Source organism: Lolium rigidum, chromosome 6 (assembly GCF_022539505.1).
Source record: "Lolium rigidum isolate FL_2022 chromosome 6, APGP_CSIRO_Lrig_0.1, whole genome shotgun sequence".
Taxonomy (NCBI): domain Eukaryota; kingdom Viridiplantae; phylum Streptophyta; class Magnoliopsida; order Poales; family Poaceae; genus Lolium; species Lolium rigidum.
The window spans coordinates 58864508-58935682 of record NC_061513.1 but is presented as its reverse complement, the minus strand read 5'-3'; the positions used below and the strand labels follow the sequence as shown (position 1 = coordinate 58935682).

The following is a 71175-nucleotide window of genomic DNA, read 5'->3' as shown; positions in this document are numbered from 1 at the left end:
GCGAGCAGCCAAACACCTATCCTCTCTACAATCCCCTCCTCCTCATCGACCAGCGGTGACGGAAGCCGTGGAGATCCGAGTTGTTGCCGCGGGGATTACGGTGGCTACTCTACTCACTCCGCCGACTCCGCCGGCCACACTTCAATCCGCGACGGCGCGTGCCTTTAGAGATCTCGGATCTTTGAGTTCGGGCACAAGTATGGATCAAGTCAACCGATTGCTCATCCTTTAGTTTCTTCTCCAATGGAATAGAAATTAAAGAAATAAATGGCATCTGCGTATAAAGAAGACCTTTCGTTATTAAATATTTATTTGCTTAGTAATCTGATCGTTGTAAACAGCTTTAGAACCGTAATGCACTCGTATCTCCAGGTACAAACCTTATTAATCTAAGGCAAAACTACAAGCAATATGTGTGTAACCATGAGTAGAAACCAAGGAAAATTTAAATAATAACTTTAACCCCCTGCACATATTGCCTTATCAAATTAAAACATAATCACAGCTTTATGTGTGAAAGTGCGCTATGGCACTCATCTTAACAAAATTAATTTAAGAATAGTTTCCATGATAAACTTAAACAATTGCTTTCCTCCCATGCAGATTTTTGCATTTCAATTTCAGGAAGAATAGCAAAACTCCGGTATGACAAGTCAGCAGGAATCACCGTCCTTGAATGAAGGTAATGTACAAATATATCAATCAATGCAAAAATGTGTTACTCTTATGATTCTTTTGAAGTCAAACAGGCTTATCTTTAAAGCATATCAAAACAAAAAAATTCAAAAATTCTAATATAAAAATTTTCTGGTACTTATCATCCGTGACAATGAGTTTAAGATTAACTAAAACGTCTCTACAACTAAAACGCGTCTATATAAAACTATAATAGCTTCAAACTATTATATTAAATTTTAAATACGATTTCCATGTATTAACCTTTGGATAGATGATTTCTGCGATATTATTGCAGCCACTATAAATCACGAGGAAGCTCCAATTGCCCCACTAAACTTGAAGCCACTGGCGGTTGTGTTCCCGAAGATCAAGACAACATAAATGCATTAAATGCAAATATACACTCTAAAAGGAAAAATTGTGAAGCAAGAACAAGCGCAGATTGCTCTAAAAATATTGCAACAAAGAGTCAAACCGCCTCCTCGCAGAAACAATTTGAATAGCCTTGCAGGAAGAAAGCACAAGAATATATCATCGAGAAAGAGGCAAGCAAGAATGGAAAAAGAGTCCGAAACTCGCTGATATTGGTTCTAAAAGTCCAAGGAGAAGCAAACGATTGTCATCTACAAAAGAGACAAGAGGTCACCAGCTCTAGCCAAAGTGCTCCAAATATCAATGAAGAAGAAAAAACACAGCCTACAAAATCTGACAAAGGAGGAAAGAAATCGAAAACGCCGCCGCAATAAGAAAATCGTCTCGCAATACCAAACATCACGCCGAGCATGACGACAACGAAGAGAACAACACCACCGTTGAAGAAAACGATGAATACAACGAGGTAAATATGAGTATTTTCTTAGTACATTGGATGCAAAATAAATGCATTTATTATATTGTTAAACATTTTTGTCTAACACAATTGATTTTAATCATGCAGTAAAATATCCGAAAATTCAGAAGATAAAAAAATAAAGGCAAGAAACAGGAAAAGGCAAAAAGGATTGCAAAAAAGGCAAAAATAAATTTTATGGCCGAACGATCAACAAGACAAGAAGATGCTCACTTAGACAGACTATTCACCCGTGTTGAAATATTGGAGGAACTGGCATATAAAAAGGCTTCGGGATGCAGTGTTTGGGTCCTTTGCTTGACAGCAAGATCGTGCAAAACATTAATATCCGACTTGCTCGCTTCCTTATGAATAGAATAGATCCAAGCAACCATGACTCGAATCTAGGAGTAGCAAACAAAGTAATTGAGATTACTTCTTATGCTATCCATCCGCCGTTTGGGCTGCCGGACGGTTCAAACACAACTCCTAGACCATCGTAAAGTGGCAACGACAAAACATTACATGAGTTGAAGATTGAGCTTGGATTTAGGAAAAATGAGGATATGAATACCGATGACCTTCGCAAGCTCCTAAGACTCGTTGGTTAAAGACGAAGCAAACGACGATTTAGCTCGAAAGTATTTGTGTTGATTATGTACATGAAATTCATATGCCCCGGAACAACCTGTCCGTGTGTCAAGGGAGGCAGCAATGGTAAAAAATCTGGACATATCAAAGTTGAAGGACATGGATTTGTGTCAGTTGCTTGTAGATGAGCTCAAGAGAGCAGTCATCCAGTACAGAAAATCTAAATCAAAATGGACTCGCCTCGCTCGGCTGCATCATAGCACCAGCTTCGTTATATCTTGACTGTTGTATGAAACAAGGCCTTTCGGACCTGGACACAAGAACACCTCGTACACACTTCATGGATTATGAAAAACTAAAGAGCATCGCTGCAGCAGATCGTGCTAAAAAGGCGGGGAAGACCCCAATACCTGGATATTTGGAAACTTACCCGTAAGAAAATTACAATGACCCTTTATCTTTCTCGTTAATTATATCTCGTACCGCATAAGTTAATACAATGTTTTCATTTTCTCATAATAACAAGTGGAAAGCACCAAATGACATAGTTTACTACCGGAAAAGGAATCCACTCGAAAAGAATGTATCCGCATCATGAAGACCAAATGATGCTCGACAAAGCGTACTTTCGGAGGATCAAGCATTCCAACTCGGTGGTTCCATTGAAGAAGAAAACACCAAGTATATCGAAGATACATTGGAACAGATTGACATCTTGCCGACTAGCGCATACGACCTATCACACAAAGTACCAACTACATTTGACCGACTCAAAAATGGAACAACTGCCGAAAACCAAGCAACTACTCGTCAAAGAAATTTCGACAACGAAGCTAAAGTTATAGAAAGTTTGACGAAGACAACATTTCATCTCAGACAAACTTTCGCATTGTTCAAGAAAGCACAGGATGAACGTTGCAAGCAAATTCAGCAGGATGAAAGGATAGCAAATAATGAGGTACGACAAAAGACATAATCACACTTGCAATTTTTTGTTGTCTCTGTTCAAATTTAACTAATTGAACTGCTTACAAATCATAAATTTAAAGTTAAAAGTACAACAATTTAAGACTAACAAAATTTAAATACAAAAAACCAGGTCGACAAAGAAGTCTGCATCTCCAACTCAAGAAGGCACTCGCGAAAAAACAAGAAGTGGAAAAAATGTGAGTTAACCTCAACTACATGTCCAATACAAGCAACCGTTAAAATTGTTTTTTAAACTTGTTAATGTATCATAACAGGGTGCGAAGTAACCCGCTTCTCCAAAACAAAGGATTCAGGTACAATCAAAAAATAAAGATAATATTAATTTGCTCATTGAATACAAAATAAAGTAATATTATTAAGTTGTTGTAGTGAATTTACAAAATAAATAATGTTTTCCTAATTTTTGATTTAAAGGTGCAAAATGATGGCCCAAATGGAAGCATCGGAAACTTTTACTTCTACAACTGAAGTTTGATAAAAGATGCGAATGCAATACTTTTCTTTTTCAAACCTCTGTACTAAGAAGTTGCTTTGAACTACCTACAACTTTTTTAGTGTCTGTACTTTTGTAACGTATGCAAAGTTGAAACTCCGCAAACATATGTTTCGAACCAGTGTTTATCAATGTGTAACAAGTGTACTCTTTCGAACAACCATGTTGGTTGGTGCATAAGTTTCTGCTCCTCTTAGTGCGGACGCTGTAATATTTGAGAAAGTCCTCGAATTTATTGACACTGTAATGTTAATGCTAGTATCGTATGTCTGAAATTCTGTTGCTGCGAACTCTACTCGACTCGTCATCACCGTTGTACTCGACAAGCCTTTGCACCTGTAACTACGGTAGAGAAAAAGGAAAGAGACACATTCCTGTACTCTTCTTACTACATAAGTTGTACTCCTCTTCCCGCGCTAGACAAAACGGAAATCTATCCGCAGAAACAAACAGAGAAACAACGACCTTCGTACTCCTCTTGGTTCCTACGCCGTACTCGTCTCTAAGGCGGGGACGTACTTCACGCTCCTCGGAACATGTACCTGCGCTAGACAAAACGGAAATCTATCAAGAGAAACAAACAGAGAAACAACGACCTTCGTACTCCTCTTGGTTCCTACGCTGTACTCGTCTCTACGGCAGGGATGTACTTCACAGTCCTTGGAACATGTACCTGCGCTAGACAAAACGGAAATCTATCAAGAGAAACAAACAGAGAAACAACGGCCTTCGTACTCCTCTTGGTTCCTACGCTGTACTCGTCTCTACGGCGGGGATGTACTTCACAGCTATTGGAACATGTACCTGCGCTAGACAAAACAGAAAATCTATCAAGAAAAACAACAGAGAATACTCCTCTTGGTTCCTACGCTGTACTCGTCCCTAAGGCGGGGATGTACTTCACAACCCTTGGAACATGTACCTGCGCTAGACAAAACGGAAAATCTATCAAGAGATAAAAACAGAGAAACAACGGCCTTCGTACTCCTCTTGGTTCCTACGCTGTACTCGTCTCTAAGGCGGGGATGTACTTCACAATCCTCGGAACATGTACCTGCGCTAGACAAAACGGAAATCTATCAAGAGATAAAAACAGAGAAACAACGACCTTCGTACTCCTCTTGGTTCCTACGCCGTACTCGTCTCTAAGGCGGGGATGTACTCCAGAACCCTTGGAACATGTACCGCGTCTGGACAAAACGGAAAATCTATCAAGAGAAACCAACATGGAAACAACGGCCTTCGTACTCCTCTTGGTTCCTACGCTGTACTCGTCACTAAGGCGGGATGTACTTCACAGTCCTCGGAACATGTACCGCGCTAGACAAAACGGAAATCTATCAAGAGATAAAAACAGAGAAACAACGACCTTCGTACTCCTCTTGGTTCCTACGCTGTACTCGTCTCTAAGGCGGGGATGTACTCCAGAACCCTTGGAACATGTACCTGCGCTGGACAAAACGGAAAATCTATCAAGAGAAACCAACATGGAAACAACGGCCTTCGTACTCCTCTTGGTTCCTACGCTGTACTCGTCTCTAAGGCGGGGATGTACTTCACAGTCCTCGGAACATGTACCGCGCTAGACAAAACGGAAATCTATCAAGAGATAAAAACAGAGAAACAACGACCTTCGTACTCCTCTTGGTTCCTACGCCGTACTCGTCTCTAAGGCGGGGATGTACTCCAGAACCCTTGGAACATGTACCTGCGCTGGACAAAACGGAAAATCTATCAAGAGAAACAAACAGAGAAACAACGGCCTTCGTACTCCTCTTGGTTCCTACGCTGTACTCGTCTCTAAGGCGGGGATGTACTCCACAGTCCTCGGAACATGTACCTGCGCTAGACAAAACGGAAATCTATCAAGAGATAAAAACAGAGAAACAACGGCCTTCGTACTCCTCTTGGTTCCTACGCTGTACTCGTCTCTAAGGCGGGGATGTACTCCAGAACCCTTGGAACATGTACCTGCGCTGGACAAAACGGAAAATCTATCAAGAGAAACAAACAGATAAACAACGGCCTTCGTACTCCTCTTGGTTCGTACGCTGTACTCGTCTCTAAGGCGGGGATGTACTCCACAGTCCTCGGAACATGTAGCTGCGCTAGACAAAACGGAAATCTATCAAGAGAAACAAACAGAGAAACAACGGCCTTCGTACTCCTCTTGGTTCCTACGCTGTACTCGTCTCTAAGGCGGGGATGTACTCCAGAACCCTTGGAACATGTACCTGCGCTGGACAAAACGGAAAATCTATCAAGAGAAACAAACAGATAAACAACGGCCTTCGTACTCCTCTTGGTTCGTACGCTGTACTCGTCTCTAAGGCGGGGATGTACTCCACAGTCCTCGGAACATGTAGCTGCGCTAGACAAAACGGAAATCTATCAAGAGAAACAAACAGAGAAACAACGGCCTTCGTACTCCTCTTGGTTCCTACGCTGTACTCGTCTCTACGGCAGGGATGTACTTCACTGTCCTTGGAACATGTACCTACGCTAGACAAAACGGAAATCTATCAAGAGAAACAAACAGAGAAACAACGACCTTCGTACTCCTCTTGGTTCCTACGCTGTACTCGTCTCTCCGTCACCTTCGTACTCCACAATCCTTGCACATGTACCTCCGCCAGACAAAACACAAATTGCTGCAGACAAAAAAAATAAACGCGGTTCCGTGTTACCCTTGGTGCGGACGCTGTACTCGTCTCTCCGTCACCTTCGTACTCCACAATCCTTGCACATGTACCTCCGCTAGACAAAACAGAAATTGTTACAGAGAAACAAAGAGAAACACGACCCCGTGCTCCCCTTGGTGCGGACACTATACTCGTCTCTCAGTCACCTCCGTACTCCACAATCCTAGCACATGTACCCGCGCTAGACAAAACTGAAATTTTCGTAGAGAAACAAAGAGAAACACGGTACCATACTCCTCACCGTGCGGACGCTGTACTCGTCTCTCCGTCACCTTCGTACTCCACAATCCTTGCACATGTACCTCTGCTAGACAAAACAGAAATTGTTACAGAGAAACAAAGAGAAACACGACCCCATGCTACCCTTGGTGCGGACACTATACTTGTCTCTCCGTCACCTCCGTATTCCAAAATGCTTGCACATCCAGAGAAACAAAGAGAAACAAGGTCCAGTGCTCCTCTTAGTGAAGACGCTGTACTCGTATTTCCGACACCGCTGTACTGTATAAGCCTTGCACTCGTACCTGCGCTGGAGAAGAAGGAATTTTTTTCTTATTCCCCTTGGTACCCGCGCTTTTGTCTTTCCTATTCTTGTTTTTTCGAGAACAATCCCATCCACAAATTTGAAACTAATGAACCACAACATCCGCACGGTGAGGAGTATGGTACCGTGTTTCTCTTTGTTTCTCTACGAAAATTTCACAGATACCTGGAACAATATAATATATGTAAAAAGCAGTGCACGACAAAGCCCCACAGTAGGTCCCGTATATCATAGTGTAAAAGAGAGTGGACGACAAGGCCCCACAGTAGCTCCCGGGTGTAATAGTGGCAGAATAGAATAAACATAAAAGCGAGTGGACGATAATGCCCCCAAGTAGGTCCCAAATGTATAGAGGCATAATAGAATAAATATAAAAGTGAATGGACAATAACACCCCGAAGTAGGTAAGAAATGTCATAGGCTAGAAACCACACCAAAACTACTCCAGCTTGGCTTGTAAAATCAACAGCTTCCACACCAACCGCTTTGCAAGAATCCACCTCCTTATCCAAAACAGGAAAAGAAAGCAAGGGAGCATCGCCGGCATCTCCATCACAAGACACCAAGCTGCAATTCGGAAAATCTATCCAAGGTTTCGGATCATTGGTATGTATATCTCCAAAACTTGTAGATTCGGTGGAAACTCTATGATCTAAATAGATCAGTCGCATACCACAATAATGCAGAAAACAGATCTAGGGTCTAGTCGGAAACAGTCTCACTACGCTTTCTTTTTTAACCTCGTGAATCAACCACGAACTTGAAGTTCCGCTCATGGATCTGATAGGAACAAACATTACACACATACATCGTATTCCAGGTCAACCAAGGAAAAAAGGTCAAATCTAGGCGGACACAGAGATATTAATAAGTATATAAAATTTTAATCCCAAATCAACCAAGAAAACAAGGTTAAATGATTAATATAGATCATGAACAATATATTCGTTGCTAAAATATACTAATACTCCACACTATGATATTTAAATGACAAATAACAAAAGATATAACTATAAATCACATGAATTTAACTATCACCTCTAACTAAATTGAAAGAAATAAATTATTTATATCCAAAATTTATATGTTTGCATTCATCAATAAACTGTAGTTCTATGGTCTCCAAAATATATTGCAAGCATATGAAATTTGATGGTTACCTTTTTGTTCTACATAGAAAATGCTTTCAAGACTGCAAGAGGCTGCACACAACAGGGCAAAGAAGTACGGATACTTGTGCAGAAGCTGTCCAATATGCGAGTCCGACCCTCACTACCAGGTTTCAAATAATCAAATTTAATGCTTTGTTCAACAAAAAATATATTACTACTCATCAAGTAAAATGAATGTTGACCTAAATTCAATTTAAATATGATTTACAATGAATGAACTGATACTAATTGAAATGTCAACTCTAGGAAACACCGCTTGCAAGAATTCGGAGACCTGGGCAATCAAGGGCGAGAGGAGTACGGATACTTGTGCAACAACTATCCAACATACGGCGTCAACCCTCAAGACCAGGTTTTCAAATAATCATAATTTAATGCTTAGTTGCCTAGAAACCAAATTATTTCATGCCGTGCAATGAAAGTTGATTTGATTTTGTTTAAATCTTAATGCATCTAAACTATATGATCTACAAACAATGAATCATCATATTCAGGAAATTCAGGCAACAGGTAATCAGGGTACAACCAACACTGCCATTGAAAACAGCCAAAGCAATGATGAAAGTGACAACAGCACAGACAAAACTGTTGACAGAGATATTGATGAAAGTTATGCACATTTTATCTCACATATGGGCAAAATAACTGTTAGAGGTACAAATACTAGCAACTAAGAAAGCAAACATTACGGTCAATATATAGTTTTCAATGAAAATTAATACCTCTTGATTGTAGGACCTGGACTCTATGGAGACGAAAATTTTGACGAAGCATGCGTCTTTGGAAACCACGTGGAGATGAATTACACTCAAGTACTCCACCTGACAAATGAAGTCATCACGAACCAGACACCAGCTATTAAACATTATATTTGCACCATGACTAAATCATTTGTTACAAGAGACATATGTAAGATGGTAAGTTTATCGGAGTTTTCGTAAGTTTATCTCGTCAATTATATTAAATACTTACTGTCTACATGACAAGAAAACTTCTGACATAGTGTACCACAAAACTAATAATGGTTCGTTAATATCTTTTTAGGAATTTTCAGAAGAATTCACTAATGAACACATTTGGGGATTCATACAAGAACCGGTTAAAGTTGCTTCGTCGACTGCTCATCGGGAGACATTACAATGTATGCTACCATGAAGATGGATAAGAATGGGAAAGCTATGATAAAGAAAGGTTTCCGAGATATAGTTGAAGAATTTTACCTGAAAGAAGGAGACATTTGCTCATTTACCTTCAAAGATGAAAGAGGATCTCCATTCTTACGTGGCAGTGCCTGGCTCAAGCTGGTCATAACAAAGTTACAATGTGAGGCGTAAGTTAAAATAAGTACAATGTGTCGTACTGAAACAATGTGAACAACGCAACGAATTACGTACAAGTATTTCTATTTGGTTATTAGTTAATGCTAGTGTCATGCGTACTTTTCAATATTTTATATGTAATATTTGAGAAACTCCTCGAATTAATTGACACTATAATGTTAATGCTAGTATCGTATGTCTGAAATTCTATTGCTGCGAACTCTACTCGATTCGTCATCACCGCTGTACTCGACAAGCCTTTGCACCTGTAACTACGGTAGAGAAAAAGGAAAGAGACACGAGTCCTGTACTCTTCTTACTACATAAGTTGTACTCCTCTTCCCGCGCTAGACAAAACGGAAATCTATCCAGAGAAACAAACAGAGGAACAACGGCCTTCGTACTCCTCTTGGTTCCTACGCTGTACTCGTCTCTACGGCGGAGATGTACTTCACAGCTATTGGAATATGTACCGCGCTAGACAAAACAGAAAATCTATCAAGAGAAACAAACGAGAGAATACTCCTCTTGGTTCCTACACCGTACTCGTCCGTAAGGCGGGGATGTACTTCACAACCCTTGGAACATGTACTGCGCTAGACAAAACGGAAAATCTATCCGGAGAAACAAACAGAGAAACAACGGCCTTCGTACTCCTCTTGGTTCCTACGCTCGTACTCGTCCCTAAGGCGGGGATGTACTTCACAGTCCTTGGAACATGTACCTGCGCTAGACAAAACGGAAAATCTATCAAGAGAAACAAACAGAGAAACAACGGCCTTCGTACTCCTCTTGGTTCCTACGCTGTACTCGTCCCTAAGGCGGGGATGTACTTCACGGTCCTTGGAACATGTACCTGCGCTAGACAAAACGGAAAATCTATCCAGAGAAACAAACAGAGAAACAACGGCCTTCGTACTCCTCTTGGTTCCTACGCTGTACTCGTCCCTAAGGCGGGGATGTACTTCACAGTCCTTGGAACATGTACCTGCGCTAGACAAAACGGAAAATCTATCCAGAGAAACAAACAGAGAAACAATGGCCTTCGTACTCCTCTTGGTTCCTACGCTGTACTCGTCCGTAAGGCGGGGATGTACTTCACAACCCTTGGAACATGTACCTGCGCTAGACAAAACGGAAAATCTATCGAGAGAAACAAACAGAGAAACAACGGCCTTCGTACTCCTCTTGGTTCCTACGCTGTACTCGTCTCTATGTCGGGGATGTACTTCACAACGATTGGAATATGTACCTGCGCTAGACAAAACAGAAAATCTATCAAGAAAAACAAACAGAGAATACTCCTCTTGGTTCCTACGCTGTACTCGTCCCTAAGGCGGGGATGTACTTCACAGTCCTTGGAACATGTACCTGCGCTAGACAAAACGGAAAATCTATCAAGAGAAACAAACAGAGAAACAACGGCCTTCGTACTCCTCTTGGTTCCTACGCCGTACTCGTCCGTAAGGCGGGGATGTACTTCACAACCCTTGGAACATGTACCTGCGCTAGACCAAACGGAAAATCTATTCAGAGAAACAAACAGAGAAACAACGGCCTTCGTACTCCTCTTGGTTCCTACGCTGTACTCGTCTCTATGGCGGGGATGTACTTCACAACGATTGGAATATGTACCTGCGCTAGACAAAACAGAAAATCTATCAAGAGAAAAAAACAGAGAATACTCCTCTTGGTTCCTACGCTGTACTCGTCCCTAAGGCGGGGATGTACTTCACAGTCCTTGGAACATGTACCTGCGCTAGACAAAACGGAAAATCTATCAAGAGAAACAAACAGAGAAACAACGGCCTTCGTACTCCTCTTGGTTCCTACGCTGTACTCGTCCGTAAGGCGGGGATGTACTTCACAACCCTTGGAACATGTACTGCGCTAGACCAAACGGAAAATCTATTCGGAGAAACAAACAGAGAAACAACGGCCTTCGTACTCCTCTTGGTTCCTACATCTGTACTCGTCCCTAAGGCGGGGATGTACTTCACGATCCTTGGAACATGTACCGTGCTAGACAAAACGGAAATCTATCAAGAAAAACAAACAGAGAATACTCCTCTTAGTTCCTACACTGTACTCGTCCCTAAGGCGGGGATGTACTTCACAACCCTTGGAACATGTATCTGCGCTAGACAAAACGGAAAATCTATCCAGAGAAACAAACAGAGAAACAACGGCCTTCGTACTCCTCTTGGTTCCTACGCTATACTCGTCCCTAAGGCGGGGATGTACTTCACAACCCTTGGAACATGTACCTGCGCTAGACAAAACGGAAATCTATCAAGAGAAACAAACAGAGAAACAACGGCCTTCGTACTCCTCTTGGTTCCTACGCTGTACTCGTCCGTAAGGCGGGGATGTACTTCACAACCCTTGGAACATGTACCTGCGCTAGACCAAACGGAAAATCTATTCAGAGAAACAAACAGAGAAACAACGGCCTTCGTACTCCTCTTGGTTTCTACACTGTACTCGTCCCTAAGGCGGGGATGTACTTCACAGTCCTTGGAACATGTACCTGTGCTAGACAAAACGGAAATCTATCAAGAAAAACAAACAGAGAATACTCCTCTTAGTTCCTACACTGTACTCGTCCCTAAGGCGGGGATGTACTTCACAACCCTTGGAACATGTATCTGCGCTAGACAAAACGGAAAATCTATCCAGAGAAACAAACAGAGAAACAACGGCCTTCGTACTCCTCTTGGTTCCTACTGCTGTACTCGTCCCTAAGGCGGGGATGTACTTCACAACCCTTGGAACATGTACCTGCGCTAGACAAAACGGAAATCTATCAAGAGAAACAAACGAGAGAAACAACGGCCTTCGTACTCCTCTTGGTTCCTACGCTGTACTCGTCTATAAGGCGGGGTTGTACTCCAGAACCCTTGGAACATGTACCTGCGCTGGACAAAACGGAAAATCTATCAAGAGAAACAAACAAAGAAACAACGGCCTTTGTACTCGTCTCTAAGGCGGGGATGTACTTCACAACGATTGGTAAAGAAAAATATCCAGAGAAACAAACAGAAAATCAAACGGAAATATTTCCAGACAATAAAAGAGAAAACGGAAATATTTCCAGACAATAAAAGAGAAAACGGAAATATTTCCAGACAATAAAAGAGAAAACGGAAATCTTTCCAGACAATAAAAGAGAAAATCAAACGAAGATATTTCCAAAGGAAAAAAATAGAAAAAAAAATAATAGTTTGATGCGCCGAAGGCGCCTTGATACGAGGCGAAGCCGAGCCGTAGCACTCGCTTCGACGTATGGGGGTAACGACAAACGGGGACAACGACATATGTTTGCCATTCATTATGTTTATTAATGTTTGATGCGCCGAAGGCGCCTTGATACGAGGCGAAGCCGAGCCGTAACACTCGCTTCGACGTATGGGGGTAACGACAAACGGGGACAACGACATATGTTTGCCATTCATTATGTTTATTAATGTTTGATGCGCCGAAGGCGCCTTGATACTGAGGCGAAGCCGAGCCGTAGCACTCGCTTCGACGTATGTCATCTTGTAGCACTCTGTTGGAATTTAAAAAAAATGTTATTTGAAAGTGCTACCTCCCTCCCATTAATTCCCCAGGAAACTCACAGCCCGGAAATACAAAGGGAAAAAGCCAAAAAGGAAGTCCCGCCCAATTTTTTGAAAACGTACAGCGCGCGTAAAGGGAAAAAGAAGCGTAACGGGTCCGCATATTGTTAACGGGTCTACCGGAGCGCAAAGGGAAAAAACCAAACCCGGAAAACGATTCGCGTCTTTTCCCGGGGACACGTTCCGCGCGCGACACGTGTAGTCGCGACAGCACGCGCGCGGGATGGGTTTTTCCCTTCTCAAAAGTCGGTCTCTAGGTAGTGGTACCCTCTACTTCACGGTGTCCGGTTCCACCCCTGCCGCCACCATGTCCATGTGGAGCTGGGCCGCCTCCTTCATCCTCCCATCTTTGAACACGGTGTTCCAGGTGAGTTGTCAACCTCTACGCCCCCGCTCGCCATTCGCTCCCGCCTCGTACTGCATCCCCTTCCTGACGTAGAGCGCGATCAGGGTGCGGTCCAGCGGACATGCCTGCCGCGTCCATCCTCGTCATCAGCGCATCGGCACGCGCGGTTTCCCCGGCGGCCCGGCCCTGAGGCACATGTGCAGCATGGCATTGTAGACGTGCGTGTTCATGCCGATCACGCCACGTGCCATTTCGTCGAACACCTTACGCACTGTGGCCGTCAGCCAGGCCGTGGCCCGTGGCGAGCCCAGTGCAGGCGTTCGCGTCGGGGGACGGGGGGCAGGCCGCGCGCGCATCTGTTCGAAGACCCGTACGACGAGGAAGGAGAGGAGTGGGCGGCGGGGTGGTGGTGCGAGGCGAGGGAGGCGTCGAGGGGGTGCAGTTGCGGCAGGGCCCGGAAGAATGCGAGGGCGGCGGTGGGCAGCGAGGCGAGGCGGTGGAGGACGGCGGTGAGGAGGGATGCGTCTGCCGTGAGGAGGTGGGCGTAAGGGTGGGAGGCGGATATGATGACGGCGACGCAGAGGACGATCGGGACGTCGGCGGCAACATTGCAGAAATCTCTGAACTACGGCCCCCGGGTCACCAGTCACTCAGTCAGTGCAGTAAGTCGCAGCTGGAAGCCTAGACCAGGATTCCACCACATGCCTAGTGAATTAGATCAACAAGGGGAAAGACCATTCAGTTTGCAGAGCTAACATTGTCAATTCGGCCAGTGTACTGCTCACATCCAAGATCATTCACCATTGCTCTTAGTTCGTAAGTGCTTGCAAAATAAAACCGTTCCCTGTTTCAAGGTTGGATGCAGGTCACATGAAAACAGAAATAGCTATCATGCCCAGTAACCAAATTCATCATAAGCTTGCTCTGCATTACGGCAGACAATAAGAGGTCCATCTCAGAGACAACAAATGCAATTACAAACGGATTCTTCAACCTCAGTCATCATTCACGAGCCCAATTACACCCACTGCATATACATGATGGCCCATGCCGAAAATGTACAATGAACAGATGTATATACTTCAGAGTTCTAATAGCAAGTCAGAGATCCTATCGTCTATTCCTTTTTTGCTTCTATCCCGTACATACAGTCTCATACTTACAACCCAAAGGGCACAGTCCTTCAATGTCGTCAAATGAGGCATCATCCTCAACCTTCGAGTTTATTCTCAATACTTGAAGCCCTGGTGCCCTTAGCGCTAGTTGTTCCACAAGATAAACTTCACCTTCAGTCCCATGAAAATTGAAGATTTCCACTTTTTGTAGAGTCCTTGATTTAACGACCTCATCTTCCCATAGTCCTGGCTTTTTGCCGCATATGCAGCCCGGTAAACAGGATTGCACCCATAATTTGAACAGATGCTACAAAGATCAACCATTGTTAGGCACAACGATATTACTTACTGTCATACGAAGTGAAAAGTATTTGCATGCTGAATAACAATTCCAGCCAGTGAAGTTCAAATTTATAGTTGAATCTAAAATGCACAGGATAAGAAAGAATTGATGCAAAATGGCAATCACATATATAAACAGCCAAGATACCAAATTTCCCGTCTAACAAAATCAAAAGTGCAAGAAACTGTACAAGAAAGATAATAGTTGATAATAGATGTACACATTTTTAGCAACATGTATAAAGATCACTTGGATCTCACACTCTCTATCCTCGAGGAGGCTCGGCTATGGATTCTTGCCGGCGCCAAGGAGTTACGTCGCTTACCTCTCAATGCTCGACCTCCGGACTCTCCCTAAGTCCCTGGCCGTTGGGTTAACAAATGTTAACCCATGTATAGTTTTCTTCCTCTTTTCTTCTTTTTGTCCTTGTTTTTTAGATCTTTTCTTTTGTTTCTCTGTCTTTCTCTTGTAGCGCTGCTACAGTTTGTACAGTTTTTCCGCCTCTTTGCGGCTCCTTCTAATATACAAAGACACGGCATTCCTTGCATGCAAACTATTTGACACCAGCTATGTTTGAATTTATGTATCACTTCAAAATCGTTGCTATGTTCTGGTTCCCAAACATATAAGGAAAATATATACACTGCCTAACTTACAAGCCAACATATAACTTCCATTACTCAACACACTGTAGCCAAGGATATTGAAAATGTTGAATGATTGTATATTACAAAGGGTATAATTACCTTTCGAGATTTGAATGATAGATTCAGCTCTCTTATACCAGAACACTTTGCGAGCAACTGCAATACTTGTCCTTCAAAATAATGACCATTTGTTTCTAAGTATAACGACAATGTATTCAGAGAAGGGATGGTTATGTTTTCCACCGAGAGAAGCGACCCATTCTCCTGCAGCTGATTCATTGGAAGCCAACAGAGGTGAGCTCATATATAAATTAACAGTATCTAATATACACAGCAGAGAACCATAGACTACCTTGACAGACATGTTTGCACAGTCGACATCCAGAAACATAAAGGAAGTAGTTTCATAAGTTCGCCAATACACCATATGAACTCCAACGAAGAGATTATGAAGTAGCTTGAAAGTAAAGATGTTCTTTCCGGTCTTGAGAACTCAGACAGACCCATAAATAGTCATATCTAAAATGTGCAGCATCCCAAGTATACTAGCACAGACAAGTGACAGCGAACTGAATGTTTGAATGAATTCCTTGTCGGAGACCTTCGGAAACTAATGGGATATAGATTTCTCAAATGTTGTCCAGGTTCCTTTTCCTGATCTACAGCGAATTTACACTCTCGGGAAGATTGGAAAACTGCAGCCTTACTTAACTTTATAACAATCCTTGCACATATATACAAAACTACAAAACCACCAGCAGAATATCCTACTCAGAAGTTAAAACCACATGTAGCATATCCAAAACCAACAATTCTGCTCTTGAAGGATATTTGCACATATACAAATGCTCAAACTCAAAACCACTGGAATTATATGCTACAATACTAACAGTGCTGCCTCTGAACTCCTATTTCTGCTTTCTTGCTCCAATTATGCGTGTGCCACTTCCATGCTAGTCATTTGTCATTTGTGAGAAAACCTCATAGATCTTATTACGTTGGTGAAAGCACAATTAGGTCCAAGAGGATCCCATAAAAGATGGTGTCCACCAAGAGGGGAGAAGAAGAAGCACTCACACCAGGACGTATCTGAAGCTCGAGATGGTCGGCTGCTTGGAAAGCGATCAAGAAATTCTGCGTAGACATCTTCGGACCAAAGCGTGGTAATAGGAGGGGCTCCGAGCACGAGGAGGTGCGGAATCTTTCTGAGCTCTGGAACACACGGCACTTCCCACCTGAGCACCTTTAATCTCTCCGCGGCAATGGTGGCGAACGGTTGCAGCTCATCATAGAAGCAGAGCGTCACCTCTAATGTGTTGAGCCATGGAGCCACGATGTCGAGCCGCTGAATCTCAAGGAGGAAAGACAGACGAATATACATCAGAGACTTGGAATCCAGCTTCAGTACAGTCAAGCCACGGACCATGCGGATGGTGAGTTCTTGCAATGACGGAAACATGGTGCCGGTGATGCTAAATTCGCGTGGCAGCCAGAAGTGCTCCAGCCACATCACCCTGAGCGCAACGAAAAGACCGACCAGTGGCAGCTTTAGGGCAAGAAACCCGAGGTCCATGAAAATCTCGGTGGCTTTCTTGAAGCAGGGCAACTCGAAAGCGTCTCTCATCCCTACATGTCCCGCCTCCGCGGCCAGAAACATCTGCAGTGTCTCCCGCGTCACAGTACGTCTATTGTCCAAGCGGAGCCGACCGGAGAGGAGGGGCGCGGCGAGGGACAGCCAGGCGGTGGTTTGCTTCCCGTCGACCTGGTTGGGAGAGACGGTGAGGCTGTGGATGTCGTCCTCCCCGTGGGCCTGGTAGGCGGCGAGGGCACGGGCAGGAACGGTAGAGTCGACGCCGTCGAATTCGAGGACGGGGAGCTGGGTCCATACGTGGCGCCATTGCCAGGAGACGAAGCTCATCTTGACGGCTTGTTTGGTGCCGATCTTGAGGAGGATGCAGAGGAGGACGCGGTCGGGGAGGCGGATCAAGCGATCCACTGTGCCTCCGGGGACCGTAGAGGCGACGCCGGGAACGGCCGCGAGGGAGAAGGCGGTGCGCCTTTTCGGGGCGGGACCGCCCTGGCCTTCCATGGGAGCTCGGAATTCGTGGGTTTCTTTGTTCTTGAGCGGACTCCGTGTCGGGGGGAAGACCCCGGGTAGGGCAATGGACGCGGAGCGGCCGGCTTGAGGTCGGCCGGCTCGCGGCAAAGGCCGGCTGAGGAGCAGCCGGCTGGAGCCGTGGCCGGCTGCCTCGGGAGCCGGCTGGCTCTAAGTCCTAGTCGGCCCGGCTGCGGCCTTCAACGCTGTAGCTGGGCCGGCTTCTACAAGCCATATCCGACTGGGGTCTGTACCTCAGACCGACTCGAGGCTGGCGAGTCTTGCCCTGGAAGGAACTGGGTAGGTGAGCCGGGTTCAAAGGTCCACGCTGACCTCATCTCCCGTAAGGTACGGGGCACTGTAGAGCAGCAGTGCCACGCGCCAGACAGGCCATCATGCGTACGTCGAGCCGTACGCGCTACAGAGCGTGATGACGACAACGACAGCACCCCCACGTCGCTGACCAGAGCAGGCGGATGGGACGTGCCACTACGCTCAACGGCTCCCTGGCGTCAGCACCTCGGGAAGGGACGGGAGCCGAAGCCGGCCCATGCTGGCCACTAGACTCTAGGGACTTATATGTAAAGTGCCGGTGCCTATATAAGCCGGGCTACCCCCTCGTGCGGGGGGGGATCGATCAGTTGCCATTCACTAGTCATAGAGCTGCCACGAGAGAGAGGCCTTCGTCCACCTCAGAGCAGCCGGATACAGCTCAAGGAGCACCATTGTACTGTGTTACACATCATATACACTCATAGCAGGAGTAGAGGTGTTACCTCCATCGGAGGGCCTCGAACCCGGGTACGTCGCCGTGTCGCTCGTGCCCATACCCGCTTCCGGATACCGCCGTGAGACCACTAGGAACCACCTCGATTAGCCACCCTATGGCATATGTCATGACGATACCACGACACTCCGGCGAGGCGAAATCGGTGGGGAGGCGAGGATTTGGGGGTTCTTGGAGCGGACTCCGGCGGAGGCGAGGTCGGCTGGGAAATGTTCCAGAAAGCGGTAGGCACAGGCGGGGATAAAGCATGATATCTGTAGGAAGGCGTAAAATAAGAAAATACGTGTACACGACTTCAAAACGTAAAGATGCCCAAAGACTCGTTTGTCGTTTCAATCGTCGGCCCTGGACCTCCCTCGGCGGCGGCCTGCCCGGATGGCCAACCGCCTCAGCACACGCGACTCCATCACAATTCATCAGCCACCACCGGACGGTACAGAAGCCCAACGCGGGTACGCACTGCCAGCCCGCCACTCTACGAGCCTAGGTTACAGTGAAGTTGGATTACTCTTTAGTTCATTCGGTTTCCATTTCTGCAGCGCATGTAGTTTCACACGATTAGATGCCAGGAGAATTAGTGAAAGAAATGCCCTCTCTCAGCGAATCAAACAAATTTCTTCAGTGAAATAATAGGTGATCCTAATCACTAATCAGTTATCCTACCCTAGTTTTTCCTGTACATTTAGATACTGTCTACAGTAAAGCATACTAGCATTGCTCTATCTGCCGTTCTATACACTGTGATCTGGCACATTGTTTGATCCGTGCAAAGGGAATGCTGGTTAATCACAGCATGAACGTAGTGATCCCCATCCTACTCATCCACAGGTTGCCACAACCGAAAGAGATTTTTCGATTCCGGGGCACGGGTCACCTCCGAACTTGGCAGGCTGTACTGGAATAGCGCACTTCCTCCTGCCTAGGCATGCCTGAAAGGGGAAAACAAGCAGTCATGTTATTAGGATTGTAGTGGCAATATGCCAATGAGTTCTATTAGAATGTAGCTTCTGGAAAGGCAGAGAGTTTTACATCCTTTACGACAAACTCTGTTGTCTCCGCGTGGCAACTCCCGAGGCATCTCCTGCCAGAGCTTCTGCAGTCCTCGACCGGATTTCCGTAGCTGGCAAACTCAATATCTGTGATGTGCTTGCCCTTCTGGCACCTGAGGCGAACTGCTGGGTGCTTTCTGCGTGACAGGAGTGACGGGATAGATAACTCATTCACACTACTAGATACTCTGGTAACTGACATTGTGTTCACGGTTATATGTAGCGGATCACCACCCATTTCCTCCATGAGGACAAGGTTGTTCTCTCTAGGCTTCAGAAAGTATCGTGGTATGTGGTACCTTCAGAAAAGACAAGCAAATGAGACATTGATTGCTGCTCATTACGAGTTCAAGAAAGGAATTTGCGTTATTAGTAAGAACTAGTTCTACTACTGACAAGGATTGGGTTGGTTGTCCACTAGGAGTCTTGAAGGAGACCCAATACCGTCCGATGCTCTCTCCATTGATCCAAACCTCGCCCTTTCCCATACTGCTGAGGTTCAGAGTGACTGGGTCATTCCCCCATGGCGTGTCAAACGTTGTCTGCACAATACAACAACGGTTATCCCAAGCTGCCAGTTGCCATCACCGTGGAGTGAACACACAATCTATCAGGACTTCAAGACTTATGTAATTTTTATGTACCTTGTACCAGATAAGTGGAAGGTGCGCGGACTTATCAATGGTTGTCCACTGAGCACGAGATGATCCTTCCTGTGTGTAGATACTATTCATTTCTCCATATAAGCCAACCTGCACACAGTATAATTGTTTGAAAATGGGCATCTGAGATCAATCTATCGATTCAGAATCAGTGTTGACCTGGATTTACTTGGTGTTTCCACAGCTCATTATTCAGAGAGTGTGATTTGTGATGTCCCTGTTGTATGCTCACTTTACGAATTCCAAAGGTTCTTCGCTCCATGTAAGCCCCAGAATCCTGTATTTGTGTACAGGATAACTCAATTGTTCAGAAATAGTCTAGATCCATTATTAGTGCTTAACAGCTTATGATTGCTTATGTAGAGTCCTTTAGTTTTTTCCTTGGGGTCCATTTAGCATTCCAGCTGGGTGGTGTCTTTTGGTGGCACAAACAAAAAAAAAATGTTTCAATTAATTTCAGTTAAGGAACACGCAAAAATGAGTTTCTACTAGACCTCTTTCTTACTTAAGTTAGCTAGGCGTATGTTTGCGATCTCTTTCAAAAGCTTATGTGTTTTTATTTATTTGAATAGTGTCCTGGTAATTTATTCATATAAACTTTAAAATCGGAATAACACAATTAGCTGTTGGATGACACCTGACACTCTCCTTGATTTTTGTATTGACAGAGTCTTTGTATTTGGTAATCTGATAGTTTATACAATCAAGTGAAATCATACCGGTGACCCAACCATGACACTTAGCAGCGATATGGAGTTTTGGCCTTCCTTAAGCGTAATAGGTGTCTTGAGAATGATACTTTTAGGTCCATCATGACTCCCATGCACACTACCTAATCACATGTGGAAGAATATAGCAAACTTAGAGAATACGTAACTGGTTGTAGTTGTAGAAAAAAAAATCATGCTATTCTGTTGGCGCTTCTCGAAAATGCATGGATGCAGTATTTTTGTCCTTACCTAAATAATCATTGTTGATGTAAGCATGCAAAACATGTGCTTGTGACTCCACATTAAGCACTAGCTGCCCATGCCCCATTGATCTATAATCATACCTGCATGACTTCCATTATTATATGATCGGTATGGGCAGGACAAAGTATTAAAACTCCATTGATAAATAGTAAACATTTAAGTGAGCTGAAGCTCATCTTACCTAGAAAGGTACCAGAGATAATCTGTTTCATCTTTTGTAGTTGAGAGATGTTCAAAAAATCGATTTCCTGTGTGTGTTGTGTTACTAATTTCCGGAGGAATCGGTTCTTTGAATATTTTCCAGTTATCAACATCATTCAGAGGCTGGACTATTTGTGCTGTTCTTAAACCATGCTGTGCATTTATCTGCCAAAAGTAAACTGATGAATGAAGCATTCCCTTCAGACCTTGAACGGTTGAAGAATTGCAGGTAAGTAGCTCACCTTGGCTGTTTCGAATACTACTGTCCTGCAACCTGAGAGGATACTTATTGATTTAGGAGCTAGTTGGAATGATGCTTCGCCAAATTGGATGTTTGATGTTTTATGCTTGTCAAAGTTAACTAGGAAAGCCACACAATCTGACTCTGTTTCAAAAACATGCCCCTGTAGTACCAAAAGTTATCCCCTTAGATCAATTGAATTTTACTGAACATAAAGTATACCTAGTTTCACTCTGCACAGAATTTCACCTCCTGTTGTTCACCAAATGAATAATTAGAATATGATCCTGAAAGTAGTGGCTCTTCAGATTGCTTCACTGCTGCATGCAGTTCTCTGAGATGAGACCATGTTGATTGCCATATTAAGCCTGGATTTGTATTATAGTTCAACATCAATATGTAAAATAATATCTTTATTTCTATTTTTAAGATCTTTATTGATGTAGATTTCACAGATCATCAGTTTCTGACTAGCCATGTTTACATGTTTTCTTTTTCATGTTCTTTTCCTGGCGGACTATGCTCATGTTATAGTGTTTCATATTATAAGAAGTTTGAAACAGTTGCTTTTAACATAGCTTGCAACTGAAGAAATACTTACCATATTCGTCAAGTGGAGCTCCATCATAGTAGCTTGTTGTTACATAAGAGGATGCAAACCTTCCAAAGTTTGTCCCACCATGATACTGCATCATAATTCATAATCGTATGAGACTATGAAATAAATTCTAAGAATATGTACTGAGAGATGTTAGGACAGTTTCTTAAAGTTCATAGCCTTGCAGGTTGTACCATGTAGTAGTTTACAAAGCTTCCTTTTTTTCTTGCTATAAAAAGTGCAACTGCGAAGGCAAGATCTGCTGCTGATCTGAATCTTGGGTCATGACCATATAATGGATATCTGTTTGCAGAGAAACCTGTGTGTTAGGCCTTTAACCCCTGTTCACGTGAAAGATCCTCAGAACAAAAGCAAAGAGTATTTGTTGCACACCGAGATGTCCAATTTTCTGTCCACAAAGCTGGCTTCTTAGGCGAATTTGGCCCAAGAAATGTTTCCCCACAGATGAGGCCGTTGCAGGTATTAATCTAAGCATGTAATAAATGTTATTAGTGATTTTAATTTGTGGAGAATCTATAATCTTGCATAATTGTATAAGAAATGGAACTGACAATTGGATCTGGAGCATCATCCTGCTTGCACATCATCCATGGAACACCCGTCTGGAGGTTTACAGCCATTGCTGCTGCCCACTGAACATAAGGTGGTCCCCGTGAATGAAATGCCGCCTCGACTAGCTTATATTCGTTTTCAATCTGCAAGTTAGATTTTAGGCTTGCTTAAAAAAACGCCTAATACAGAACACGAAGGGCGAGTATTGTTTGGCTGAAATACCTGTGATATGATTATTGGACCTCCTTGTGGATAATATAATTTTTCATCTTTCATCATTTTAACTATTTTTGCAACAAAATTTTGCATATGTACCTGCAAGTATTCAATATTTAAATATGAGTAGTCTACTATGATAGTTAACGATGGCATAACGTCATTCTACGGTGCTTGTGCAGTTAGGATTGCATGGACAATTCATCATTCGGTTTCTGAAACCAAACAGCGTCTGTATGCCTGTAGATGCATCTTACTTCAGTTTTCTTTTACTGTTTGTTTCTGACAGTGAGGTTGGTAAGTCTGTGTGGCACATGATACTCTCACCTCATATATGACACACTGTTTTCACTAAAGTATTATACTTGTAGCTGACAATTATTTGACATCTCTTTTGTGTTTGCTTAAAATGCATCATGTGTCATTTTAATGGTTTCTGACATTAGCTCAGGAAGTGTTCTACAAGCTAGAACTAAGATGGAAAAATTATCCTGAGTGAAGCTAATATAGTTTATCTTGTCGTTGTGCATGTATGATGGTAGGAAACAAGAAGTGATATTTCTACTCTGAATGATCAATCTGCGGCTATAAAGATTATATGTGATATAGTTTCAAACCATATCATTGTTCAAGGCCTTGGGTAGCAGGATACCTTGAAGGGCTCATTGTCGCTTCTGAAGGTGATGTTTGGAACGCCATGTAACCAGAATGGCAAGGCCCTACATGAGCAATTAAGGATTCAGTAAAGCTTTATATGTCCAGGACACCATAGAAATGAAACTCTCCCCTGCATTTCATGTAGGAAATGCAATTAATGATCTCATACCCGTATTTCCATTCTGCCTCGATGAAGGGACCAACCCGGAGGCTTACGTAGAGGCCTTGAGCATGGACTTCTCTGATGAATTTCACCAGATCATATCTACCTTCAAAGTTATACTGGTACAGAAAAGATGAATTTCACCAGATCATATCTACCTTCAAAGATCTTACTGGTACAGCAAAGATGAATTTCAACATCTCTGAGCTGCAACAAAATGCTCTTTCACTGAAGGTTTTGGTTTCTGTTGTGCAAAAAAAAAAAAAAAACACCCACCTGACCTTGGATAGGCTCATGGACATTCCAGAAGACGTATGTTTGTATGACATCAAGGCCACCTTTCTTGGCGTTCTCTATGAGTCCCGGCCACATCTGTTAAATAATTGTATCATCCTACATTAATTTGATATTTACTGTTGTTGACCGAACTAATTTGATTTCTGAAGAAAAATTGTCCGGGCCATCTCTATTTATTTGGTGTGGTGGACGCGTGCTGTAGTCTGGCAACCATGAATTTGCTAGTATATGACTAACGGTTAAAATGAATCGCCGTATCAGTCTGTCGCAAGCGATGAAGGATTTTTTGAACTGTAAACTTCACACCGCTTTTCCATGAGCTATCTATATATCAGCTCTTCTACCACTAGTCCACCACCCAGAAACTGTTTGTTGCACAGCAGAAAGCTTCACTAAACAGTAAGGGGAAAGCAGTACTTTCAACCAAATTAACAAGATGAACTGCTCTTTAAACAGATACAGTAGAACCAATGCAAACTGACACGCATGAAACATCATCCCTTCAACGCTACGCTGGTACTGGTACGTAAATACCTCAGGTGTGCTTCTTGGGTAATGTATGTCTCCGGAGAAGAGCATCCTCCTGGCGCCATCCAGTATCAGCGCTCTGCCGTCGTACGTGACCTCTCTTCTCGCCGTCCCGTTCTTCCCTCCCTCCTCCTGGAGCCAGACTCTTCCGGCAGCCGCCGACGGCGCACAAGCCACTAGCATGGCCACGAGCACCGCCATGATAACTGCGGCTCCCATCTCCATCGGTGGCTGACACACTCCCCCGGTTCCTCCTCACTGCAGTTTGCACTTTACAGGTGCCTTGTGCTCGATTGATTTCGTAGCATATATGGACATTGCAACGGTGACAAGTAGTCCATGCTTTCACCGCTAATCGCAGAGACAAATATTCTTGCAGGGGGAAGGTTGCATGTTAGGTCGCAAGGTTGTGTATGCATGCGTATTTTTATATTCCTTTCTATACATGTATATAAGAAATACGATGGGACCTCTCGTGAGTAGTGTCCACCTTCAGACCCAGTGCTCGTGCTTTCGCAGTCACATATTTTCGTTCTCATCAGTCATCGTTGTAAAACATTCAAGTTCCTGTCTTCTTTTTGTTACAGTGCTCACATTTCACAGAGGGATAGTGCTTTCCCACTTCCATTTTCATATTTTCAAAACAAATAAAAATACATAGTGAATGCTAGTCGAATACAAATACTGATTAAATGTTCACGTAATTCAGACAACGGACAAATTCCCACTAGTAGACTTCGTCAATCTCAAGACCTAAATCGCCGGTTCAGTATTTCTTAGATGCTCATACGGGTAAGGAGTGCGTGTGTATGTCATAGGGTGAGTGTATGCACGTGTATGTGATCATCTGCGTTTGTGTTGTGTTTTTAAAGAAAAACTTAGTGAGAAATGAAACTCATCACTCATGTCATACAATAAGTTAACATGGTATACAAATAGATATAAAAGTTTACCAACTCAATTATATAAAAACACATTTGTCAACATTTTAGGCTTTTAGGTCAGATAATTAACATATAAGGCTGTAATCTCTGAAATTTGCTAAAACAAATTTATCTGGATACATATTTAGCCACTTCCATGACCACATTTGTTTCAAAATCTAAAACACATTTTTATTTTTTTTGGTAATTAAATGTCGATATTTTCACGCATACCCATTTCCATTTTTGTTTTGAAGTTGACATTTCCACATTCATTTTTCTCGAGTACGAATATGAGATGTATTGGATTATCCACCACCAAATTTCACCCCTACTCGCATATGATACTGAGACACATATACCTTCCCAATCACAGTAGGACTACACCAAGGGTCAGTATTGGGCACATATACATTTTTATCTTGCTGATGGATGAGGTGAAAAAGGATATGGAAGAAGATGTTCCCGGGCGTATGCTTTTGCTGAGGATATGGCGCTTGCAGGTGAAACTAGAGAGGGCATCGATAGAAAATCAGAGCTATGAAAAGAAGACCGTGAGATCCAATGGATTTAAACCTACTAGGAACAAGATTGAGTATGTAAATTGTGACTTTAGTGGTGTTGGATGCAGGGAGGAAAAGATTAGCAAACAAATATTACCGGTCACCTTCCATACTTGAATCAATGTTGCACAACAAAGATGATATCGCCGAGGATGTTAGCCACAAGCTCAAGCATGTCACATCCTGTATGTCAAGAAGCTTTTATAATAAAGGTAAAACAAAAGTTGTATAGGACCATAATCAGACATGAGATGATATATGGAGGCGAATGTTGACCCATTAAAAGACCCGAGATGATATATGAAGGTGTATTCTGACAAATGTGTTACAGAATTATAATTGTACCTAATAAAAATATAATCGAGCGGTGTGTTTCAGTAAACATCAAAAAATTCGGTAGCAAATTTTTCTCTTTAAATTTTGTTAACTTTGGTACATTTTCATTTATTTTTTGAGAGATATGTTTCCATATCTAGCCTCCGCCTCCGCCTTCAGAGGACCCGTTACGCCTATCCACCGAAGACGCGCACCTATTCATTCCCTTCTCCCCAAAGCTACAGACTGTTGAGGATTCAGGGTTCAGACCCCGTACACCACCACTACCAGGCCCATGTCGGAGGCGTCCTCGTCCTCGTCCTCGGCGGCTGCCCCGGCCCCGGCCCCGGCCCCGGCTCCGGCGCTGGATCCGGAGGCGATTGCCCTCATGGCGGACGAGGCGCCGCCAGAGGAGATGACGCTGGTCCTTAAGTGGAGCGGGAAGGAGTACACGGTGCGGGCGATGGGGGACGACACGCTGCTGGAGCTCAAGCGGCGCATCAGCGAGCTCACCGACGTGCTCCCCAAACGGCAGAGGCTCCTCTACCCTAAGATCATGCTCAACGACGACTCCGTCCTCCTCTCCTCCATCCCCTTCAAGCGCAACCTGAAGATCACCATGATTGGGTAAGCGCGATCCCCCCCTTCCTCCCCGTATCTCTTCCTGCGTAGTCGCTTGGTTCGGATGCGTGCCTGCGAAAGTAACAGTGCAATCGCGTAGTGCCGGAACGCTAGGTTTGGGCTCTGCTGAATCGACGGGAGATGCGCGTTTGGTGTGGATCGAGTGCTGATGCTACGGTTTTGCGATCCGAGCGGGCGAGATTTTGAGTGCTCTGTGAACCAATCGCTGAGCCCTAGCTTGTTTGATCTCTGGTGATTGCGTCGTGATTTGAACTCGTTGCGTTGTTTCGTATGGTCTGGGGTAGTGGAAGTAGCGTATTTGGTGGTGGATTTAGGCATTTAATGTGGTCGTATCTGAAAAACAGGAAATGTTCGTCGATTTTGACGGTTTATTAGGCGAATGAATGGGGAAGAATGTGGGTGGTGACAGCAGAAGCAGCAGAAGCGTGATATCAACGGGCGCTGATATATTAGAGAGTATTCTGTTCTCAGCTGAGAAGAGTAAAATTACCTGCTCAAACCTCATGCCCTGTAGTTTTAATGATATTTGGGTGTGCTGCATAAGCATCTTACTTGGATTTGGAGTATGTTTAGTCCACCCGAACCATGTGAAATCTTTGCCTTGTTGGACAATTGTTACTAATGCTTTTGTATCGAACATTGTTGATCCATTTTTCACTCTTGGACAATAACAGCTAGTTATTCTTGAAATTCTGGAGATCTGTGGTCAACATTTTCTGATGTGCTTCCAAGTTATGGTACCATTTGGTTGGTCGGATATGCAGGCTAGCAATGCGGGCCTTGAGTCAATGTGTTATAGAGATGGTAACCAAATTTTATTGATGACGTAGGAGCAGTCTAGTCTGTTTGGATGGTTCTATGGTGGCTCGCCATTTTCTCTGGTCTTGTAGCATTTTTTTTTTCTTCGGCCCCTTTGTGTGGATAACAAGTCGAATGAACAAACTTCAGTTTGGTCAGCAACAACATCAACAACATCAAAGCCTTTTTCCCAAGCAAGTTGGGGTAGGCTAGATATGAAACCCAACAGGAACATGAGGAAACCAAAACAAGGAGAGAGAAATTAGGAATAGCCGATCCCAAGCCGGATAAAGGAGGAAGGTGGTGATAGGCTTGACGAGCCAACCTAAAAACCAGCCATTCCTATGGATATGAAAGTTCAGTTTGGTCAGCTCCTATATATATTCTGTTCATGGTGTTACCTACCTGTCATGTTTAACTATACTTGCCAAATTGTTTAGCTTATGGATCATTGCTGCTTGTTGAATCGTATTAAGCTGCATAAGTTTGCAATTTAGTTTTTCGTAAAGGGCTAAATGCATGCTAGTGGAATACTTATATATAGTGCACAGTGAGGCAATTGATTTAGTTCACATAGACCAATCATGAGTACAGACTACTTCGCTGTACAGCGAGCTACATATTGGATGTGGAGCGTGGATTGGTGAATAACATTCTTTCATTGGAGATGGCTATGTTGCCACTTGATTTTATTTTGAAAAAACCTTCCAGCTGTAGGATGATTAGTGGATGGTGGAGAAAGTGTATTTTGAGTGCGTGGGCATGTACCTTACTTGCATGCTTGCGACCTTTTAGTAAGTCATTTCGAGTTGGGAGCTGGATCGTTTCTTTGAGCCAGAATAGTGGTATAGCTGTGAAGTATGTTGTGTGTGAAAGTGAATCTGATCTTAATGTTACTTTATCCTCGATCACATCACAGATTTAAGGTTTCTTTCAACGGTTTGAATTCAAATCACTCTTGTGGTGCATGCCTGCATGGTGCCTTAAGCGACATGCTTCGGTTCAAAATTGTAATTTGTGAACCATAAAGTTTCCTGCTATATGGAAGGTGCCTACTGTTCTCTAATTTGTATATATGTCGTCTTTGCACTGTACTCCAGTACTGTCGAAGAAGAAATATATGTGGACCAACCAGATGATCCAGAGGTAGTTGATGATCATGAATTATTCAAGAGTGAAGTTACTTCTATCAAGGATAATGAAGTCTACAAGAAAAAATTAAAAAGACGTGCAAGCCAGTATAAGGTGTATTTTCTTGTCATGTTCATTTCCTGTTATATGCTCTTCCATATGCCTGCTTGTATGGTTCTACACGTGTATCTATTTGTCTTCGTTCTGATACTTATGGTGCTTTCACTCCGTTCAATCTATGTGAGATCAGTCCAACTTCCTGCATGATTTGAGTTTTGAGTAGATTAAACAGTTTTATAAGACTTTACTGTGTGACTTGCGATCTGCTAAAGCTTTGTGAGTCTTCTCGAGTAGTAGCACAATGAGTGCTCTTCTTGTGTTGCTTTACTTGAACCTAGACTTGGGTAGTTTATGGAGCAACAATCTGTTAAACATAACTGTGGTCTGTATTTTCTTTATTGTTATCTACTTCTGGTAGACTGATACTGTCGAGATAACAACAGAAGCAATCAGCCAATCACTGTAGGAGTCTGTTTGGGCCTACCTAACTGTCCTGTTAAACTATTTGTAAGATGAATTTGAGGTGTGATGAAAACGCTTTTGTGTACTGTATTTGTTCTCCTTATTGATGGTGATTCTCTAGGTGTGATTAACATATCTTTCTGTGTCTGCATGTAGTTCAAGCTCTTGAATCCATGCCGCGAAGGAAAAAGATTGCTTGTGTTAGACATTGACTATACTCTGTTTGACCATAAGTCTCCAGCTGAGAATCCTATGGAACTCATGCGTCCGTGTAAGGACACTTTTCAGCCCACTCTGTTGTGTGTTTCAGTCAGCAATTGTTTGATGCCATAATCCCTTTGCAGATCTTCACGAATTTCTCACTCGCGCATATGCAGAGTATGATATCATGATATGGTCAGCAACAAGGTTAGCCTTTTGCTACCCTTAGCTTCTGTTAACCGATCATGATTGCAGTCTGAAATGGTTGTAATGATTTTAACATTGGACCCTGGAATGCAGTATGAAATGGGTGCAGCTGAAGATGGAGCAGCTTGGCGTTCTTAGCAATCCCAACTACAAAATCACTGCTCTTATGGATCACTTGGCGATGATAACTGTGCAATCTGACAAGTACTATGCAAACAAAATTTTCGACTGCAAGCCTCTTGGTATCATTTGGGCCAAGTTCCCCGAGGTTCGCATTCCTTGCTTGAGTGTATCACTAACAAATGTCAAGTATGTTTTCTCGTGGAATTATCTGACCATTGCTCGTGGCTCTTCCATATGCAGTTCTACAATGAAAAGAACACCATCATGTTTGATGATCTCAGAAGGAATTTTGTCATGAATCCACAGAATGGCCTTGTGATCAGACCATTCAACAAGGCCAGTAAGAACAGAAGCCGTGATAAGGAGCTGGTACATCTTACACAGTACCTGCTCGCCATTGCGGAGCTAGAAGATTTCAGCAAGCTGGATCACGATGCCTGGGAATCCTTCATGGAAAATGGCAAGAGACGCCGACACAGGTAGTTTCCTTCAATGTAGTGATCGGCAGGCAGAAACTTCTAGAGGACACCTTTTTTTTTGTCAAGGTCTGATTATCTTTTATGTACACATGCTAGCGCACCGGGATCACCCAGAAAACCTAGTAGTATCTACTTAAAACTCACTCGGAAAATATCCATATGCTTGATCTGAATTCAACTTTTTTTTTTGCCATATTGCACTTGTTTCTGAGCCTTCAGCTGGGTGCGTTTTCAGTTTCAACTGAAACTGCTAGCTTTGGGCTTGTGATTTGTTTTTTTGAACGATGCACTGTGATTTGGCCATCTATATTTGCCACCACTACCTGGCCTCCAGCTTTGCATTGGGGCGCAGTGTTTGCAACAGTTCCTAGGGTAGTAGAATCATGAGCACCTCCGATGGGTGGCTTGACTGGGCCGAGTTACTGCTACTGCCAGTGTGTTGGTGATGACTGACTGCTGAGGCTAGCATCTGTCTGACTGGCTCTCCCAACGTATCATTTCGAGTATCATAATGATGCTGCAGTTTTACCAGTCTATGGCATCTGTATGTATAGGAAGCAGGACAAGTTATTATGGTCCTTGGCTAGCTGTCGCCGTGTTCAGTGTCCCTCGGAGTATCTTGATAAAGATGGCCTGCATCCTGGTACCTGGGTTTTATTTAGGGCATCTCCAACGGGGTGACGCATTTCAGCGTCCAAAAATGTCCGCGCGCGTCTGTTTGCGTCGGTCCAAATGGTCGAAATCGACCGCGCGCGTCTTTGCGCCGGAGGTGGCTCCAACGGCAAGACGCATTTTTTGCTCGAATTTTCATATTTCCATAATAAAAACATAATTTACATAGTTGAACACATGAAAATAAACCCTAAACGCATGCGCCTACTGCTCCTCGTCGCTGTCGAGCACGATGAGCTCCGGTACCACCCACGACCAGTTGGCAACCGGCAGAACGTACGCCGGGCGCGCCGACAGTGTTGGAGGTGGAGGCACCTAGGGCTGTGGCTGTGGCGGAGGTGGAGGCACCCAGGGCTGTGGCGGAGGAGACCAGGGTTGTGGCGGCGGTTGAGGAGCCCAGGGCTGAGGTGGGGCCCCCACGGGTTGTACGGCGGCGGTTGTGGCGTGGCTGAGTCCTGTAGCGCCAGTCGTAGGGCTTCATCCTCCGATAGGCCCAGCGGCATGATGCCGGTGGCGTACCTGGGCAGCGGCGGCTGCACAGGTCGGTCGTTCTCTGAGACGAGGACACGAGCCTCGCGGCCTCGTCGTCCGTCATGTTGTCCGGGTACTCAAACTTGCGGCCCTCCGTCATGGCCTGCTGCCATTCCTGGAAGACGCTGTCGTCCTTGACGTCCTCGTTGTGGTACGCCAGCGCCTCGATGTAGTCGTTGTCGTCGTACTGCGCACGCGTCGGCGCCTGCTGTCTTTGAGGACGAGTCGGCGGTGGACGGTCGAAGGGAAAGTCCCTGTCGCCCATGAAGCCCGCCCTCCTCCTCCAATCCCTCTCGGAGTCGATGGTGTACGCCGGATCGGCGCGGAGGTCTGGCGGCAGGTACTGCCTCCTTCGCTGGATCTCGGCGCTCCTATCTGGCTCGCGCGCAGGCACGGGAGGGACGGGCACCCGGCGGTAGCTAAGCCGCCAGCCGCCAGACATGTGCACGTCCCTCCAGGCGTCCAGTGCGCGTGCATCAGCCTCCCCACGCTGACGGGCAGCTCCACCCCGTTCGACCGCTCCTTCGTGCCTCTGCCGAACGCCTCGAAATCGTTCTTCTTCACGTGGTGCTGCGGCGGTAGTGGTGGGAGTGGAGGTGTGGGCGATGGAGGAACGATGCTGGTGGACTTTTAAGGTCGGCCGCGCGCAAGAAACGATGCCATTGAAGGCGGCACAGAAGCCTAGCCGCCGCCCGCCAGCGCGCGCGGAAGAGGCAGCCGCGACATTGATGGCGAAGGTTGCGGCGCAGACGCGGAAGCGTAGGCCACGGAAGCGATGCCCTCGATACTGGCTCGCTGCCATACGGGCCTGGTGGAGATGCGAGCGGTCACTTGGTGCGTCCGCGCAGCCTCCGCGGAGACGGAAACCTGGCGCAAATATGCGCCGGGTTGTCGCCGCGGACGGCCCGGTCACGATGTGTCGCCCCACTAGAGGTTGTACCAGACGTATTTTGGAGCCCGACGAACGCAAACGGTCGCTCGTGTCCCGTTGGTTGGAGATGCCCTTAGTGTTGGTCTTGGAAGGAAGGAAGCACGGTGGTTTTGTAGAAAGTGCAAACGAGGTCCTTCAAAGGATTTTATTTAGAGCATCTATAACAGAGAGCTTGTATTTATCGAAACCGAATAAACTGAGTTCAGTCAACCGAAAAACGAATTGAGAGCGCATTTAGGCACGGCGTAGAACATAAACCGTAAACGCAAACCGAACTCGCGAAAATCAAATGTCGCGGGAATCGATTTTCGCGATTGGAGTCGATTTCATCCGATCAAGCTTATAATTCGTTCATAATTTACAATAATAGTGCCAAAATACATCCGCATTGGACCTACATTACGTACTACGGACCTAATTAGCCTAGAAATTTAGGTACCGGAGACTATACTGTCACCGGGGTGTCGCCAGAGGGTTTTTGGTCGCCGGGCGACGACGAGCGCCGCCACCTCGATGGCCGCCGCGACGGAGGTGCTCCCGCAGAGGAGAGGCGGTCCACCGGTGTCGTCGTCGTCGTCGCCGCGCGTGGGCAACGGCGGTCTGCACGCGCCGGCAGCGGGAGGCACCTCCGCTTCCCCCTCCGCATCCGTAGCCGCAGCCTCCTCCGCAGCCGCAGCCGCCTCCGCGCGAGCTTGAAGGCGGCGCGCCATTAGCTCCGGCCACTTGCGGCCGGCCCGCTTCCATGCGGCGTCGGAGCGCGACCGCCTGGCGCGCTCCGACAAAGCCCGTACGCCCGGCGGACGGCGACTTGACCTTCCGCCGCCCGATCGGCCACCGCCCTACCCACGCGTCTTACACGCGTCATTTCGGACAGCGGGGTGGTGGCCGTAGCGGCGGAGCGGCGTCCGAGGCCCCGGAATTGCTCGTCGGAGCGGAGGGTTTTTGCGGCGGCGGGAGAGGTGCCGCGGGAGGGCAGTAGGGTTTCCGAACCGAAGCCCCCTCCGCGAACCCTTTTAATAGGGGCCGTGCGGGGAGTTGTTCGGGCCCCTAAACTTCCAATTCGGGCCGGCCCACTTTTTCGGGCGCTGATCAGCGCCAGTTTCGACACGAACCCATAAATGCGCTGGAAAAGTTCGGTTATTTATGGGCTCTGTTAGAGATGCTCTTAGGTTACTCTTAGGTTACCAGTGAGACCCGAGTATGTTGGTGAGTTACAACTACTCTCTGTATTCCAAAATAAGTGTAGTAACTTTTTTAGATACTGATATATCTACGCACTAAATCCACAAAGTTGCGAACACTTATTTTGTAACCGAGGTAGTACCTGATTTGGGTTAGGTCTGTTGCATCGCCATCCGCGCCTTCATCTGGCATTCTTTGAGTTGTGTGACCTGTTGCTCCCCAACCCCATGACAATCAGGGGAGATGACCCCACGGGCCAGGCCACGGGTGTGCTGGGATTTCAGTGAAGGGATTCCTCCAGATAATAGCGCCATGTGGACCACGGCCGTGCCTAGCCAAGCCAATGTACCAGTGCGCGCTCCAAAACTTGGAGTGAATTACAACAGGTCGAAATCAATGTCAGTTGCGGTCTTTGGACGTATTCTTGATGCCAAACTCGTCCCTCTTAGGTTTGTAATTTTTTTTTTTTGCACTTGATATATTACAGTGGCTTTCTTGGGCGTGCACAAGTAAAGAAAACTTACATCTCAAAAAAAAAAGTAAAGAAAACTTCAAAATATACCTGAGAAACACATAAACACGCCACAGACGCACTGCAGCATAAGCATTGGTCATTTATGCAACATGACACGATGGTACAACACGGTACGGATTACAGGCACTGAAAAAGAATTAAAGGAGGGCAGGCTGTAGGAGGAGGGTCAAATCTAGGACACCTTTGAGCTTTACATTTTACAACGGGACGGCACACTGACTGACACACATGGCCGCAACAAGCATGGTGCACGGCCATATTTTATTGTCTTTTATACTCGGTTAAAACAGAAGGCCAGATATACGGAGGGTAGTAAAATATGATCACACAGAAACTACACACAGAGAGAGACTCGGCGGCAGCAAACTTTGTAAAAATCGTGGTGGTAGAAGAAGGCTTGTGTTTGTGTGATGGATGATCAAGCCAGCAGCCAGAAGTTCTTCTGCCACCGGGTGCTGACGAGGTAACCGCCGACGCCCTTGCTCTGCTTCCTCACCGCCAGCGTCAGGCACTCGGCCTGGCTGATGCACTGCTCCACGAACTCCTCGCTGCTGCTCCGCACCAAGCTGCAACAAAGTTTTTTTTGTTTCATTCAGACACACACGCTCGCATTATCTGGTCCATTGTCAGTAGCTAGTTTTGCTATGACAAGAGGTCTAAAAGGAAGCAAGTAGTGATGTCAAGGTGAAAAGCATGGCTCAGTTTCCACATGACACTGCTTTACTACATTGTTATGTTGTCCCATGAAGATGGCAACAATTATAGGTGCGTTATGTGTAGGATTCATGCTTTGTTTAGTTGGCTTGTCACTAAAGGGACAAGAAAAAGCATCTGAGATTTATGGAAAGCACATGGATCTGCAGTGTAGTGTGTTGTTTTCCGTAAAGACATGGATGGACCGCTGCTATTGAACGGTTGTGAGCCTGCCTGATCGAGTCTATCTGCCCAGGAGGCATCGCTTGTGAATGTACCGGACCCGCTCATAATTCACCATAAAAGGCTTTGCAGCGAGGCCACTTCATCCACAAGATAGATAAATTTGGTGAATTGCTGATGTTTTACGCTCACTATAAGGATAAGCTTAACTATGACAACTGGTACCACTACAGATGCAAATACTATAACATGATGATGTAGTACAGATGAAGTTTTTTGTTGGGATTCAGGATCCAGGCATGAATGACTCTGAACTACCCCCATTTTAAAACTACACACTGCAGCGCAGAGCATAGGCTGACATCAGGATAGATTCTCCCGGCCGGCTGCTACTCAAAGTTGACCCTAGCCTCCCATTTTTAACACACACTCACATACATACACCCAATAGTACTAGGGATGACGTAGATACAGATACAGTAAATGTATGGTGAGACACTGAGACGAGATGCTTACCAGCTTAGCCAGCAGAAGGTGGAGGGCTTGGTTTGGCTGAGCACCAGCACGGAGGCCTCCAGCTTCTTCACCTGGCTGAGGACGGTCGCCAGCTTGGGGCCTTGGATCACCAGCGCTTCGATCTCCACCTACCAGACATTCAACATCCATCTTCTTCACACGCAATCGGACACAGGAATAGTTCAGGCGCGTACTGTCGAAACATTTATGCAGTTGTGTGTGTACTACACTACTATACATTGAGATCAATGTTGCATTGAGATTCTGACTTTTGGTTGAAGCAAGCAAATCACGGCCGACGCTAGGGGTTGGGTTTCGTAGCTCCCTTGTTTATGGCCGGTTTAGGGGGGATTTTGCTTGGGGCTGTGGGAACCTTGGAGCCCCCACTGGCTTGTTTTTTCCCTAATCCTTTCTTTATGCGGGCTGAGGGACCTTTTGGGCCTGCCATGCGAGATCCACACAGCCATGAAAAGTGGGCAATGATTCCCTTTTCATGTGTGTGTTACTGATCTGATCTGTGAATATAAGAACCAATGGACGTACTCAACATTTCACCAAAGGTTTCTCTCTCTCCCTCAGGTGCATGAACTCCAGGATTATCCAGGAACCAAAACTATACCCTGTTGACTACACTTGCTGACTATCCCTGGGCCTAGTTTGCACATCCGAGCTAGTAGTAAGCATGCTTGCGTTTCAGATAATATGTTCCAACAAACATTTGCTCCAGGCCTAGTTTCCACGAGCTAGTGGTAAAATGAAGTAGAGGGTAAAACTAAAACCTTTGTGAAGTGAATTAGAGTACTAGCAATTCTCTTGGGCATGCCTCCAGGCGCATGCTTCCAAAAGGGGTGCCGAAAACAAGCTAGAGAGTGCAAAGCTAGGGACACGCTCCTAACAAATCGGCAAACTGAAGTAGCAGAGCACAGGTAAACTAGCTCAAACGAGTGCACTCGGATAGCTAGCCAGAATCACAGCACGGTTCTGATTTTCGTGGCAACAGAAGAAGAAGAATGGAGAAATGGCACGTACCTCGGGCCTGCAGGCCTTGCAGAGCGTGCCGAGCGAGTTTGCGAGGGAGGGCGCCATGTCGTCGTCCCCTCCGCAGTGCGGCAGGACGTGGAGCAGCGTGAGGAAGTCGCCCCTGTTGGCGACGTGCGTGAGCGCCCACATCATGGCGTGCTTGGCCCCGGAGCTGTCGTCCACCACCACCATCACCCGCTTCCGCCCCGCCGCCTCCGCCTTCCCGCCGCCGACGTACCCTCCCCTCCCCGCCTTCTTCTTCGACCACCGCCTCGACCCCCTCCTCCTGCCACCGCCGCCGCCACCGCTGCTGTAGCCCTCCTGCGGCGTCTGCAGCCCGTTGCTGGAGCTCAGCTGCCTCAGGAAGTGCTCCCCGGCGCCGCTCGCCATCTGTCTACGGCACGGTGGCAATGCCGCTGGCCGTGCTCGCTCAGTCTGCAGGATGAGTGGGTGCGACACAGTGCTGGTTAAGTGTGGAGAGAGTGGCACGGAGCTGGGCGAGCCGAGCGGTATAAAGATGGAGAGGCCGGAGGAAAGGACAACGCCGCTTAAAGAGAGGAATCGCGGAGGATGGATGGATGGATGGATGGACGCCTCGTAGTAGAGACTAGAGAGTGGTCACGAGCGCGCGAGCTCCACTTGCACGTACTACTGCAGAAAACAAAACAAAACAAAAAACACTGAAAACCTAGAGCCTGATTAATTATATGTTCAGAGTAGAGTAGGAGTACTTAAACAGAAACAATGACGCAAATAGAATACTGCAGAGAGATTTGCTGCGCATTTCCAAAAAAGATGAGGCGCATTATCGTTTGATTCGCTCGATTTTGGCCTGGATAGCATACACATTTCACATGCATACGGGCGTTTGTTGCTATCACGGTTTCAGGGAGAGAATATGTCAGGCGGGGTTCGTCGGCATATATGCAAGGTTAGCTCCAAAACGAGATGGATTGGTCAATACGGCATCAATCGTAATGCACGGAGTTCTTGGCGCTACCTAAGCTAGCATACTTCCATGCTTATCGCGTACCGGCGTACGCATCATCAATTCCAAATGCTTTGTTAGTTTGTTACTCCTCCTACTCCTAGTGGATCGATCTTGTTGCACGTGCTACCCCACCTAGCACCTACATGCAATATTTTTGGGCTTAATCTCCTAGTTCGGGCAGTGAAGCTAAGACCAAGCGCTGCTCTTAGCACCTGTAAAATATACAGTGTAGCCTAGTTAAATCTAATTCAGGGACCAGCTAGCAAATTAGCACTGCAAATCAACACACCAACTCATGGCTCTGACAGTTCACACACTTGCAGCTGGATATATGCACATGCATACATGTATTGTCCATTTCACTTGAGAAGGGTTTACATGACTACGTGTTGGTTGAGAGTTGAGACATGCATGGTGTGGCCCTTGCTGCAGGGTGCAGATTCTCACTTTCTCCCTCCTACATCGTCCCGGCTCCAAGCTTCTAGACTGCTAATACAGACACTCCCCTGTGACGAAACAGCCTCGGCATTTCTTTCATGGAGGCATCATAACCGAGGGCGACGGGATCGATGCTTCCATGATCTGCAGAAGGTGACCGGAAATGGCAATCGCAATGCAATGCTTCATTCATGCGCGCCACAACTCATCTACTGCAAGCTCTACTAAACGCCTGCGCTTTTACAGAGTTACGTACGTGCTGCTGCTAGAAATTTGAAGCTTCTTTTGTATATTTTTGAGGCTACGTCTGGTTTGAAGCTTAACTTTGAAAAGAGTGAGGTGATGATTGTAGAAAGGGATGCAACTCACAATGTATTGATTGGGTGCATATGGCGTTACATATATAGGTCACGTCCTCGACCATACAAGGAAGGAGGCGGGCCCAATAATAAATACAAAGATATGTATCGCTATACATAACTACAGAAGATACACATCCGGATATACAAGGATATGTATCTCAACACCCCCCGCAGTCGAAGCGTCGCCTGGTCGAACGCATAGACTGGACCGAAACTCCTCAAAAGATGCCGTAGGGAGACCCTTGGTCATAATATCCGCAAATTGTTGGGAGGTGGGCACATGAAGTACTCGAATGTGTCCAAGGGCCACCTGTTCCCGAACAAAGTGGATGTCCAGCTCAATATGCTTGGTGCGGCGATGGTGGACCGGGTTGGCAGAGAGGTAGACGGCGGAGACGTTGTCGCAATAGACCACGGTGGCTTTGGCAACAGGACATGAGAGCTCAATGAGGAGTTGCCGCAGCCAGGAGACCTCGGCAACCGCGTTAGCAACAGCCCGGTACTCCGCTTCGGCGCTGGAGCGAGAGACCGTGGGTTGTCGCTTAGACGACCAGGAGATGAGCGAAGGTCCGAAGTAGACGCGAGTAGCCAGACGTGGAGCGACGCATGTCGGGGCAGCCTGCCCAATCGGCGTCCGAGTAGGCGACGATGTCCGTGGCGGTTGAGGCGTGGAGGGAGAGGCCGAAGTCCATGGTGCCACGAATGTAGCGGAGGATCCGCTTGACCGCAGCCCAATGAGGATCCCGCGGAGCGTGCATGTGAAGGCACACCCGCCGGACATGCATACCGTAGCTCGGGGCGGGTCAAGGTGAGGTACTCGCAGGGCACCGACGATGGAGCGATAAAATGACGCGTCCGTGGCCAACGAACCATCCGTGGCGGAGAGCTTGGATTTCGTGTCGACAGGGCGTGGCCACGGGTTTGCAATTAAGCATACCGGCGCGGTCCGAGAGCTCGTGGGCGTACTTGCGCTGATGAAGGAAGAAGCCGTCGGTGCGACGTACGACCTCGATGCCGAGGAAGTAGTGCAGGGGCAACAAGTCCTTGAGGGCAAACTCAGCGCGAAGACGCTCGGTGATCTGTCGCAGGAGGTCCGTGGAGCTGGCCGTTAAGATGATGTCGTCGATGTAGAGCAGCAGGTACGCGGTGGTGGCGCCATTGTTGTACACAAACAGCGAGGCATCAGAGCCTGCTTGAAGCCGAGTTGGTGAAGAAACGCTGCGATGCGCTGGTACCAGGCGCGTGGGGCCTGCTTGAGCCCGTATAACGAGCGCGAGAGCAGGCACACATGGTCGGGGTGGGTGCTGTCGATGAAGCTCGTGGGCTGCCGGCGGAAGACCTGCTCCTCGAGATGGCCGTGAAGGAAGGCGTTGGAGACGTCCATCCGGTGCACGGGCCACGCACGGGAGACCGCGAGCTGAAGGATCGTGCGGATCGTCCCGGGCTTGACAACCGGGCGAAGGTGTCGGTGAAGTCGACGCCGGCACGCTGGCGAAAGCCACGAACCACCCACCGCGCCTTGTGACGGTCGAGAGTACCGTCCGGATGGAACTTGTGCTTGAAGACCCACTTCCCGGTGATGATGTTGGCGTGAGGGGGTCGGGGAACAAGCGTCCATGTCTGGTTCCGCTGTAGGGCGTCAAACTCGTCCTGCATGGCCGCAAGCCACTGTGGGTCGCGGAGAGCAGCCCGGGCAGAGGCGGGCAGGGGCGATGGCTTGGATGGTGAAGGCGCGGAAGTCGACACGGTGCAGACGTACTCATCCGAGGGGTACCGCGTGCTCGGGACGCGAATCCCTGCACGGGCGCGCGTGAGGGGCCCCGTGGCCGGCGGCGGAGGAGGCGGAGGCGGAGCCGGAGACGAGGCGTCGCCCAACAAAGACGGCGCGGCGCCCAAGCTGAGGCTCGAGGGCGACGCAAGCGACGTTGAGGCGGATGAACCCGGCGAAGGCGCGTCGCCCGGCGAAGACGGCGCGGCGCCTGAGCTAAGGCTCGAGGGCGACACAGGCGGCGTCGAGGCAGGCGTCGGCGCGGGTGTCGGCGTGGGGTCACCCGAGACATGGCTCGAGGGTGACCCAGAGGGTGGCGAGGCAGCGCTCGAGCCAGAGCTCAAGGGCGCGGCGGAGGACGACGAGGCAGTGCCCGAGTCCGAGCTCGAGGGCACTGTAGCCGGCGGACTTGCCGGGGCAGGGGGTCGACGCCGGGGACCATAAGTAGGCGAAGGAGGAGTGTCGACCACCTGTCTCTGTGCAAAAGGAAAGCAGTGCTCATCAAAGTACACGTGCCGGGAGGTGAAGACGCGGTGAGAAACCGGATCATAGCAGCGGTAGCCTTTGGTGTTAGCCGGGTAACCGAGGAAAACAAATGGAACAGAACGAGGGGCGAGTTTATGAGGAGTGGTGGCAGCGATACTAGGATAACAACGACAACCGAAAATCCGAAGACCGTCGTAGGATGGAGGGGAACCGTAAAGGAGGTGATGAGGTGCATAGTTCCAGCGGGGACGACACGGACGAAGGTTGACAAGTAGGGTGGCGGTGGCTAAGGCATCAGGCCAAAAGGTGGGGGGAACATGGCTGTGGAATAGGAGTGTGCGGATGCAGTCGTTGAGGGTGCGGAGGATACGCTCGGCGCGACCGTTTTGTTGGGACGTGTATGGACAGGTTAGACGGAAAATAGTGCCGTGAGAGGAGAGTAGTGTGCGGACGGCGACATTGTCAAACTCTTTTCCGTTGTCAGTTTGTAGGGCGTGGATGGGGCGACCGAACTGGGTGGAAACATAGGCGTAGAAGGCTGTGAGAGTGGTGGCGACATCGGACTTTTTACGGAGGGGAAACGTCCACACAAAGTGAGAAAAATCATCAAGAATAACTAGGTAATAAAGAAGACCAGAATTACTTGGGATAGGAGAGGTCCATACATCACTATGAATTAACTCAAAAGGAAAAGACGCAATTGTGGAAGACCGACTAAATGGAAGACGAACGTGTTTACCAAGACGACACGCTTCGCAACTATGTGAAGACCGTTTAGTAGATGAAAACGAAAAACCCCTCATTATTTGGTGAAGCGTGTTGGCACTGGGATGTCCAAGACGAGCATGCCAAAGATCAACGCTCGCGGAGAGAGCACGAGGTGCGGCGCCGGGGTGGAAGGTGACATCACCGGATACAAATTGTCGGGGCTCTCACATCGATGGAGGACCATCCGGGTGCGGGCGTCCTTAACGTAAAAACCAAAAGCGTCAAATTCAACAGATCACGGAGTTGTCACGAGAAAGAGTTTTAACAGAGACTAAATTCTGAATAAGCCGGGGAGACACAAGGACATTATTAAGAGACAAGTGGTTTAGAAGTAGAAGGAAAATTAGCAGAACCAATGTGAGAAATAGGAAGACCGGCACCGTTACCGACAATGATGCGAGACTCGGTGGAAGTGGGAAAGAAATGGGAAAGGTTACCCGGGTGAGCGGCCATGTGAGACGAGGCGCCCGTGTCCATAAACCAGTTGCCGCCACCGGCGTAAGAGCCGAGTGCGGGCGCCTGCTCGGAGTGCCGCGAAGAGCGCCGGGTCCCATGCGGGCTGCTGCGGCGCGTAGGGTGGTGGCGCGACGTGGTAGGCCGGGCGTAGGGGCGGCGGCGTGGCGGTGAAGGCCGGGGCGTAGGGAGGTGTCGCGGTGACCCCCGTCCATGGGTTGTAGGCGAAGGAGTTGCTGCCGTTGGAGACCAACGACATGACGACGCGCGCGCGGGGGACGACGACGACGCGGGGGTTGGAGAGGGAGGCGCGGCGATGACGACACGGGGGACGGCGACGGCGCGAGGGTTGGGGAGGGAGGTGCGGCGACTACAGGTGCGGCGGCGGCGCGGCGTGAGAAGGAGCACACGCGACGGCGGCACAAGGGCGGCTAGGGTTGAAGGGTGGGGGCGCGGCGGCTAGGTTAGGAACGGTAGGTGTCTGATACCATGTAGAAAGGGATGCAACTCGCAATGTATTGATTGGGTGCATATGGCGTTACATATATAGGCCACGTCCTCGAGCATACAAGGAAGGAGGCGGGCCCAATAATAAATACAAAGATATGTATCGCTATACATAACTACAGAAGATACACATCCGGATATACAAGGATATGTATCTCAACAATGATAATTCCGGTGGATGATGTTAAAGCTCAAAGTTTCGCTGATTTGTTCAATTGACAAAAAAGGGATTGGCCCATCAAATATTTGGGTACTCATGTGTGTGTGCCAGAAGGACTACACTGACTGGCTGAGATGGGGTTTCTTGGTGAGAAAAACAAAGAAGAAAATGAGTGGTTGGGTTGGGAACTCCATGTCTATTGGTGGAAGATTAATCAAAACTAATGCATCTTTACCCAATGTTGTTGTGTACCGGATGTGTATGGGGTTGTTGCATAAGACCAATATTGAAGAGATGGATAGACCTATCAAATCTTTCTTCTGGGCTGGCAGTGCTGACAAGTGAAAGTACCATTTTGTTAAATGAAGATGGATTTGCAAATCCAAGAAAAAAAGTGAACTGGGCTGAAGGATTTATCCAAATTTAATATCAGTTTAATGTGTAAATGGTGGTGGAAACTTGAGAGTGGAGCTGGTCTTTGGCAGGAGTTTATGAGAAGGAAATATTTGAGAGGTGTTGGTATATTTTGTTTCAGGAAAAGACCTGGGGACTCTCCTCTTTAGTCTGACATAATGCAGGTGAAAAGCCTATATCTGTGTGGGAAAAGAATGCATGTTGGCAATGGCAGACTAACCAGTTTCTGGTGTGATGTTTGGTGTGGCCACTCTCCCCTGAAAGATAAATTCCCTGAGATCTATAATATTTGTAGGGAACAAGATATTACAGTTGCTGTTGCAGCTGCTATGGATTGGGGTTTCACTTTTAGGAGATGGGTGCCCCATGATCATGAAAGTATCATGCATATGTTTTTCGAATGTGATGCGGCCAAGTATTTTTGGAGCTCTGTTGGACAGGAGATGAATGCTGGTTTGGCTGCATTCTGTTGGGAAATTTGGAAGTTGAGAACAAAGCATGCTTTGAAGGAATATTGTTTTGGTCTCCCAGTGAACTAATTAGTTACACTGTTGTTTCATGAATTATTGGCCATGTTTACATAATGAAGCTGATGCTGGAGATATTAGGTTGGGTGCGGATAATCTCTTGCGACTGGCATCCATGGCTGATGGGTTAGGATCAAGAGGAGCGGCTACCGGGAATCCTCCGTCTTCTTCCCGCCTACTGGGTAGTGGAACTGATGATGACGGTAACGGCATGGATATTGATCACACAGATGGGCAGATGGGTAGTGATGTCAGTACAAAATTGGGAAGAATAGAAGATGGTTTCTGGATCCAGATCATTTTGGTTCACCGTGGTAGTGGTAGTTCATTGATGTGCTAGTGCTTAAGGATGTGGATGTGTGTTATCACCAGATTTTGGCCAAATCAGGAGATGGGTCGTAAGTGAAGATGGGCTTGAAGGACGTACATGTGGAGCATCTTCGAAGCGGCCTTGCGCTAAGAGTTTGGGCTAAATTGCCCGTGTATCTGTAATATAGTAGATCGTATCGTGTTTAGAATTAACAGATAGAGTCTGGCCCGTGCACGGTTAGGTGCACGCCTCAATTAGAAAGTCCCTTGGACTATAAATATGTATCTAGGGTTATCGGAAAAGGAGGACAATCACGTTCACAACAAACACAAACCAGGCGCATCGCCACCCCTTCCTTCGAGGGTTTCTTCCGGTAAGCATCATGTCGCCTAGATCGCATCTCGCGATCTAGGCAGTACACGTTTATTCGTCTACCTTGTGCTGCTCGTGCTGAAGCGTTGTTGATGGCGAGCGGCACTATTTATCTTTAGGTGTTTAGGGGCTTGCATTGATGCTTTCTCGTGCATATCTGCGTGGCAATGCCGTCCCTCGACACCTAGCTGCCCTTACACCTATCTGGGTGTAAGGGCAGCATCTTGCTTGTTCGTTACTTAGTAGATCCAATCTGTTATAGTTGCTCCTTGCTCCGCAAGGATTAGTTTAATATCTGCATAGTTAGGCCTTATCGTCGGGGTCGGACGATCCGGTAGTGCGTTAGGTGTTGTTTACCGTCCCTACAAGGGATGTTCCGGGAATCAACGTTATGTTGGTTTTTAGGCCTCTTGTAGGGGTAGTTTGCATCATCTCTCGTATCTGCTAGGTGATACGTCTCCAACGTATCGATAATTTCTTATGTTCCATGCTACTTTATTGATGATACCTACATGTTTTATGCACATTATATGTCATATTTATGCATTTTCCGGCACTAACCTATTAACAAGATGCCGAAGAGCCGCTGTCATGTTTTCGCTGTTTTTGGTTTCAGAAATCCTAGTAAGGAAATATTCTCGGAATTGGACGAAACTTTCGCCCGGGGTCCTATTTTTGCACGAAGCTTCCGGAAGACCGAAGAGATAACGAAGTGGGGCCACGAGGCAGCCGGGGCTAGGGCGGCGCGGCCCAAGCCCCGGCCGCGCCGACCTACCCCCTGGGCCCCTCGTGTGGCCCCCGCGTTGCCCTTCCGCCTACTTAAAGCCTCCGTCGCGAAACCCCCAGTACCGAGAGCCACGATACGGAAAACCTTCCAGAGACGCCACCGCCGCGAATCCCATCTCGGGGGATTCAGGAGATCGCCTCCGGCACCCTGCCGGAGAGGGGATTCATCTCCCGGAGGACTCTTCATCGCCATGATCGCCTCCGGAGTGATGAGTGAGTAGTTCACCCCTGGACCATGGGTCCATAGCAGTAGCTAGATGGTCGTCTTCTCCTTGTTGTGCTTCATTGTTGGATCTTGTGAGCTGCCTAACATGATCAAGATCATCTATATGTAATACTATATGTTGTGTTTGTCGGGATCCGATGGATAGAGAATACTATGTTATGGTGATTATCAATCTATTGTTTATGTGTTGTTTATGATCTTGCATGCTCTCCGTTATTAGTAGAGGCTCTGGCCAAGTTTTTGCTCTTAACTCCAAGAGGGGGTATTTATGCTCGATAGTGGGTTCATGCCTTCATTGACACTCGGGATCGTGACGATGAGGTTCTAAGGTTGTGATGTGCTCGTTGCCACTAGGGATAAAACATTGATGCTATGTCTAAGGATGTAGTTGTTGATTACATTACGCACCATACTTAATGCAATTGTCCGTTGCTTAGCAACTTAATACCGAATGGGGTTCGGACGATAACTCTGAAGGTGGACTTTTTAGGCATAGATGCGATTGGATGGCGGTCTATGTACTTTGTCGTAATGCCCAATTAAATCTCACTATATTTATCATATCATGTATATGCATTGTTATGCCTTTTTCTATTTGTCAATTGCCCGATCGTAATTTGTTCACCCAACATGCTTTTATCTTATGGGAGAGACACCTCTAGTGAACTGTGGACCCCGGTCCTATTCTTTACATAGCATAAATTCTACTTGCAATTGTGTTTTACTATTTTCTTTGCAAACATCTTCCACTCGATACGCTTAATCCTTTGTTACAGCAAGCCGGTGAGATTGACAACCTCACTCGTTTCGTTGGGACAAAGTACTTGGGTTGTGTTGTGCAGGTTCCGCGTTGGCGCCGGAATCCCCGGTGTTGCGCCGCATCACATTTCGCGACCATCAACCTTCAACGTGCTTCTTGGCTCCTACTGGTTCGATTAAACCTTGGTTTCTTTCTCGAGGGAAAACTTGCTACCGTGCGCATCATACCTTTCTCTTGGGGTTCCCAACGAACGTGTGAGTTACACGCCATCAAGCTCTTTTTCCGGCGCTCGTTGCCGGGAGATCAAGACACGCTGCAGGGGAGTCTCCACTTCTCAATCTCTTTACTTTGTTTTTGTCTTGCTTTATTTTATTTACTACTTTGTTTGCTGCACCTAAACAAAACACAAAAAAAAAAATTAGTTGCTAGTTTTACTTTATTTATTGTCTTGCTCTCTATATCAAAAACACAAAAAAATTAGTTACTTGCATTTACTTTATCTAGTTTGTTTTATTTACTGTTGCTAAAATGAATACCCCTGAAAATACTAAGTTGTGCGACTTCACAAATGCAAATAATAATGATTTCCTATGCACACCTATTGCTCCACCTGCTACTACAGCAGAATTCTTTGAAATTAAACCTGCTTTACTCGAATTTGGTTATGAGAGATCAATTTTCCGGTGTTAGTTCCGATGATGCTGCTGCCCATCTCAATAATTTTGTTGAACTTTGTGAAATGCAAAAGTATAATGATGTAGATGGTGATATTATTAAATTGAAAGTGTTTCCTTTCTCATTAAGAGGAAGAGCTAAAGATTGGTTGCTATCTTTGCCTAAGAATAGTATTGATTCATGGATTAAATGCAAGGATGCTTTTATTGGTAGATATTATCCTCCCGCTAAAATTATATCTTTGAGAAGTAGCATAATGAATTTTAAGCAATTAGATACTGAACATGTTGCTCAAGCATGGGAGAGGATGAAAACTTTGGTAAAGAATTGCCCAACCCATGGACTGACTACTTGGATGATCATCCAAACCTTCTATGCAGGACTAAATTTTTCTTCGCGGAATTTATTGGATTCAGCTGCTGGAGGTACCTTTATGTCCATCACATTGGGGGCGGCTACAAAACTTCTTGATGATATGATGATAAATTACTCTGAATGGCACACGGAAAGAGCTCCACAAGGTAAGAAGGTAAATTCTGTTGAAGAAACCTCTTCCTTGAGTGATAAGATTGATGTGAATATGTCTATGCTTGTGAATGGTAGATCTAATGTTGATCCAAATAATGTTCCTTTAGCTTCATTGGTTGCTCAAGAAGAAAATGTTGATGTGAATTTCATTAAAAATAATAATTTCAACAACAATGCTTATAGGAACAACTCTGGTAATAATTATAGGCCATATCCTTCTGCTAATGGTAATGGTTATGGTAATTCTTATGGGAATTCTTACAATAATAATAGGAGTGTACCCTCTGGTCTTGAAGCTATGCTTAAAGAATTTATTAGTACACAAACTGCTTTTAACAAATCTGTTGAGGAAAAGCTTGATAAAATTGATACTATTGCTTCTAGAGTTGATAGACTTGCCTCCGATGTTAATCTTTTAAAATTGAAAGTTATGCCTAATAATGATATTGATAATAAGATTACTACTACAGCAAATGCCATCCAAGTTAGAATTAATGAGAATATAAGATTAATGGCTGAACTCGCGTGCTAGGTGGGATAGAGAAGAAAATGAAAAACTAGCTAAAGAGAATAATGTAGCTAAAGTTTGGACTATTACCACCACTAGTAATGCTAATTCTTCACATGTTGCTGCACCTCCTACTATCAATGGTAAAATAATTGGTGTTGGCAATGTTTCTACTACTAATGCAAAGCGAACAAAACTGCCTGAAATTGCTAAAACTGCTGAAACTGCTTGTGATAAAACTGCTGAAATTTTTTCCAACCTTGGGAACAATGATCCCATTGCTGTAGCTCATAATGATTTAGATTTTGATGATTGCCACATCTCTGAAGTTATAAAGTTCTTACAAAAACTTGCTAAAAGTCCTAATGCTAGTGCTATAAATTTAGCCTTTACAAAACATATTACAAATGCTCTCATAAAAGCTAGAGAAGAGAAACTAAAACTTGAAACTTCTATTCCTAGAAAGTTAGAAGATGGTTGGGAGCCCATAATTAAAATGAAATTCAATGACTTTGAATGTAATGCCTTATGTGATCTTGGTGCAAGTATTTCTGTTATGCCTAAGAAGATTTATGATATGCTTGACTTGCCACCATTGAAGAATTGTTATTTGGATGTTAATCTTGCCGATAATGTTAAAAAGAAACCTTTGGGGAGGATTGATAATGTGCACATTACGGTTAACAATAACCTTGTCCCCGTTGATTTTGTTGTCTTGGATATTGAATGCAATGCATCTTGTCCTATTGTTTTGGGAAGACCTTTTCTTCGAACCGTTGGTGCTCGTTATTGATATGAGGGAAGGTAATATTAAATATCAATTTCCTCTCAAGAAAGGTATGGAACACTTCCCTAGAAAGAGAATGAAGTTGCCTTTTGATTCTATTATTAGAACAAGTTATGATGTTGATGCTTCTACTCTTGATAATACTTGATTTGCACTTTCTGCGCCTAGCTGAAAGGCGTTAAAGAAAAGCGCTTATGGGAGACAACCCATGTTTTTACCTACAGCAATTTTTTTTGTTTTGTTGAGTCTTGGAAGTTGTTTACTACTGTAGCAACCTCTCCTTATCATGTTTTTGTGCCAAGTAAAGTTTCTATGTCAAAGTTGATGTTATATTTAGGATCGCTGCGCAGAAACAGCATTGCTGTCTGTCACGAATCTGGGCACAGTTCTCTGTAGAAAATTCGAAAAAATCTGCCAATTTACGAGCGTGATCCTCAGATATGTACGCAACTTTCATTAGTTTTGAGTTTTTCCATTTGAGCAAGTCTGGTGCCAGCTTTAAATTCGTCTTTACGGACTGTTCTGTTTTTGACAGATTCTGCCTTTTATTTCGCATTGCCTCTTTTGCTGTGTTGGATTTATTTCTTTGATCCATTAATGTCCAGTAGCATTATGCAATGTCCAGAAGTGAAAATAATGATGGTGTCACCTCTGAATGTGTGAATTATTAATTGTGCACTAACCCTCTAATGAGTTTGCTTGAAGTTTGGTGTGAAGGAAGTTTTCAAGGGTCAAGAGAGGAGAATGATATACTATGATCAAAAGGAGTGAAAGCTCTAAGCTTGGGGATGCCCCCGTGGTTCACCCCTGCATATTTTAAGAAGACTCAAGCGTCTAAGCTTGGGGATGCCCAAGGCATCCCCTTCTTCATCGACAACATCATCAGGTTCCTCCCCTGAAACTATATTTTTATTCGATCACATCTTGTGTTCTTTACTTGGAGCGTCTGTTTGTTTTTGTTTTTGATTTTGTTTGAATAAGATGGATCCTAGCATTCACTTTGTGGGAGAGAGACACGCTCCGTTGTTGCATATGGACACATGTGTCCTTAGGCTTTACTCATAATGTTCAAGGCGAAGTTTCTTCTTCGTTAAATTGTTAAATGGTTGGAATTGGAAAATGCTACATGTAGTAATTCTAAAATGTCTTGGATAATGTGATACTTGGCAATTGTTGTGCTCATGTTTAAGCTCTTGCATCATATGCTTTGCACCCATTAATGAAGAAATACATAGAGCTTGCTAAAATTTGATTTGCATATTTGGTCTCTCTAAGGTCTAGATAATATCTAGTATTGAGTTTTGAACAACAAGGAAGACGGTGTAGAGTCTTATAATGTTTACAATATGTCTTTTATGTGAGTTTTGCTGCACTTGTTCATCCTTGAGTTTGCTTCAAATAACCTTGCTAGCCTAAACCTTGTATCGAGAGGGAATACTTCTCATGCATCCAAAATACTTGAGCCAATTACTATGCCATTTGTGTCCACCATACCTACCTACTACATGGTATTTCTCCGCCATTCCAAAGTAAATTGCTTGAGTGCTACCTTTAAAATTCCATCATTCACCTTTGCAATATATAGCTCATGGGACAAAATAGCCTTAAAAACTATCGTAGTATTGAATATGTACTTATGCACTTTATCTTTTATTAAGTTGCTTGTTGTGCGATAACCATGCTTCGGGGAACGCCATCAACTATTGTTGAATATCATGTGAGTTGCTATGCATGTCCGTCTTGTCTGAAGGTCTATCATTTTAGTGGTTGGAGCATGCAAAATTGTTAGAGAAGAACATTGGGCCGCTAACTAAAGCCATGAACCATGGTTGAAGTTTCAGTTTTGGACATATATCCTCAATCTCATATGAGAATAATAATCATTGCTTCATGCTTGTGCATTTAAGAGGAGTCCATTATCTGTTGTCCATGTTGTCCCGGTATGGATGTCTAAGTTGAGAATAATCAAAAGCGAGAAATCCGAAATGCGAGCTTTCTCCTTAGACCTTTGTACGAGCGGCATGGAGGTACCCCTTTGTGACACTTGGTTGAAACATGGCATGCAAAGATCCGGTAGTCCAAGCTAAGTAGGACGAGGTGCGGGCACTATTAGTATACTATGCATGAGGCTTGCAACTTATAAGATATAATTTACATAACTCATATGCTTTATTACTACCGTTGACAAAATTGTTTCATGTTTTCAAAATAAAAGCTCTAGCACAAATACAGCAATCGATGCTTTCCTCTTTGAAGGACCATTCTTTTACTTTTATTGTTGAGTCGGTTTACCTATCTCCTTCCACCTTAAGAAGCAAACACTTGTGTGAACTGTGCATTGATTCCTACATACTTGCATATTGCACTTGTTATATTACTTTATGTTGACGATATCCATGAGATATACATGTTACAAGTTGAAAGCAACCGCTGAAACTTAATCTTCCTATGTGTTGCTTTAACACCATTACTTTGATTTATTGCTTTATGAGTTAACTCTTATGCAAGACTTATTGATGCTTGTCTTGAAGTACTATTCATGAAAAGTCTTTGTCATATGATTCACTTGTTTACTCATGTCATTACTTTTGTTTTGATCGCTGCATTCATTACATATGTTTACAAATAGTATGATCAAGATTATGATGGCATGTCACTTCAGAAATTATCTTTGTTATCGTTTTACCCGCTCGGGACGAGCGTAACTAAGCTTGGGGATGCTGATACGTCTCCAACGTATCGATAATTTCTTATGTTCCATGCTACTTTATTGATGATACCTACATGTTTTATGCACATTATATGTCATATTTATGCATTTTCCGGAACTAACCTATTAACAAGATGCCGAAGAGCCGATTGTTGTTTTCTGCTGTTTTTGGTTTCAGAAATCCTAGTATGGAAATATTCTCGGAATTGGACGAAACTTTCGCCCAGGGTCCTATTTTTGCACGAAGCTTCCAGAAGACCGAAGAGATAACGAAGTGGGGCCACGAGGCAGCCAGTGGCTAGGGCGGCGCGGCCCAAGCCCTGGCCGCGCCGACCTACCCCCTGGGCCCCTCGTGTGGCCCCCTGCGTTGACCTTCCGCCTACTTAAAGCCTCCGTCGCGAAACCCCCAGTACCGAGAGCCACGATACGGAAAACCTTCCAGAGACGCCGCCGCCGCGAATCCCATCTCGGGGGATTCGGAGATCGCCTCCGGCACCCTGCCGGAGAGGGGATTCATCTCCCGGAGGACTCTTCATCGCCATGATCGCCTCCGGAGTGATGAGTGAGTAGTTCACCCCTGGACCATGGGTCCATAGCAGTAGCTAGATGGTCGTCTTCTCCTTGTTGTGCTTCATTGTTGGATCTTGTGAGCTGCCTAACATGATCAAGATCATCTATATGTAATACTATATGTTGTGTTTGTCGGGATCCGATGGATAGAGAATACTATGTTATGGTGATTATCAATCTATTGTTTATGTGTTGTTTATGATCTTGCATGCTCTCCGTTATTAGTAGAGGCTCGGCCAAGTTTTTGCTCTTAACTCCAAGAGGGGGTATTTATGCTCGATAGTGGGTTCATGCCTTCATTGACACTCGGGATCGTGACGAGTAGGTTCTAAGGTTGTGATGTGCTGTTGCCACTAGGGATAAAACATTGATGCTATGTCTAAGGATGTAGTTGTTGATTACATTACGCACCATACTTAATGCAATTGTCCGTTGCTTAGCAACTTAATACCGAATGGGGTTCGGACGATAACCTCGAAGGTGGACTTTTTAGGCATAGATGCGGTTGGATGGCGGTCTATGTACTTTGTCGTAATGCCCAATTAAATCTCACTATATTTATCATATCATGTATATGCATTGTTATGCCTTTTTCTATTTGTCAATTGCCCGACTGTAATTTGTTCACCCAACATGCTTTTATCTTATGGGAGAGACACCTCTAGTGAACTGTGGACCCCGGTCCTATTCTTTACATAGCATAAATTCTACTGCAATTGTGTTTTACTATTTTCTTTGCAAACATCTTCCACTCGATACGCTTAATCCTTTGTTACAGCAAGCCGGTGAGATTGACAACCTCACTGTTTCGTTGGGACAAAGTACTTGGGTTGTGTTGTGTAGGTTCCGCGTTGGCGCCGAATCCCGGTGTTGCGCCGCATCACATTTCGCGACCATCAACCTTCAACGTGCTTCTTGGCTCCTACTGGTTCGATTAAACCTTGGTTTCTTTCTGAGGGAAAACTTGCTACTGTGCGCATCATACCTTCCTCTTGGGGTTCCCAACGAACGTGTGAGTTACACGCCATCACTAGGCCCGATCACACGTAGGACGTTCCGGTTATGCGGTGAAAACCCTAAACTGTCGTAGATCGCTTTAGCTTTGTTTTGATCAAGCAGGATCCCCATGTCATTGCAAATCCAACGTGAACCATGGGGCGATCGGCTCTTTGAGCCGATCCACAGGGCAACCTGAGAGCCGATAGGGCTCGTATTTAATGTTTACGTGTCTACCATGCAGGAACAATCGAAGCACTCTAACACCTTCCTGATCGGGTCTAGGTTAGGTGGCACGCCCTAGCAACCGCCAGGACGTGGCTGGAAGACTTGCGGGACGACGCGAGGTGCCAGGGTCCACTAAGCGGCCTTGGGAGCCTCCCGGCTCTTCGTGTTGCTTAACCATTGCCCGCCGGTGGGTTTTGGCAGGTAACAATGTGGTAGTGGTAGTTCATTGATGTCCCAGTACTTAAGGATGTGGTAGAGGTAGTTCATTGATGTGCTACTGTTTGTCATGTAGGCAATCATACAATTGGGCTCCCCTGATCTTTCTGCTCCTACTGTCAATGGTCATCGTTGTCTGTTTAAAAAAAACATGCCATGGTTTGGAAACTCGAGCTTTCAAAGTTTGTGCTGAACCGGTTGGTTCAACTCGTCCATAGCAGCGTCTGTTTTAACCTGGGATTCAAAGAGGAGCAGATGAAGAAGGTCGTTGCTGATGTTCTTGCATTTGCTGGCATACATGTGACCACTCTTCAGATCTACAACCACATCAGAAACTAGAGGACCAAGTGGAGCGTCATACTCAAGATGAAATCTGATCGCACTCTGGACTGGAACAAAGATGGTTGCTGCTTCTATGATGCTGATGAAGAGATGGCGCATGAGTACATTCAGGTAGTATGCTTCATTGAGTTCCTTCATAGATCTGAAAGTATGTCAATGTCATCCGCACCAACAGTTGTTCCTTCTGGATTGCAGCGCTACCCGAGGCATCGTCAGTATGTTGGGACCTCGATCACGAACTATGCTCAGATGAAGACGATCTTCACGCCCCGGTTTGTCTGCAGGGCGTGCATGTTCCAACCTAACTTGCTGGTCAGGACAATCGACTTCATTGTAGACAACGAAGAAGAGTATGTCGAGTACCGTAAGCTGCAGCCAGCGGAGAGGAGGAGCTGGCTTAGGACCTGGCTACGCAAGCAGTTTCCTGCTTAGTGCTTATGCTTCCTTTGTCATGATCTGTTGATTTTGGAAGGTGCTCTCGTATCCCTTCATTGGCTAGGACTTGCTTGAACCTGATCCCCGGTCTGTAATAATGAACTTGTTCGAGGTGGTATATACTAACCCCTCGTGTGATAAACCTGTGATGCATCGCCCAGTAGGGTAAGTACGTACCTGTTGTGCATTACCAACAACTTTTGATAAACTGAATCTAGTTGAATGTGTTGTTATTGGATAACATCACCACTCTAAAAAAAGGGGTTACCACATCACGCTCATATCTGCAACCAAACAGAGTGTAGGCTGCACGAGCATGGCAGAAAGTCGTCTATGCAGGTATCCAAACAATAGGGGCTGGCTTCCCTCTCCTGTATAGAAAAGGCCGCCCACGCTACCAAACGACACGCGTTTTATGGCTAATAGCCCGTTCGCGACGCGTAGGTACACCCATCTCATGAATTAGGTCCAGCCAACCCAACGCGCCCTTGGTGCTTTTCTGGCGAGAGCACCCAAACGGAAATGGGAAATAAAAGCCTGCCGGCGAGAACTGGAGCGAGCAATCACGCGCGTGCGCGTTTGTAAACTCGATCTGCTACTTGTATAAGTGCCTGAGAAACTGGAAGGGCAGACCTGACACGTACCAATGCTAAAACAGTAGAATTTCTCTCAAACGTCTATTCATGTACGTTACGGTGTACCTTGAGATCCTCGTTTGATCAGTTCTGAAAAAACCTTTTAATGTGCAAAACAAAGAAAAAAATTAGGTTTGTACGTAGACCAGAATATTAGAATAGCAAATGGATTCTTCGTCTCAATGCCATGGTTTTAATAAGCATAAGGAGCCTGGCCTTGAACTCCCCTACCATTGGAATTGCATCCATGGGCATTTATATCCATTTAATGATTTTTTGTTAGAATTCTATTTTAATGCGCAATAACTTTTGATTTAGTCCTCCCTTATGCCATGGGCTTTGTTAGCCAAGACTCGAGGCAGCGCATTTCTATAAACTATATAGCACTTCTAAATAAGACCGAGAAAGTCAAATTCTTTGTTTACATTTCCTTCATAATAGAGTTTTTCTTCCATTTTGTATTTTTTTAAGGTGGACTGGACTAACTTGCAGCTCGTAGTTGCAAAACTGCTAATTTATTCTTGCATAAACAAGCCCACCAATAGTCAAAGGTTTTTGATCCAAAATCTAGGTCGGAGAACAAGACGAGACTGAACTCTAAACTAAGATTGAGAACATGCCTAGTGAGAGTGAGAGCTTCACTAGTTAGCGCATCTCTAGCGGCCCGACACAAACGGAACAAGGTTGTCAGTTTTGGTCCACGCGGGTAGGATGACCCAAAAATCTTAGCCCATTGGCCCGACCCAAAAAGATCGAGGCACCCATTCCCAACCCAAATTTGGGTTTTGAATGTGTCTGCGGGGATAGCAGGCGCGTCCCCTTCTTCTCCTCCCTGGTCCTGCCCCCCAGTGGCACACAAGGTAGTCAACACCCGAAATCGTGCACCCTCTACGCACAACCCTATTACGCCGCCGCCTGCCCTGCCCGTTGCCATTGCCGGCAACATCCGTTTCAGTCACTGCTCTTCGGAGGTCAGTCCTCCTGCCGGCGTATGTCGCCTGGGAAGGACTAGTTCGTCACCCGTCTCCTCGGACCCGCCCACCACCACAACGACACACATGGCATCTTCGGCCATTTGTGCGGCCGAATTCAAGGTATGAAACTAGAGCTATTTGGCCATTTGCGGCATAGATATTGGCTAGTGACAAATATATCAATACAACACAAACCACTTGTAGAGGCACTTCTCTAGAGACACTTTACCATTTGCCTCTATCGAACCGTTAAATAATCATGTGGAGGCACATTCCATGATGTAGTGACACTTCTTTTAGATACCATCTAATTAAAGTGTATTAAATGTAGAAACACTACTTGGGAGTTGAGACATTTATGTTGTGAGTATCAAAAGCGTGGTTGAAGGCGTTCTACGACAAACTTAATAAATTGCCACAAAAATCATATAGAGGCATTTTAAAGACACTTCCTAAAGTGACCTTACGTTATAGGTAGACACGGTTTGAGACACTCTTTACATCCTGTAGAAGCATTTTACATATTTTTGAGGCATTCAATATAGTATCGATAAGATTTTCTTCAATAGTATTAGGTGTTGTGTGAGGCTAAGTGGTTAGGTAAGTACTAACGTTTCCTCAAGATCTTGAGTTCGAGGATTTCTTCTAACGTTTTTATAATTTATCTTTCTCTATGCTAGGAAATAATGACATAAGAAATTTCCTTACTAATGTCTTATAGAATCTATAGACAATATGTAGTGCCTCTACAAAATTTCTTACAAGTACTTAAAGACATTCTACAGGTGTATTTTAGTCCTAGACACACGGCATGTAGTGGCACCGATGTGACACTTAACAAGCGTATATACTCTAATGTAGAGATAAAGATAATATCTCTAGGAGACCAAAATAACGTCTCTACGGGCTATTTTCTTGTAGTGTCTGACCATTGTCTCATGTGCATGTGGATGGACTTTAGTAGGTCGATCGAGTATTTCTACAAGAACGTCACCAACACATCATCAGATGATGTCTCTAACGGTGCTTCCGAACTAATGATGGTCGCGGCCACGCTCATCCATGTCCACAACGAGAGGCACATGCCCCAATATAGAATGAAATCATAGATTGCGTACACGTGGAGTGGAAGAACTTTCATTTGCTTGGTAGGGTCTACATAGCGGGCAGAGGGGTGCATTTTTGTTCTGGAGGCTGTTGCTCCACATGATTTACGGGTTTGACACTCTTCTTCGACATGGCAAGTTTTCACAATGACATCAACATTCTACATCGTTCTCAGGTATATATTCTCTAGGGTGGCGGAAGGAAATACGCAAGTGGTTCACTTTGAGATCAATGTCCATGCATACAACAAGGCCTATTATCTAGGTGATAGCATCTATCCTGACTGGTCCACACATGTGAAAACAATTTGTGCCCCTAAAGAAGAGAAAAAGAAGAGGCTTGGGGAATGATGTGGGGCGGACATTTTGTGTGCTCCAATCTCGGTGAGCAATTGTTCCGCACTCTGCTACAACATGAATCGTTGAGACCATGTAGGAGGTGATGACCGCTCATGTGATCATGCACAACATAATCGTTGAGGGTGTGCGTGATGAAAATCTATTTTACCAAGGATGCCAATCTTAAGTAGGATTGGTTGAGCTGCGGCGCGGAAGCAACATCTAAGAAGTTTCTCCATGCGCATAGCTCTACATTCTATCTTCTAGCATCTTTTTATTCATGGAGGCAGCATATTCATGTCTGGAGGAATGGCAGACACTATGCAATGCAATGTGGTGTACTCAGGGCATGGCCAATACGTCGTCCTACCTTACTGCTCCACAAATCATGTAGACTCTGCAGTTGCAGATACTGCGTCAGGTACCCAAATTGCCGGCACAAAAAAGTGCCGGCAAAGGCACCAAAAGTGCCGGTAAAGATTTTTCAAGGCACACAAAAAAGTGCTGCGTTTATTCCAGTCGAGGTAGGTCTTTGCCGGCATTTTTAGAAAAGTGCCGTTAATTATATTTTAAGGCACTTCCAAAAATGCCGCTAGTTAGTATTGCCGGCACTTTTGAAAGATGCCATGGAATCTTTTTGTCGGCACTTTCCGAAAATGCCATAGAATCTTTTTGCCGGCACTTTTCGAAAAATGTCACGAAATCTTTTTATCGGCACTTTTCTAGGGATACCATCTAAACTATTTGCCGGCACTTTTAAAGGATGCCTACAATTACTTTTTCAGGCTTTTAATTCTGGTGCCGCTGATTATTTTCTTAGGCATTTTTAAAGTTGCTATACTCGCTCGCAAACATTCAAGCAATCTACAATCAAGCATACTCGCACTCAAGAAGTCAAGCAATGTTTAAAACCAATATTTCCAAGCAATCTAGGTTTGAAACCAACATTTTGAAACATTCAAGGATTCACAATCCAGGCATTTAACTTACATGACCAACAGGGTTCATCTCCACATCATGAACAACATGGTTTGAAACCATTAGATAAAATACACAACAGGGTTGATCTCCTCAACATGAACAACAGGGTTCATCTGCCGCCGAGGAAGAAAGTTGTCATGGAGTTTGGGCCCTGCCTCGCTGTGAGGCCAGATGCCTCGTCGTGCAGCCAGAGGAAGTTGCGCCAGCTACGCCATGCATCCGACGCCACAGCCAGGTTCACGTCCCCGACGCCAAGCCCTCTTCCTCGTCGAGCATGATGCCAAAGCACCGGTGAGCGCGCCCTCCGCCCTCCACCCATCCTCCTGCAGTTCACTGAAAATGTTCCAAGTCCTTCATCCTTTTGATAGTAAATATGAAGATAAAACACAAATGTGCTTGGATCTGCCTCAATGGAGCGTGCAAGAAGTAAAAGAGCCTACAGAATGTATGTTCCGAATTAGAGGTAAGTTGAGTAGCTGAGAACACAATAAATCCAATTCATGTTTGATTGTGTAAACTGTAACATGTCCCTAACCAGTAAGCAATACAATGATCACCTTTAGCCTGTCAGGTTTGTTTACTTTTCCATAATATAAACCAAGTGCAGCCTCTAAGAATAGTTCGACATCGACAGATCCCTATACAATCTTATTCTACACAACAAAAGGTTAAATGAAAACTAACCAAAATATAAGCAGATCAGAGAGCAATGAACTAGTAAAAGATTCAAAGGAAAGTGGCATGTCATTAAATGTGAAAAGAAATGCAAGTGAATAAGACTGGACATCGTCGACAGCAGGTTGAATGTTTTTTGTCAACTGTTGATTAACTGTCCAAAGAATTTCAATTGCCAATCTTTTTTTGTAGGGGGTAGCATTAAGCAAGCAAGTACTCCCTGTGTTCCCTATTAATTGACTCTGATTTAGTAAAAAGTTGTAATAAATCAGAGTCAGTTAATAGGGAACGGAGGAGTACAGAATAAGAGCTAATTCAACATTCTACATGGGAACACGAGAAAGTGATGAGCAGCAAACTTCTAAGAGTTAGTTTAGTGTTTGGAACCAGATACTGATATATATGGTAAACTTCTAAAATTTATGGGAGTGTAGTTGAATAAGGACAAACCAATCACATCTAGAGTCATTTGAGAAAACCTCGCTTCCATATTAACAGGTTCACCACTCAAAGCATATGTCTCAAGCTTTTCCACTAATCTCTCGGCACATTTACAAAATACTTTATCAACCATCACTGACAGATATCTTTTGTGTAGAGATGGTACAACTGCTCTACGTCTCACCTAAAATAGATGCCAGACAAATAATAAGTTGAAGAAAGGGTTAATAAGTAAGATATAAAAGCTACGACGACGAACGATCACTGGGAGAAATCTTTTGTGTAGAGATGGTACAACTGCTCTACGTCTCACCTAGATGCCAGATTAGTAATAAGTTGAAAAGAGGATTAATAATAAGACATAAAAGGCATGAACATGAACAAGAGAAGAAGGGCAAGAAAAATTGAAATCCAGTTCATGTGAATTAGATTCAGGACATAGGAAATAGTAAGTGTCCGGCTAGGTTACGATTTCTGAAGATGTATAATAGGTGCTGCTAAGTGCACAGATTTTGTTGAGTATAAACAGAACCTGCGGATAAAAGAAAGAAAAAACATTATCACCAATACGAGATATAATTTCATCAGCGTGCGGACTCATCTATCATCAGCGTGCCTCTGTCTACATTCCAAAATCTCAAACACAAGGGAACTACATAGAATCGACTAGCCAAGCCCGTAAAGCTACAGTTAAATTTCTTAGCAAACAGCAGAGAGATTGTTCACAAATTTAGATAACTCACTTTACATATACCAAATTAACAAGTTTATGGCGTTTACGACCCGGACGAATAGAACCTGGGTGCGCGCGCACCCGTTTACGAAAAGTTCAAAAAATGTTATTTAAAATTTTTCAAAAAAATGTGAAGTAAATTTTTGCATGTACATATTATGTTGATACTTACTCGTGTAAGTTTTCACGAAAAAATACCATTGTGTGTGGCCTGCATAAAAATGACAAAATGTCCAAATGAGAATAGTGAACAGGAATTTGTACTATTCACATGAATAGGAATTTGCATTTTGTCATTTTTGTGTAGGTCACATACAATGGTATTTTTCCGTGAAAACACACACGAGTAAGTATCAACATAGTATATACATGCAAAAATTTACTTCACATTTTTTTGAAACTTTTAAATAGCATTATTTTGAACTTTTCGTAAACGGGTGCGCGCGTACCCAGGTTCCATTCACCATTTCCGGTTTATGGCATCACTTTTGTAGGTGGACTAATCATGTGATCTGTTATAATATAGTGCTAACTATGCAACAGGAATCTCTCCTATCAACCATGGAGTAACAATGATCTGCAAAATCCACCAATCCTATACAATGTACTTGCAATAGCGAGCAAAAATTTCGAAAGAACTTTAATCCATGATGTCGGTGATGCTAATAAAGAAGCACGGGCTCAGCGAGTAAAATAGGCCGGACATACTAACCTCAGGCTGCAACTCCACAATATTATCGAAGTCGGCGCCCTGAGCAAGTTCATCGGCGTTCTTCGGCCGGATCCTTCCCGCGACCCTTACTCTGCACACATCTGAGAAGCGCACCCTTTATCAATTCCAAAAACGATCTAGAAATTGTAAATGGTAGTAATAAGAATAGTAATGTGCCAGTTATCATGATGTAACTAATTCGCAAAAAAAAAATCATATGATTAACCACAAAATGACCATATAAGGGTTCTATTGCAATGTTGAAAACGCTCTTAGAGATGTGAGCACTAGCAGCTAAACAGTGTGTTGGGTACATAAACAAACTCTGTATAAAACAAAACAACAGCTATGTAGCAGCCAGAATGTAGAAGCCATGATAAAGCAAATGCTTCTTTGAGAACGAATCGAGATGGCAAGAAGAGGACATGATCACTTGAAAAGGTACCTTCAATGTTCTCTGTAGTCACGCCGTGAGACTGCAACACATCATCAGGGGTTTTCATCACCTGGGCGATCTCCTTCATCCTGCCGACAACATCGATTGTATTCGCCTGCATCGCCTCCATGAACCATTTCCTGTCCTCCTCGCTGCAAACGGAATATCGAGGGAGTGTTAGCGACAGGAATACCTGCCCCGCTCGGAATGTCTTTCAGCCATTTTAAAATCCGGGAAACTCATCTGCCCCAAGCAAGAAATTTCAGAGGCTTGAATAGTGCCTAGACTTCTAGATAAAACTAACAAGTTAATGACTCAGTGTGTTACGGCTGCTACGGTTTCATTCCACTAGTCAGCTGATTGATACACACTAGAACTGAGATGTAACGTTAGCCCTGAAATCTGAACCCCGACTGATTGATACACACTAGAACCCACTGGTAACTCTAGCCGCAAAATCTGAATCCCAATTGACCGATACACCAGCAACTCTAGCCTTCCCTAAAATCTGAATCGGGGAGAGGGAGGGTTTGGGGGGGATCTGGACGGACCTGAGCGCACGCGAAGGGGTGGTGCCGTCGCCGCCGTGGGCGAGGCTCCACTTGAGCAGGCCGTTCCAGTCGGGCCCTCCCCCCGCTCCTTCCTTGGCCATCCTCTGCTACTGCTGACCCCAAAAACAGGAAGAGCGCCCAAGGGCGGGGCGTCATCCGATACATTCGCGGGAGAGGAAGGAGCCGACGTACCAGCGGCGCCGCCGTGGTCGGCAGCGGCGGGGCGCGCTCGGGCGGGGGCCGTTCCTGTCGACGGGCCGCACCGACGCCCGCCCGGCGGCGGCGCCGGTCGCCATGGATCCTCGCCGCGGCGGGAGAGGCGGGGACGGTGAGAGCGGGAGAGGACCGCTAGGGTTAGGAGATGGAGTCGCCCCCGTGTGGCCCTGGACGAGAGCGAAGCGGGTTTTTTTTCTTCTTTTTCGTCCGGCTCTTTCTTAAATTACTAAGGTACCCTTCTGGCGGGTGTCATCGATCTAAAAAATAATAATATTTGCGGCACTTTCTATGCCGCTAATCAGGGAAACTTTGGCGGCATCTTTTAAAACTGCCGCAAATGACTAGCGGTGCTCTTAATTGTGCCTGTATTCATCCAAAATTAGGGGCACTTTTCCTAATCGCCGGTAATTAGATCACCATTAGCGGCACTAATCCTAAACTGCCAGCTAAACCTACCATTAACGGCAAATTATAAAAAATGCCTGCAGCAAAGTGCCGGCAATGTGGAGACGTGACGTAGTGCCTACCATTGCAACTGCAACAATGGGCATTTATATCCATTTAATGATTTTTTGTTAGAATTCTATTTTAATGCGCAATAACTTTTGATTTAGTCCTCCCTTATGCCATGGGCTTTGTTAGCCAAGACTCGAGGCAGCGCATTTCTATAAACTATATAGCACTTCTAAATAAGACCGAGAAAGTCAAATTCTTTGTTTACATTTCCTTCATAATAGAGTTTTTCTTCCATTTTGTATTTTTTTAAGGTGGACTGGACTAACTTGCAGCTCGTAGTTGCAAAACTGCTAATTTATTCTTGCATAAACAAGCCCACCAATAGTCAAAGGTTTTTGATCCAAAATCTAGGTCGGAGAACAAGACGAGACTGAACTCTAAACTAAGATTGAGAACATGCCTAGTGAGAGTGAGAGCTTCACTAGTTAGCGCATCTCTAGCGGCCCGACACAAACGGAACAAGGTTGTCAGCTTTGGTCCACGCGGGTAGGATGACCCAAAAATCTTAGCCCATTGGCCCGACCCAAAAAGATCGAGGCACCCATTCCCAACCCAAATTTGGGTTTTGAATGTGTCCGCGGGGATAGCAGGCGCGTCCCCTTCTTCTCCTCCCCGGTCCTGCCCCCGGTGGCACACAAGGTAGTCAACACCCGAAATCGTGCACCCTCTACGCACAACCCTATTACGCCGCCGCCGCCCTGCCCGTTGCCATTGCCGGCAACATCCGTTTCGATCCATTGCTCTTCGGAGGTCAGTCCTCCTGCCGGCGTATGTCGCCTGGGAAGGACTAGTTCGTCACCCGTCTCCTCGGACCCGCCCACCACCACAACGACACACATGGCATCTTCGGCCATTTGTGCGGCCGAATTCAAGGTATGAAACTAGAGCTATTTGGCCATTTGCGGCATAGATATTGGCTAGTGACAAATATATCAATACAACACAAACCACTTGTAGAGGCACTTCTCTAGAGACACTTTACCATTTGCCTCTATCGAACCGTTAAATAATCATGTGGAGGCACATTCCATGATGTAGTGACACTTCTTTTAGATACCATCTAATTAAAGTGTATTAAATGTAGAAACACTACTTGGGAGTTGAGACATTTATGTTGTGAGTATCAAAAGCGTGGTTGAAGGCGTTCTACGACAAACTTAATAAATTGCCACAAAAATCATATAGAGGCATTTTAAAGACACTTCCTAAAGTGACCTTACGTTATAGGTAGACACGGTTTGAGACACTCTTTACATCCTGTAGAAGCATTTTACATATTTTTGAGGCATTCAATATAGTATCGATAAGATTTTCTTCAATAGTATTAGGTGTTGTGTGAGGCTAAGTGGTTAGGTAAGTACTAACGTTTCCTCAAGATCTTGAGTTCGAGGATTTCTTCTAACGTTTTTATAATTTATCTTTCTCTATGCTAGGAAATAATGACATAAGAAATTTCCTTACTAATGTCTTATAGAATCTATAGACAATATGTAGTGCCTCTACAAAATTTCTTACAGTACTTAAAGACATTCTACAGGTGTATTTTAGTCCTAGACACACGGCATGTAGTGGCACTGATGTGACACTTAACAAGCGTATATACTCTAATGTAGAGATAAAGATAATATCTCTAGGAGACCAAAATAACGTCTCTACGGGCTATTTTCTTGTAGTGTCTGACCATTGTCTCATGTGCATGTGGATGGACTTTAGTAGGTCGATCGAGTATTTCTACAAGAACGTCACCAACACATCATCGGATGATGTCTCTAACGGTGCTTCCGAACTAATGATGGTCGCGGCCACGCTCATCCATGTCCACAACGAGAGGCACATGCCCCAATATAGAATGAAATCATAGATTGCGTACACGTGGAGTGGAAGAACTTTCATTTGCTTGGTAGGGTCTACATAGCGGGCGAGAGGGGTGCATTTTTGTTCTGGAGGCTGTTGCTCTACATGATTTACGGGTTTGACACTCTTCTTCGACATGGCAAGTTTTCACAATGACATCAACATTCTACATCGTTCTCAGGTATATATTCTCTAGGGTGGCGGAAGGAAATACGCAAGTGGTTCACTTTGAGATCAATGTCCATGCATACAACAAGGCCTATTATCTAGGTGATAGCATCTATCCTGACTGGTCCACACATGTGAAAACAATTTGTGCCCCTAAAGAAGAGAAAAAGAAGAGGCTTGGGGAATGATGTGGGGCGGACATTTTGTGTGCTCCAATCTCGGTGAGCAATTGTTCCGCACTCTGCTACAACATGAATCGTTGAGACCATGTAGGAGGTGATGACCGCTCATGTGATCATGCACAACATAATCGTTGAGGGTGTGCGTGATGAAAATCTATTTTACCAAGGATGCCAATCTTAAGTAGGATTGGTTGAGCTGCGGCGCGAAGCAACATCTAAGAAGTTTCTCCATGCGCATAGCTCTACATTCTATCTTCTAGCATCTTTTTATTCATGGAGGCAGCATATTCATGTCTGGAGGAATGGCAGACACTATGCAATGCAATGTGGTGTACTCAGGGCATGGCCAATACGTCGTCCTACCTTACTGCTCCACAAATCATGTAGACTCTGCAGTTGCAGATACTGCTTGCAGAGGGGGCCGGCTCCTCAGGTCAGAAAAAAGAAAAGGAAAGGAGAGAGAAGAAAAGTTGGAGAGATGAAGACCAACGATTGGACAAAGTTGGAGGAAAGTGATGTGAAGAGATAGAATAGATGGTCCCATATGCTAGCGCTTTGTTTTGGATGGATTTCTCTCACCCCTACGAACCTACCTGGAGCAGATAAAGCGACCGTTGTCGCTGCTTCCGTTGCTCGTGCCATCACGCATGTGAGTGTCATAGTTCTCATCTACTACGAGCCCCGCTAAGTACGTCATGTTCTCTGACAGGGTTACGTACATGCCCCCTGTGCGCTCGCAATGTATCCAGGAACAAAGCTAGAGAAATAATCCTGTGGAGTCAGCTCTAAACTTTAAAGCACTTAGTCAGTATTAACAAATGAGCTATGCTTAGTATGAGATTATGGACAAGTTTCAGTAGTCAATGGTGTCAATAGTCAAGTCTACCCAGCCACACTAGGGGCCTCGTCAGACAAAGCTCGCAGCTAAAAAACAAGGGCTAGGTCCAACCCAACCAGCGGGCTTATAATTTAGGCCCAAGCCCAAACCGACTAGTGGAATTGCCCAATGGTCCTCGGGCCGATAATATAACTATCCCGACCATTTTGCACACATAGCTTGGCCCAACCCTCCCATGTCATACATGCAGCTCTGTCCCTGAACGTGTCATTGATCAGCCCAGACGTATAAGATGATTTCCTTGCAACATTTCTAGCTAAAGTCTGATTACTTAAAAAAGAGTCTATATCAAGTTGATCATCACAGTGATCTTACTTCCCTCGAAGTTCAAGAATTGCGAAGGCCTAGATCCTGATGCTTCCAAGTCCTAAGATATTTGTGGTATTCGACAACCATTGCAAAAAAATCTAGCTAAGTGCAGAACTTGTGTACATTGTGCATGTGATATGCTTACGTAAGCCTAGCAACACGGTAGCTCTACTCTTTGATCAAATGGCTCCGAAATATGAGATGGCTTGCAAATGGTGGCGATGTTCCATCTATCTCTCATGCTTATATAGAAGAACTGTTGCATTGATATCTGATATCATGTGGTGCAACAACCATACGATCTCCACGTTCATTCGGTTAAATGTTGCCACAAGGAACACAACAATCATATACATATTTGTGTGGTTGTCTTACACACTCTTATCACGGTCTTAACTCACAGGTGTCACACACAGTGAATCAGAGACATGATTCAGTATATTTTGGATTCAATTGAGAAGAGAACCTTGGGAAGGAAGAAGAACATGAGGGAGGAAAGTAGTCAAAGCTACAGCATGCATTTCGATGCGTGACTCTCTAGCTCTCTCCGCTTTACATGGTCTCGACCACTGTCGCATTGGGCGCAGACAGGTTAGCTTCCACATGGTCCGACCCAACCACCTGTGTGCCACTTCGATCTTGATCTCGTCCTGTTGGAGACTTGTGCTCAGTCAGTGGCGCCTGGGACTTGGTTAGGTGTGTGACATTCCCCTCCACTTGTTTGTCTGCTTGTCCCCAAGAAGGTGAATTTGGATAATCTTGAAATAGCCTGTTCTTGTTCTCCCAGGTAACCTGTCGGGGGTGTTCCTCGACAATGTCCTCCGATTGGGACTTAGGGTTGATGGAATCCTGCAAGCTGATACGAGACATCGGTACACAGACAAATGGGGGGAGCGATTTACCCAGGTTCGGGGCCCTCGATGAGGTAAAACCCTTACGTCCTGCTTGTCTGTTCTTGATTATGATGGAAACAGAGTTACAAAGGGGTGCCGAATAGTTCGGCTGTGATCTCGTCGAGATAGCTGGTCGCTAGGGTAACCTAGTACTAAGCTTCTGTTGGCTAAGATCGCTCAGATTGATTGTGTCCCTCGATAGCCCCTCTCCTGGCCTTTATATAGGTGGCCAGGTCCCGAGAGGTCTAATCGAGTACGAGCAGGCTTACAATAGATCTATCTCTAATCTTTCCTTGTTCGGCTTCTTCCGTGTCTTGTACTTGAAGTAATCTTCCGCCGCACCGTCCTAGTGGTCCACCTTCCCTTCGGGTACCTTCATGGGCCTCCATCTGGACCGTATAGGGTAGAGCTATATTGGTTAACCGAAGGGTAATGCCCACGTCAGTAGCCCCCGAGTGTCTAGCCGAACATAGTTCGGGTAGAGACTGAAGCATATCTTCTTCCGAAGTCTTTCTCCTTAATCATTCTTGCTTTCCTTCTGTCTTCTATCGGGTGCGCGTCAGCGCTCCCGATGGGAGTAGCCCCCGAGTCTACGTACGGATGCTTGCAATCCGTGCGTAGACTCAAGTTGTACCACTCGAACATCTTCTTCCGCCGAAGTTTTTCCTGTAAGTCTTTGTAGACCATCCGATATATTTTCTTTATGCAAGGGATAACGAATAACGTGCCCAACTTTTGTTGGTTAACTGCCGATGGCAAAACAACGTTACCCTACACAGAATCAAGTCCCCGGGCATGATCCTGGAGTGCGAAAAAAGTTCTGTCGGGTGCGCGTCCGGCGCTCCCGATGGGAGTAGCCCCTGAGTCTGGGCACGGGAGTTTTACGCCCGAGTGCAGCCTCGAGTCAAATATTTCCTTCGAGTCCTTGTTCTATCGGGTGCGCGTCAGCGCTCCCGATGGGAGTAGTCCCCGAGCCTAGGTGCGGATGCTCGCAATCCGCGCATAGGCTCAAGTCGATCACCCGATCCTTTCTTATCTCTTCGTATGCAATCATTCTCCATGACGTCATTGATGACGTTTTTCTGTCCCCTTGATCCTGATTGATAAGACACGACCTGTCGGCCCTATTTTCAAGCGATTCCTGCTCCTCTTTACACGGTTAACGAGGCACCTCCTCGATTTCCTCAATCATTAACTGGAGAAAAGGCCCATTACCAATACGAAACCTTCCTTAAATTCCCCAAGAGATAAAAAAATCCCTTTTATTCTTCTTCCTTGCCGTTCTTGTTCCTCTCCTGTTCACAACTGCTCGCGCCGCCACCACTGTCTTCCGATTTCTCCCAGATCTCTCAATGGTGAAGAAGAAGAACCCTAGCGCCGCCGCCAGCTCCACGAGCGGCGGTGCCGCCGCCAAAACTTCCTCGATTCTTTCGAAGGAGGGCGCCCCCAACGCTCCTCCCCCAGCTCCGGCGCCGCCGGCGCCACCGAGCTCAGCAGCCAAGCCTGGTGATTGGATAGCCTCGACCGTCACCAAGCGTGACGAGAAGAGATCCCGAAGCCTGGGATTGATCTCCTCCGATGAGGGGAATGTAATCTTTCCAGGTGCGATTTCTCGACCTAACCCTCCTGCCGGTTTTACCGTGATGTTCTTGTCGTTCTTGTACCGAGGCCTTTCACTTCCTGTTCACAAATTCCTCCTCCATCTCCTGCGAACTTACGAAATCCAATTGTGGCAACTCACTCCCAACTCGATCCTTCACGTTGTTGTGTTCATTACCCTCTGCAAAGCATATCTGGGCGTTGAACCCTATTTTGGTTTGTGGAAAAAGATCTTCTATGTGAAGAGATATAGCAGTAGCAATAGATCTTTTGTCACCGGAGGAGTAGGATTTGTAGCCCGTTCGGATGTCAATTACTTCAATTTCCCGATGAGAGAGTCCGTGCAAGGGTGGAGATTGAAGTGGTTCTATATCAAGGATTCCTCATCACCCGAATCTCAGCTCCCTCGCTTCGTCGACGTCCTTGAGGCCAAACCTAAGAATTCCTGGAAGAATGCTCTCTCTCCCGACGAAAAGGTGGCAGCCGATGAATTATTTGCCAGATTCCTTCGGATCAAGGAGGCTGACGGGCAAACCATGGTCGGCACAGAAGTAGCGGCAGTGTTTCTGAAACGTCGAGTCCAGCCAGTCATGGCTAGGGTTCGCCCAATGTGGTTGTACTCAGGTCCAAAAGATGAGACTAGAATTAACGCTGCCGAATTGTCGGAAAAAGAACTGCTCGATGAGGTCCGTCGCCTCACTTTCTTCAGTCAAGAGGATTCGATCCCACTGACATCTCCGTATATTCCTTTTGATGCCGATCATCCACCACCACAGGTAATTTCCCTCCTCAAATTCTTGTTATGCTGCTACCGACATATATCACTGTTATTCTCATTTATTTTTCCTTCGATAGACCTTCGCAGCCTCTGAGGATTTACATAACTTGCCGAATGAAACTTCCGAAGGAAGAGGCTCTTCAGAACCCGTTAACTCTCGTACTGTTGAGCATACAAGCCCATCAGGCGAACATGATGACCCGATAGATCCTGAAACTGCCCATGCCAATCTCCCCCATCAGCCGGTGATACTTGCGACACAGAGGGATCAGTGCGCAATGATGACGCTGATCACGGTGCCTTTGTTAATGCAGCTGCGGAGGAGACCAGGGCTTCACCTATGAAGAGATCAATCGGCGGTTTTGCCGACGAAGATGATCTCCTTGATTTGTAAGTGCTTTTTGATACGTCCCAAACGTATCTATAATTTCTTATGTTCCATGCTACTTTATTGATGATATCTACATGTTTTATGCATACTTTATGTCATATTCGTGCATTTTCTGGAACTAACCTATTGATGAGATGCCGAAAGGCCGTTGTCGTTTTCTGCTGTTTTTGGTTCCGGAAAGGCTGTTCGGGCAATATTCTCGGAATTGGACGAAATCAACGCCAAACCTCCTATTTTTCCCGGAAGGCTCCGAACACCGAAGAAGAGTCGGAGAGGGGCCGGGGGGCCACCACACCATAAGGCGGCGCGGGCCGGACCACGGCCGCGCCGGCCTCATGGTGGGGCCACCCTGCCAGCCCTCCTGCGCCGCCTCTTCGCCTATATAACCCCTTTCGACCTAAAAACACGAGTACCTTTTGACGAAACTCCGAGAAAGACTCCGGGGACGCCGCCACATCGCGAAACTCCAATTCGGGGACAGAAGTCTCGTTCCGGCACCCTGCCGGGACGGGGAATTGCCCCCGGAGTCATCTCCACCGCCATCTCCACCGCCATCTTCACCGCCATCGCTGTCTCCATGATGAGGAGGGAGTAATTCACCCCTGGGGCTGAGGGCTCCGCTGTAGCTATGTGGTTCATCTCTCTCTTTATGTGATCTAGTTGAATATCATCTATGTGCTACTCTAGTGATGTTATTAAAGTACTTTATTCCTCCTGCACGGTGTAATGTTGACAGTGTGTGCCACGTGTAGTACTTGGTGTAGGCTATGATTGTGATCTCTTGTAGATTATGAAGTTAACTATTGCTATGATAAGTATTGACGTGATCTATGCCTCCTTCATAGTGTGATGGTGATAGTGTGCATCCTATGTTAGTTCTTGGTGTAATTATGTTGATCTATCTTGCACTCTAAGGTTACTTAAACATGAATATCGAATCATTGTGGAGCTTGTTAACTCCGGCATTGAGGGTTCGTGTAATCCTACCACGTTAGTGGTGTTCATCATCCAACAAAAGAGTGTAGAGTGGTTCTATTATGTGATCATTGTTGAGAGTGTCCACTAGTGAAAGCAGGATCCCTAGGCCTTGCTTCCAAGCATCGAATCTCCGTTTGTTTACTTGTTTTGTTGCATGTTTACTCGCTGCCATATTTTATTCAGATTGCTATTACCACTCATACTCATCCATATTACTTGTATTTCACTATCTCTTCGCCGAACCGGTGCACCTATACATCCGACAAGTGTATTTGGTGTGTTGGGGACACAAGAGACTTCTTGCTTTGTGATCGCAGGGTTGCTTGAGAGGGATATCTTTGACCTCTTCCTCCCTGAGTTCGATAAACCTTGGGTGATCCACTTAAGGGAAACTTGCTGCTGTTCTACAAACCTCTGCTCTTGGAGGCCCAACACTGTCTACAAGAATAGAAGCACCCGTAGACATCAAGCACTTTTCTGGCGCCGTTGCCGGGGAGGAAAGGTAAAAGGCACTCATACTCCGGTTCCGGTACTGAGTACTTTTCTGGAGCCATTGTGTGTGTGCTCGAAGCTATTTCCTTTAGATCCTGCAATTGCATCTTTTTGTTTCTTGTTTTTATTTTCACTAGTTAGGCATAATGGAAGACAACAAAAAAATTGGTGAGCTTTTTAATCTTTTTCCTAATTTAGAATTGTTTGATGTGAAAATTAAAAAACCTATGGAACCTTATTTACATGATAGTAGCAATGTTATTAGTATGAATGCAATTACTGCTAATGCTATGAAGAAGTCTAAGCTTGGGGAAGCTAGTTTACATAAAAATAATCTTTTTTGCTCCTCAACTTTGGAAGAAATATTTTGCTCTGATAATGCTTTATCTTCCATATGC

At 45.5% G+C, this 71175-nt stretch overlaps 4 protein-coding genes, 1 long non-coding RNA gene and 1 pseudogene across 5 annotated transcripts; 1 reads left to right on the top strand and 5 right to left on the bottom strand.

Moving 5' to 3' along the window:
• The window catches only part of LOC124662657, a 60827-nt pseudogene extending 47187 nt beyond the window's left edge, over positions 1-13640 (bottom strand).
• A 5400-nt stretch (positions 13641-19040) lies between these two features.
• On the bottom strand, positions 19041-24655 carry LOC124662656 (beta-galactosidase 7-like). Its single transcript, XM_047200464.1, has 19 exons — positions 24437-24655; positions 23882-23977; positions 23612-23724; positions 23438-23504; positions 22792-22884; positions 22569-22712; positions 22390-22484; positions 22191-22299; positions 22000-22084; positions 21648-21766; positions 21400-21561; positions 21138-21322; positions 20942-21036; positions 20702-20814; positions 20152-20259; positions 19965-20072; positions 19717-19862; positions 19301-19619; positions 19041-19200 (listed from the first exon to the last, which is right to left on the bottom strand). The coding sequence occupies exons 1-19, from the start codon at positions 24653-24655 to the stop codon at positions 19090-19092; spliced, it is 2487 nt and encodes an 828-aa protein (XP_047056420.1). The 3' UTR covers positions 19041-19089.
• Positions 24656-26526: 1871 nt separating this feature from the next.
• LOC124666687 (ubiquitin-like domain-containing CTD phosphatase) lies at positions 26527-30507 on the top strand. The gene is made up of 6 exons (XM_047204018.1): positions 26527-26858; positions 28772-28916; positions 29481-29595; positions 29669-29732; positions 29826-30000; positions 30096-30507. The coding sequence occupies exons 1-6, from the start codon at positions 26527-26529 to the stop codon at positions 30336-30338; spliced, it is 1074 nt and encodes a 357-aa protein (XP_047059974.1). The 3' UTR covers positions 30339-30507.
• A 3943-nt stretch (positions 30508-34450) lies between these two features.
• LOC124667683 lies at positions 34451-37100 on the bottom strand. The gene is made up of 3 exons (XM_047204942.1): positions 36607-37100; positions 35578-35705; positions 34451-34751 (listed from the first exon to the last, which is right to left on the bottom strand). Exons 1-3 carry the CDS (start codon positions 36985-36987, stop codon positions 34604-34606), a joined length of 657 nt encoding a protein of 218 aa, XP_047060898.1. The 5' UTR covers positions 36988-37100; the 3' UTR covers positions 34451-34603.
• Positions 37101-57965: 20865 nt separating this feature from the next.
• Positions 57966-61505, bottom strand: LOC124665339. Its single transcript, XM_047202752.1, has 2 exons — positions 60962-61505; positions 57966-58288 (listed from the first exon to the last, which is right to left on the bottom strand). Exons 1-2 carry the CDS (start codon positions 61080-61082, stop codon positions 58065-58067), a joined length of 345 nt encoding a protein of 114 aa, XP_047058708.1. The 5' UTR covers positions 61083-61505; the 3' UTR covers positions 57966-58064.
• LOC124665340 lies at positions 59030-60689 on the bottom strand. The gene is made up of 2 exons (XR_006990548.1): positions 60517-60689; positions 59030-59603 (listed from the first exon to the last, which is right to left on the bottom strand). It is a non-coding gene; the product is annotated as an uncharacterized LOC124665340 (long non-coding RNA).
• Positions 61506-71175: the final 9670 nt, after the last annotated feature.

Excerpts from the sequence above, each read along its gene's own strand:
- LOC124666687 (XM_047204018.1), top strand. The coding sequence starts at position 26,527 with ATGTCGGAGGCGTCCTCGTCCTCGTCCTCGGCGGCTGCCCCGGCCCCG. Across the intron at positions 26,859-28,771 it reads CTGAAGATCACCATGATTGG|TACTGTCGAAGAAGAAATAT; the intron begins GTAAGCGCGATC and ends ACTGTACTCCAG. Across the intron at positions 29,596-29,668 it reads TATGGAACTCATGCGTCCGT|ATCTTCACGAATTTCTCACT; the intron begins GTAAGGACACTT and ends ATCCCTTTGCAG.
- LOC124665339 (XM_047202752.1), bottom strand. The coding sequence starts at position 61,082 with ATGGAGGCGATGCAGGCGAATACAATCGATGTTGTCGGCAGGATGAAG. Across the intron at positions 58,289-60,961 it reads GACTACAGAGAACATTGAAG|TGAACTGCAGGAGGATGGGT; the intron begins GTACCTTTTCAA and ends GAACATTTTCAG.
- LOC124662656 (XM_047200464.1), bottom strand. The coding sequence starts at position 24,655 with ATGGAGATGGGAGCCGCAGTTATCATGGCGGTGCTCGTGGCCATGCTA. Across the intron at positions 23,505-23,611 it reads GAGGCAGAATGGAAATACGG|GGCCTTGCCATTCTGGTTAC; the intron begins GTATGAGATCAT and ends TTGCTCATGTAG. Across the intron at positions 22,885-23,437 it reads GCGACAATGAGCCCTTCAAG|GTACATATGCAAAATTTTGT; the intron begins GTATCCTGCTAC and ends GAATACTTGCAG.
- LOC124667683 (XM_047204942.1), bottom strand. The coding sequence starts at position 36,987 with ATGGCGAGCGGCGCCGGGGAGCACTTCCTGAGGCAGCTGAGCTCCAGC. Across the intron at positions 35,706-36,606 it reads GCAAGGCCTGCAGGCCCGAG|GTGGAGATCGAAGCGCTGGT; the intron begins GTACGTGCCATT and ends AATGTCTGGTAG. Across the intron at positions 34,752-35,577 it reads ACCTTCTGCTGGCTAAGCTG|CTTGGTGCGGAGCAGCAGCG; the intron begins GTAAGCATCTCG and ends ACTTTGTTGCAG.